A 63595-nucleotide genomic window follows, 5' to 3' on the forward strand; every position below is an offset into this window, starting at 1 on the left:
GTGTGTGTGTGTGTGTGTGTGTGTGTGTGTGTGTGTGTGTGTGTGTGGTGTGCATTCAGTGCCCAGAGAGGCCAGAAGAGGGCATTATATCACTGGAACTGGAGTTACAGATGGTTGTAAGCCTCCACATGGGTACTTGAAATTGAATATGGGTCCTCTGTAAGAGCCCCAAATACTCTTAACTACTGAGCCATCTTTCCAGCACCCCCATCCTGATTTATCCTTTTCACCACAAAACTGAGAGCTTCTTTAATTATTAGTAGAAACTAGATTATCTGTCTATCTATCTATCTATCTATCTATCTATCTATCTATCTATCTATTCATTTGTCTTGTCTTGCTAGGGGACCGACTTCTAAGCAATATCTTCACTTCTAAAATCAGAGATTCCTGCACTGACAAGATGGCTCATCAGGTAGAGGTGTTTGCTGAACAAATCTGGTGATTTGTTCAGAGCCAGGAACCTACATAAAGGTGGAAGACAACAGACTCCACAAAATTGTCATATGGCCTCCACATTACCCATGGTATGTTTGTTTTCATACATATATAATACACACACACAATCATAATAAATAATTTTTTAAAAGGAAGATGCTCAGTGTGGATCTGAGGTATTTAAAAACCCTCCACAGGCTGGGGAGGTGGCTCAGTTGGAAAAACGCTCGCTTCACAATTGTGAGCACCAGAGTCTGGATTCTCTCAAACCTGGCATGTTGGGACACACCTGTAATCCAACAATGGTAAGGTCAGAGGCAGACCCAGGCAAATCCCTGGAGCTTGCTGGCTAGACAGACCAGCCTGCTTGGCACATTAACAGGTAAAGGAGACTGTAAGGTACCTAAGGAATGGCACCCACAGCTGCCCGTTGACTACAAGTAACTGCACCCCTAAACCCCACCCCAAGCCTTCTGTATCCAGTGGATACAAAGACATTTTGCCATCAACCAAATGAAACCTTTTTGTCTGAATTGTTTCTTTTCTCTCTCTGTACTCTATCCTAGAGAGGCCAGAAGGTGCTCATGGGAATAGCAGAGGAACAGCGTGGACCAGAGAAAACTACAGCCCTCAAGCCTGTGGTAACCTTCTCTTAAGGGAAGGGAGATTTATCTTCACAATGAATGTGTGGTATTGATTAACACATTGCAGTGGGCATCCTAATTTCAGAATCAAGACCATGTAAGTGACTTTAAGTAACCCCTGGCAAAAAAGATGTGTTTTACCAGTTGACCCATAATTAATGAGGACACTGTATACAGACAGAGTGGGAGACATTCCGTTGTCTTTCTCTTCCTTCTTGAAACATATTTGACTTCTTCTTCCCTGGCCCACAGCCACCCATATCATTGGCATACTTTTGAAGTCTTGGACCAGTGAACTTAGCATGACCATCCAGGGAACATCCCTCCAAAAGTTGTCTGTTTCTAGCTTGAAAATGTCCCGTGATAACCCACTTTCTTTGGGGAACATGCATACTTAAAGTGAAAGCTACATTTAATCAATATTCATTCTCACTCTGTGCATGCAAGGCCACATAAAATATCTCTGCATTCAACTGGTCAAGACTTTCCACAAAGCTCAAATTGTATACAGTCTCTCTTATCTAGTCTACTGTTATTCATTATGAGTTTTGTTAGATATAATAAAAATGATCTGAGTTTTAACCTGATAGGTACTCAAATTCAGCATTTCTGTGTAAGCGTTGTATAATTTTCTCACTCTCCTGAGTTTAATCAGAACTTTTGGAAATTCTTACAATTAATTAAGGCCAGAAACATATTATTCTAGCTGCTGACTCAATGTACAACCCTATGATGTAAAGAAAAACCCTCTTGTGGGAGTTATTGTATCAAACCACACTTCTTCAGGTAGCGAACATCTATTTGGAAAATAGAAGAGAAAATTCACAACAATGATTAAATACGTTTCTCACAGATGAAACTTGGCAATTTGGAGAAATCTCAGACCATACAGGCAATCCAAGTCAACAGTGCTTGATGATTTGTTGTTTTATAGAGAGAGAGATGGCCTAGGCTGAACAGGATGTCAACACTGGTCCATTATAAAAAACTGCTTGTTTATGGTGGTCTAATTTGATCAACAAGTTAGGCTGAGAAATAGTTTATTTCTGTATTTTATGCTCAAAGATTATCACATTTGTAAAACTGCATATAAGCTAAATGAGGTGCAGTTTCTTATCTAGACATCGGCCTGAAAAATCATAGTGCCTAGGGCCACAGCTGGGTAGCAGCACGTGCTGAGCATGTGCCGGGCCCTGATTTTCATCCCCAGGACCACCAAGCCTGTAGAACCGTATAATAACTTCATCTCCAGGCTTTCCTAAGGGGGACAATAGGACAAGAATAAACTTAAATATACTTAGATCTCTATGTCTTACTCCACCAGTATCTGGGATGGCTCGGAGTCTGGGGTTCTGTTGGGAATGGTGGCATCCAGACCAGACAGCATGCAAGATCTGAACAACCACCTGCCTCCCACCTGGGCAGGGCGAGAAGCCGGGATGCTGAGGCTGGGAACCAGCTCTAGGGAGCATCTGGAGGAGTGCGGGGGGGGGAGCAGGAACTGGGGTTCTACTTCAAGACCACTGAGCACGCGCAGGTCTAGACCTGGGTGAACTCTGTGCACAGTGACCACACTGTCTACAGATCAGCAATGCTCACTTTTAGAATCGAGTATGAGACGGAGCTGGCCCTGCTCTAGTCTGGAGTGGCATCTGTGGACTCGGAGATGGAAACCAGGGATGGAATTGAGGCCCTCAGGGAGGGGCTGAAGTCTGTAGAGAGGCTGGGAGGACACGGGGGAAGGCAAAGGTCTGGACTCATGTGGTGGCATGGGAGGGAAATGGCCGCCATGGGCTCAGGTGTCTGGACTCCTGTGATGGTGTGGATGAGGAATGCCCGCCATGGGCTCAGGTATCTGGACTCTTCGCCCCCAGCTGGTGGTGCTTTTGGAGAGAGGAAGCACCATCTTGCCGGGAAAAGCTTGTTACTGACTGAGTTTTGAGCTTAAATCCTCACTCTTCTCCCAGTTGGTCCTCTGCTTCGTGCTCGCACTTGAAGAGGGGAGCCCTCAGCTTCCAGCTCCTGCCACCGCGCCTGCACCTGCTGACATGCTCCACTCCCATGATGAACTCTCAAGCCCCGCTCAACCCTTCCACAGTTCACCTTAGTCACGGTGTTTTAGCAGCCAAACAGTGGCCAATACAGCCTGGACATCCAGTTCCAGATTGAGCACAGAAATTTGTGATCCCAGATCTTATAACCTCAGCAGGGTTATGGCGAGTCCAGGACTCAATATGACAGCTGCTGTAGAAGACCTGAGAGGAAATGGACAGGCACTGGTCCCAGTAGACTGGGTGGAGCACCAGAGGTCAGAACTCAGACTTCCAAGATCAGAGACGCCGAGGTGACAATCACAGAGCTGAGATGCACCTTCAGGCCTTGGGCTGCATGACAAAGCTGAAGTCCCGCTCAGAGAGCCGTCCGAGGCAGGCGGAGGCCCTTTCTGCTACACAGCCCAACCAGGGCCGGCTGCACCCGGAGCTGCAGCTGACACAGACCTGGACAGAGGATCAGCGTCAGGCCTAGGAGTGCCTGCCCTGTGAACATCAAGGTCACACTGACGCTATGACTGATAGCCATCGCCACTCACCAGACGCCAAGGAGGGTGTTAGTCTCCATGATGTCCTGGACAGCGCAACCCCATGCCACACAGCCACCTGGAGGACCAGGCATGGCAAAGTGGTGTCTGAGACCAGTAACACAAGGTGCCAAGTCCTGCAGGGTATGTGTGTCTAGAAACCATCCATCTGTTAATTCCCTCACCCGCTTATTGTGTGTGTGGGCTTGCGAGCATAGGTGCACATACGTGTGGAGCACAGAAGACAGCTTTTTCTGTTCTTCCTCAGGCGTCTTCCGTGCTCCTGGGATAGTTTCTCACAGGCTTGGAAGTTGTCAAGTTGACCACCAGATGTCGCCATTGTGAAGTTGGTCATATTAGTATCAAGAGGCCTGTGGGGTTGCTTGGGAAAAAAATACTGTGAAAATCCGATAGTGCGGGTGTCCTCGCTCTGCTTGGTGGCTTGACAGGTGGACAAGCACCCCCTTGGGCAGCGGCACCGGTCCTGGGTGGGGCGGCTTGATTCCACTGACACCTAACAGCCGGGTGTCTCCAGAGCCACAGATTTCTTCATGGCATTGGACGCTACTGCCAGGAGCAGCCTGGGGTGCTGGACAGCCCGAGCCGCGACCCTGTGCCCAAATCTATGTCCTAGCCCTGTTTTGTTTTGTTTCCTTTCGCTCTTTGTTCTTAAACAGTGTTCCTGGGCCCCAGGCTTCAGAGCACAAAATAATCTGAGTCTGCTTGATAGTCTGAAGAGGTCCTGGGCCTGGGAGGTGACCACAACTGCTGGTGCCTGATTCCCATAGTCGGCGCTCGACTTTAGGACAGCCATGCTGCTAGCTGGTGCCCAGCATCTGAAAAGAGCTATAGTCTCTGTTACACAGAAGGGGACACTCATTGGTTTCCTAGAACTTTGTGACTTCACCCTTAGGATGCCCTTAAAAGGCTTGGAAATGTTTAGAAAAGCAAAACTTGGTCCTGGTCGCCACTCAGGTCCACTTAATTCATCAGTAGCCTCGTTGAGAATGAATGGACCTTACACCCCATGGTCTGCACGGGAGCCGCCCTACCCAGGTCAGGGTTTGAATTAATTCAAGAGCTGGCAGAATACGGTCCTAAGCTCCTACATACTGCTGGCTTATGAGATCTGTTCTGCTGAAACGCTGGGGATGTGGCCGACAGGTTAGCTTAATTCTGCTGAGGACACACAAAACTGTGTGTGTCTTAACTCATGTTGTCCGTATTCATCTTAGAGGTTGACTGAGCAGCAGCTACGACAGGGTGAGAACCAGTTATGTTTTAATTATTGTACCTAAGAGATCCATTTAAAAAAAAAAAAAAAAGTGCCTCTGCCCTGTAAGCCTCTTGCCCAAGGAGAGATTCTTCCTGAAATGCTGGGGGCTAGTGTTTCTGGGAGATAAGAAGCCACAACATGTTACTCCCCTAAACAAGTTTGTTTAGTCCAGCTGCGCCAGGTGTGCTTGATGACGTGTGGGCAGGAGCCATGTCAGGATGCGTGCTTGTCCCTGATTGGATGTAGGAAGGAGTTACGCAAGCAGGAAGTACATCAGGCTAGATGCTTGCCCCTGATTGGCCCTGATGGGGAATATGGAAGCTTTATGGGTTTGTCTTTATAAGCCTCTGCAATCCGTGACTGATCAAGACAATAAAAATAATGGCTTAGCGCTGTCCCTTGCCAGTTCAATAGTCACTTTAAACTTAATGCCTGTGCCGGAACTCTTAGTCTCCCCAGTTCCTGTAGTTCTCTTTTTAACTGCACCCCCAGTTTTTCATTTCCTGTTGTGTGGCCCAGGACCTCTTCAAACTATCAAGCAGACTCAGATTATTTTGTCATTCTTTGTCCTCATGCTCGGTTACATACTCTCCCCATTATAAAATTCTTTCCCTTCAGCAAATACCCCAAGTCATACCCCTTCTTCCTGTCTCTCTCCTTCCACCTTGGGGGCAGTCTGGACTGCCTCCGGTCTGCTCTGGCTGCACAGGTAATGCTGTGCAGGCCTTTTGTCCTCTTTGCCTGCCTCTCTGCTGACCTGGAGCTTTTGTCCTGAGATTTTTGCTCTTCTTGGCTCTTAACTCCTCTCGAGGCTTTGGGCTTTTTCTGGCTGGCAAACTCGGCCCTGTACACCAGCTGCTAGCTTCTGAGATTATGGCCATCCTTGTCTGATATTCCTTCCTTTGCATTCTTTTCATCTTTGGGTGTTTTTGCTGCAACCACTCTCTTCCATCCACTGCGAAGCTTCTAGCTTTTAGGGTCTTAGTAAGGCTACAGGAAGAAGGAAAGATGATCACATGTCCAATTTACGGTGTTCAACTGGAGGCCTCTGGTGATTTCTTTTTGAAAGAGGTTTTTTTTTTTTTTCTATGTGTGTGTGTTTGTGTGCACCATGTGTGTGTAGGTACCTATAGATGCCAGGAGATGGCATCAGAACTGGAGTTACCGGTGGTTGTGAGCCAGCAGATGTGGGTGCTGGGAAACAAACCTAGGTCCTCTGCAAGAGCAAGCGCTTTTAATAACTGAGACATCTCTTCAGGCCCTGGAATGATTTCTTAAATATGGGTTAATGTTTCCCTTGTAAGTTGTTGTTGTTTTTAGTTTCAGTTATCTTTGGCTAGCTGCAATCTAGAAATATTAAATAGAAAGTTCCAGAGATAATCTGAAAGTTCTGAATAACTTTTCTTATAGCATACTATCATACTTACTATATTAGCTGTTGTTGGTAATCTTTTAATATAGCCAAGCTCTATATTAAACTTTACTGTGGATATGTGCACAGAGAAAGAACACAGAGTTTGGTACTCGTATGGCTTCCAGAATTCACTGGAAGGCTTAGGGTGCAATCTCAAGGTTAAGAGAGGACCTCTGAGGTATTGTTGGGATGTGGGGATCCTGGTAGGTGGGTGATAAATAACTTTGAACTTTGAGGCCATGGCCTGAGGAGCAGGGCCAATTCTCTGGGTCAGCCTGATAATGTCAGTTCTCTGTCCAGCAAGTGGTTAGCCAAGGATTGTCCATTATTCTCTCAACCCAAACCAGTTCCATTAAAAACTTTAGGAAGCCCTGCTGAAAGGTTTTTGAAATGCTTAATTTCGAGAACAGTAGTTAGTTCCACAGAAGGCATGTGTCCAGGGACAGTTCCAATTAAATTCTGTTTTGGTGGAACAACATCAAAGGGACAAAGTCTAAGCCAGGATCAGGGATTAGGAGGAGTTTTAGCACTGCCCTTGAGTTTCCACACAACCCCAGCATGTCCTGCTGTGATATTTATTCTAGAGATCTATTTGACATTGATCTAACTTTTGTCTACTTGGGCTAAGGAGCTCATGTTTAAAGGGAACAGTGTCAAGACAACTTAGAAAACAAAACACAGCACCTCAGGTCATACCAATCAATGCCTGTTTCACTCAAGGCACATCCAGGGCTCTAGTTTGAGACCTTTGTTTATGTCAGAGAAGTGAATGTGGGACAGCCAGCCAGAGGGCACAGTTGTTAGAGGTAACCTCAAAGCACTGGTAGTGGAGTTTAGACTTAGTGGGTCACAATGCAAAACAAGAATATATATATGATTTTAATTATTAATTTTATGTAGGAGTACTCTGTCTACACGCACACCAGCACACCAGATAGGGCAGGCATCAGATTTCAGTATAGGTGGTTGTGAGCCACCATGGGGTGGCTGGGAATTGAACTCAGGACCTCTGGAAGAGCAGCCAGTGCTCTTAACCCCTGAGCCATCTCTCCAGTCCCAGGATATGTATATACTATCTAAATAAAAAAAAAATACCTGGAATCGCCCAGGACTGTCATATTGGCACAAGAACATGCCAATCTGTCTGTGGGCCTATTAAGGGACTTCTTTGGATGCATTTGACTGACAGTATGGTAGAGGTAGCAATAAGGATCAGTAGGCTCTTTGATCCACTTGGACTTTAGTTTTGTGCAGGGTGATAAATATGGATCTTTTTTCATTCTTCTGCATGCAGACATCCAGTTGGACCAGCACTATTTATTGAAGATGCTCTCTTTTTTCCACTGTATAGTTTTGGCTTCTTTGTAAAAATTCAAGTATCTGTAGGTGTGTAGATTTATTACTGGGTTTTCAATTTGATTCCATTGATCAACCTGTCTGTTTATATGCCAATATCATGCAGTTTTTATTACTATTGCTCTGTAATACAGCTTAAATAAGGGATAGAAATATCTCCAGAAGTTCTTTTATAGTATAGGATTGTTTTAGCTATTCTGGGTTTTTGTTTTTTTGAGGATTGTTCTTTCAAGGTCTATAAAGAATTGTGTTGATATTTTGATGGGGATTGCATTGAATCTGTAGATTGCTTTTGGTAAGATGGCCATTTTTACTATGTTAATCCTATCAATCCATGAGCATGGGAGATCTATCTTCTGACATCTTCTTCAATTTCTTCCTTCAGAGACTTGAAGTTCTTTTCATACAGGTCCTTCACTCACTTGGTTAGAGTTACACCAAGAAGAGAAAAATGGGGAATAGTCTTGAACTCATTGGCACAGGAGACACCTCTTACCAGAACAGCAACAGCTCAGGCACTCAGATCAACAATTAATAAATGAGACTTCATAATTGAAAAGCTAATGTCAATAGGACAAAGTGGGAGCCAACAAATGGGAAAAGATCTTCACCAACCCTACATCCAACAGAGAGCTAATATCCAAAATATATAAACAACTCAAGGAATTAGACACCAGCGAACCAAATAACCCAGATAAAGATGGGGTACAGAGCTAAACAGAATTCTAACAGAAGAATCTCTAGTGGCTCACTTAAAAAATATTCAACACTCTTAGTCATCAGGGAAATGCAAATCAAAATGACTCTGAGATTCTATCTTATACCCATCAGAATGGCTATGATCAAAACCTCATGTGATAGCACATGCTGTTGAGGATGTGGAGAAAGAGGAACCCTCCTTTATTGCTGGTAGGAGTGCAAACTTGTACAACCACTTTGGAAATCTATCTGGTGGTTTCTCAGAAAAGTGGGACTAATTCTACTTCAAGACCCAGCTATACCACTCATGGGTATATACCCAAAAGATGCTCTACCATATCACAAAACACTTGCTCAACTATGTTTATAGCAGTTTTATTTGTAATAGCCAGAAACTGGAAACAACCTAGATGTCCCTCAACCAAAGCATGGATAAAGAAAATGTGATACATTTACACAATAAAATACTACTCAGCTATTAAAAACAAAGACATCATGCAATTTTCAGGCAAATTGATGGAACTAAAAAGCTCATCCTGAGTGAGATAACACAGATCCAGAAAGACACACATGGTGTGTACCCATAAGTAGATATTAGCCATAAGTACAGGATAACTATAAAGTACAGGGTAATCCACAGACTCAAAGAAGCTAAGTAGCAAGGAAGGCCCAAGAGAGGATGCTTGAATCTTACTCAGAAGGGGAAATAAAACAGTCTTTGGAGGTGGATAGAGAGAGGAAGCTAGGTAGGATGGGGAGGGAAAGAGGGGTGAAGATTAGGAGCAGGGAGGAGGGAAGACCAGGTGAGAGAATGGAAATCAGAAATGGGAGCATCTCTGGGACTTGCCAGAGACCTGGGATAGGGGAGGCCGCATGAAGTCTATACCCTAGCTGAGACTCCCAGCAGTGAGGGCTATGGAGCCTGAGTGGCCACCCCCTGTAGCCAGATAAGACTTCCAGTAGAGAAATAATAACACCAACCCACCCACAAAACCTTCTACTCAAAATTTGTCCTGCCTACAAGATGTGCAGGGACAAAGATGGAGCAAAGATTGAGGGAATGGACAACCAAAGACTGGCCCTACTGGAGACCATCCCATGGGAGAGAACCAGTCCCTGACACTATTAATGTTTCTCTGCTATGCTATGCAGACAGGAGCCTAGCATAACTCCTCTGAGAGGCTTCACCCAGCAGCTGGTGGAAACAGATGCAGAGTCCACAGACAAACATCACACAGAGCTCCAGAAGTCCTGTGGGAGAGCTGGGAGAACGACTGAGGGAGCCGGAGGGCTCAAGGACTCCACAGGAAGAAAGACCTACAGAGTCAACTAACCTGGGCCCATGGGGGCTCACAGAGACTGAAGCGCCAACCAAAAAGTATGCACGGACTGGCCCTAGGTCTGCTGCACAGATGTGCAGCTTGATCATCATGTGTGTTTCTCAGCAACTGGAGTGGGGGCCCTCTCTTGACTCTGTCACCTGCCTTTGGATCCTCTTTTCCTTACTGGGCTGCCTTGTCTGGCCTCTTTGGGAGAGGATGTGCCTAGTCCTGTATCAACTTAATATGCCAGGGACCTTAATCAACTTATCAACTTAATATGTTTGGGACCCATGGGGGATGAAGGAGAAGGAAAGGGGAGAACTGGGGAGCAGGGTGTTGGGTGGGGTTGGGAGGAGAGGACGGAGGCTGCAATCGGGATGAAAAGTGAATAAATAAATTAATAGAGGGGGAAACGTTTAGCTACTGGAGAAGAAGGAGATGAAGAAAAAGAAGAGGAGGAGGAGAAGAATCAGTGACCAAAGACAAAATGATGCTGGGAAACTAATCTCTCACTTCACCTACGTATGAGCCCGGACTCCAACTAGATTGAAGACTGCTGTGGTTTGGATGATTCTCTCAAAGCTCACGTTCTAAGGGCTGTAGTGGAAGTTGTGGTTTCTTTAAAAACTCAGTTATATTATGTAAATATGTTTTTGTTTTAATCCCAAGTGTGGGATATGGGGCTGCTTTTAGTTTGTCCATAGCTGTTAACTATGATTGCTTCGTGTGGGCTCAGAGAGGGGTGTGATCTTTGCCAGCTGCAGATTGTTTAATTCTGAAGACTCGGAGAGGGTGTAAATGCCAGAGGACAGAGAGGAAAGGGGCCTGAGGAGGAAAAAAGCTGCTGCTGGTTTGTCCTGCTGCTGTATTTGCTGTTTGCTGGTTACTGGACTTCTGGATATACTATGAAGATTGGAATTGCCTCAAGGAACTCAATCTAAAGAGGTCTAGGTCCCTTTTCTTTTTTCTAACCTTCTTTTCTTCTACCTAGTGTTGAGGGGTAGGAAGGGAGGAAGAAATAAGTATGCTTACAAAATGGCACTATGAGGTATGTGTAGAATCTTAGGAGATACGGGACTCATTGGCAAGCTTAAGTCATGGTGGGGGAGAGGTGCTATGGAGGGCATTCTGGGGCCCTGGCGTCTCTCTGGTCTCTCATGAGGTGAATGGTTCCCTTTGCTATGTGCTCCCATTGGGATGTGCTGCCCTTGTGAACCCAATGGGCCATCTGATGCTAGATTGTAGCATTCAGAATTATGAGTCCAAATAACTTAATCTGTGTGTGTGGGGGTGTGTGTCTTCATTCGGAGTAGCCTATAATTTAGCAAGTAGACTAGATTATCCTTGAACTCACAGAGACCCACTTGCCTCTGCTTCCTGAGCACTGACATTAAAAAAGGCATGTGCACCAGGATATTGTTTCTTTCTTCTCTTTCTTTCTTTCTTTCTTTCTTTCTTTCTTTCTTTCTTTCTTTCTTTCTTTTTTTTTAATGCATGAGTGTTCTGTCTGCATTTACACCTGCATGCCAGAAGAGAGCATCAGACCCCTTTATAGATGGTCATGAGCCACCACATGGTTGCTGAGAATTGAATTTAGGACCCCTGGAAGAATTGCCAGTGCTCTTAACCACTGAGCCATCTCTCCAGCCTAATAATCATGTTTTTTTATATGTTAGTTTTCTCAGACATTTTCTTATAGTAACGTAAAGCCAGTTAATAAACATTTAAATGTGATAGAAAAAACTATAAAGTTAGGATGAGAAAATACAGAACATTTATGTACAAGAAGCAGCAAAATTTTCCACAACAAAAAGTTAAAAGCAGGAAATAAATCTTGGCCCAAACTGGTGGATCTGATTACATCAGGTTAATTAGGTGCCACTGATGGGTGCTATGGGTAAAGATGACAGTGACAGAGGATGTTTATCATATGTGAAGTCAACAGACTATGCTATTGAAGAACTCAATATCCCTGCCCACGAGGAAAATAAATTTTCATAAGAAAATTGACATGAGGCTAGGGATGGTGGCATGCCCTTTAATTTCTGAACCCAGGAGGCAGGCATGCAGATCTTTTGTGAGTTCAAAATCAGCCTGGTCTATATAGCAAGTTCCATGCCAGCCAGGGAGGGCTACACAGAGAGAGCCTGTTCGAAAAAAGAAAATACAAAACAATTTACTAAAGACGAAACTTCACAGGAGAGGAATCAGACATGGTAATCACACCAGCACCGAGATTCCGTTCTACACTAGCAAAAATGGAAGCAGGTTCTCCCAAGGTCAGAAGAGGGGTGGACATACATGAACACTCAGGGAACTGGTGGACATATGGAAAGGGCAGACTTTCTTGATTAAATTTTCTTTGGCAAATCGTATTTGCTTATATTCCGTGATGGAGACTTCCATCTAGCAGCAGCCAAAGTCCTTCTGATGATCCACAAGGGGAAATGAAAATCACATTCAGGGCAGCTTTCAGGGGATAGGGGCGGGGGAGGGTGCAGGGCATGATCTGTAGAAGTCCTGGTCAGCCAACGAATGTCACAGTCTCTACAAGTTCTAAAAGGCTCCCGCCCTCGAAAAGGAGCGCATCTCAAAGAGTTCTGTTCTTGACTTAACTTTTCTCTTCTTTCTTAATTTTTCTTTCCTTCTCTCTATCTTTTTAAAAACTGCCCAAAAACTAGGAAGCAGAAAATAAGTTGCTCTTACAGTTTGGAATGTTCCCTCAGTAGCCTGTGTGTTAATAACTCAACCTTCGGTCAGTGCTGCTATCAAGGGGCAGAGGAGCATTCAAGGGGTCTTCAGGACCCTGTGGAGCCGGCTCTTTCCTACTCCTTTGTGTCTCCCCCTGGTTATGAAGTTAAGAGCGGTGGTGTTCAGTTGTTCTCTTCCACCCGGATGGATACACATCACAGGCACAAAGCAATGGGGCCAACTGATCGTGGCCTGAAACCTCTAAAATGATGTGTTTTGTGTTGTGTTGTGTTTTGTGTATGCGCACACAGGCACGTGTGTGTGAGAGAGACAGAGCGTATGTGTTCTCGTGTGCTTATACGTGCACCTTTGGATGCCAGAGGCCAATGTAAGGCTTCTTCCTCTGTTACTGTCCACCTTAGTTTTTGAGGCAGGGGCTCTCGGTGAACCCTGAGCTCACTAGTTCAGGCTGGAAGGGCCTGCCAGTCAGCCCTGGGATCCACCTGTTCCTGTCCTTCATCCCTAAGGTTACAGGCACACACTACCGCCCCAGCTCTTATGTGGCTGCTAGTGAGCCAAGTTTAGGGCCTTAGGCTCACACAACAGTCCCTTCACCCACTGAACCATTTCCTCAGATGCATTTTGTCTTCGTTCCCCCTCCCCTGCCCCATTTTCCATAGGGTTTCTCACTCACCCTGGAGTTTGCTGTTGACTGTCAACTTGGCAAGCCCTCAGGATCCTTTTTGTCCCTGCCTCCCCAGTTCTGGGATGAGACGTTTGCTGGCTTCCTCTGGGTGCTGGGGATTCCTGTGCAGCAAGCACTTTACTGAGAGAGTCAATTCCCTGCCTCCAAAACACTCTTCTTTTTTAGTGAATGTCTCTTAGATGCCACAGAATTGAGAAGCTGATCCAACCACCCACTCATCTAACACCCACAAGCGACCTCTCTGAACACTGCGACCTGTCTTCCTACTCCTCTTGTCTATTACTCCTCCAAAATCACCAGTGATTTTATTGGCCTCACTCATTCCCATCATTCACTCTAATCCTGTAGAGAGCTGGTTGGTGCCTGTCCGATCATGTCAATCATTTAATTGCCAAATCATTTGTTCAGAAACCAGAGCTTCAACTTGACCTATCAAACCAGAATTCCAGTCTGGCAAGATCCCTGGTGGCTCAGGCCCCATTGTGTTATACACAAGGGTTTTCATCTACAACCCTGCATGGGATGTGGATATTACAGATGTGGCTGCTGGACGCAGACCGCTCAATGTTTTTTAAAGATATGATGGCAACAAAGGTCCAGAACAGTCCCTTTCAACTCATTAAAGAAAATCACATGTTGGTGACTGATAAGGATATGTCATTGAACTGATGCTTTGCAGTCCTGTCCACATACCGTGTCCTTAGCTAAGATAAGACTGTTTCCTTGAAGCATAAGAGTCACAGGAAGAGTGTAGTTTCCAAAAAAAGAAAGTACTGTTTGAAGCCATGAGAGGGTTTTTTACGCACTGAGAAAAATAGCAATGAGTTTACAGAATTCGGATGTCTCAGAGTCATAGGAATGTTCAGGGAAAATCCAAGGAGCAAGTATACTCTTACATTATCCGGTGAAAGGGAGAGAGCACGAGGGGAGTTCACCCTAGCTTCAGCTTCAGCTGTGTTACTGGCATCTTTAAGGAAATTAGCTAACAAACACCTCAGCGCTTTTACGTTCACGAGACACAAACTGTTCCATGTTTCAGAGGCTGTCTGCTGACCTAGATTTCTGTGAATTCACTGCCTACTTCATTGTGAGTTCTGTTAGCCAGGTTAGCTCACAGCATGGGTAGTGTGGCGGAGACATACCAGCTGAAGCAATTGGTAGAACTTAAGCTTTCCGACCAGCTGGCCAGAAGGTCAGTGTTGGGAGTTCTTGAGTTCAGATGCTACAGCTTGGAAAGCCGGGGCCTTTAATCATATGGTGGCAAAACATTTGGTCAGGTGGTTGTTGAATGTGTCTTGGAAGACAAACTATGCACCAATCAAAGCTACAGAGCAACAGGACTGAAGATAACAATAACTCAAGGGTTATGCCAGTGATTGCTGTTGTCAGCAAAACCTACCCAAGAAGCCTATAGGCTTAGGCCTGCCAAGTGGGAAGTGTATGTTGGGGCAGAAACCCAGCTCTCACTTTCAGTGGAATGAGAGAAAGTTCACCCGGAAGCCGGCCAAATAGCTCAGTAGGTAAAGGAACCGAAACCAAGACTGATGATCTGAATTCAACCATAGAAGGAGAGAATAAACTCCCTAAAGGTGTCCTCTGACCCCTACACACACTCTCCCTCCCCCAACAACAAATAAATATGTATGTGTATGTGTGAGAGAGAGATTATCCTAGCCAAGTAGAAGTGGCCACAGCCCAGGAACCCAGTTTTAGGCTACCCCGAATATCATAATCCAGTGTGGCAACAGTTCCATGAGTCTTCATAGCAATATAACAAAGTGTAAAATAAGGTACTTTAAGAACACATTGGGACCATCAGGTGAGTCACATCAAACTGGAGAAATCTCTGTTACACACCTCAGATGCTGAAAATATTATTAGCCTAATTTACCTAATAGCCACAATGATATTAGGGCCACACAGAGGCAGGAAATGAAGGATTTAGGGGATTAATAATAGTAAAAAAAATTAGCTCTGGGCATACAACATTCCACCTCTGTACAATCACTGAAGTTTTTTTTAATGTTTTTTTTTTAATTTTTATTTATACAGTATTCTGCCTGCATGTATGCCTGCAGGCCAGAAGAGGGCACCAGATATCACTATAGATGGTTATGAGCCACCTTGTGGTTGCTGGGATTTGAACTCAGGATCTTTGGAAGAACATTCAGTGCTTTTAACCTTAGCAATCTCTCTAGCCCAATCAATGAAGTGTTAACCCATTAGTCAGCATTGTAGAGCATTTGGCACAGTACAGCTTCTTTTCCTGGGAGCTTCAGCTCCCAGGAAAGTGGGTGTTACTAAGTCAAGCCTTCCTCCCCTGCAGCCTCACTCCAACTTTATTTACAGTCTCTGCTTCTGCAGCCTGGGCTGAAGCAGGGTAAGTGATGACTGTGAAGTGAGGGTCTAGGCTCAACAGTGGACAAGACAGCTGCTGAGGGTTTGAAGGTGGCTAAAGAACCACCCCACCCAAGTCTGTTGTTTTATTTTTTAATTTTAATTTATTCAGTTTACATCCCCATCAAAGCCACCTCCCTCCTCTTCACCCAGTTCCATGCTCCCTTCACGTGTCCCCTGTGCCCGTTCCCCTGCTTCTCCCTACTCTGCTATGCTTACAGACAGGAGTTCTCCTCTGAGTTGCTCCACCCAGCAGCTTATGGAAACAGAGGCAGAGATCCACAGCCAGTCATTGGGAGGAGCCCAGGAAGCCTTCTGGAATGGGGTGGGGCCAGAAAGGATAGACGACCCCAGAGAGGACAGGAGTTCCTCAAGAAGACCGACAGAACCAACTGACCAGGGCCCAGGGGAGGGGGATCGGCCTGTGGAGACTGAAGCAGCAATCAAGGACCATACTCGGACTGGATGTAGGTCCCCAGATGTAACCCATAAGCAGCTCGGTCCTCATAGAAGTCTGTTGTTGTAGGTGGCTTCAAGATGGTCACCATCACATTAAGAGATGGGGCAGTGCTGGGGAGTTGGCAGGTCATAGAAACCAGTCTAGAAAGTTCCAAGAGTTCCCAAGCTTAAAGCGATGTCTAGTTGAGATACGTGGAAAGGTTGAGAATCAAATACAACAAACATCCTCTACATTTTGGGAGAGTTTGCATTGCCGGAAGAAATTCGTGCCTTCCCTTTAACTAAGCATGTGACTCTTTAGTCCTTAAGGCAACGCTCTGTGTGAACTGGCCTTGGAGGGTAATAAATAAAGCAGAACCTGGATTCAGAGCCAGAATAGAGTGAACAGAAGACAGAGTGCCACCAACTGTCTCCTCTTATCTTGTTCCATGTGGACCAGGACATGTCTCAGGGGGCTGATATAGAGAAAGAACCAGATTCCTGAATGAATACAGGGAAAGAGAAATTAACTCCATCGTCATGTGTGCATGTATGTTTGGAGGCCAGGTGTCAATGCTGATTGCCAGAGGATGTCCACTGTATTTGGAGACCAGGTCTGTTGTTTTCCTGGAGCCCAGGAGGCCGAGCTAGAGGCTGGGCTGGCTGGCCAGCAGGCTGAGGCCTGGGAATCTGTGTCCATCTACCCAGTGCTGGGTTACAAGCATGTACTGCTATGTTCCACTAAGCTCAGCTCTTCCATGTGGGTTCTGGGGATCAAACTCAGGTTCTCACACTTGCACAGCAAGCTCCTCACCAGCTGAGTTGTCTTCCAAGCCCTGGGCCTTTTTATAGCAGCCTGGCTAACTACTGAAAGGTTTGGAACTGGGACATTTCCTTCTCCCTTAAATTTATTCTCCCAAGAGACTTGGAGAAAGGGCAATCCTCTTATTCTCATATCTGAGACAAAAATTTGAAGACTTTCTTGGTTCCGTTCCTTACCAAGTGCAGAGCCTCAAATCAAGAGTTGCATTTATGATTTAGTCTGGGGCTTCCCAGTCATGGAATAACCTCTCTTTCATCTTAAGAATTTAGTATCACCCTGCTAAAGAGCACTAGTAGCATATTTGTAAGTAAAATAAGGTTAGGTTTACCAGTCTACTACTGAAGTTGGGAAGAAACCTCTAAGGGCAGTCCGGGCATCTCAGAAAGAACTTGGGCTGTGGAGCTGGCTTAGTCAGGAAGCTACTTCCCCTGAAAGCCCAGGGACCTCCGTTCGGATCCCTAGGATCCACACAAGAAGCCAAGCATGGTGGAATGCACCTGTAATCTCAGTCCTGGGGAAGCAGAGGCAGGAGGGTCCCGGGGGTTTGCTGGTCAGCCTGGCTAGCCACATTCATCCGCTCTTGGTTTAGGGAAAGATTCTATCCTAGAAAGCAAGGTGGAGAGTGTAGAGGAGGATGTTTGACACCAACTTCTACATATACACATGCACACGCACACAAGCTCATTGGTGCACACGCACACACATAATCTCATTGGTGCACACGCACAAACACACAAGATAATTTTTATAAAAGGAATGAAACAGGAAACCTACTATAGGATTTGGGGATGTCTCAGGAAGCTCTAGGTTGGGTGCAATTAGAAAACAACAGCTGAGTGATTAGATAGCCCAATAAATCTCATTTATAGTAAGTGGAGACAAACATAAAGCCAACCCTGCGACTGGTGGAGAAGCAGCTGTCAGTCATTTTAGCTAGAGGACAGACATGTTTATAGATGACAAAATGATCTTGTATTTACGACCCCAGCATGGTCTTGCCTGATGTTGATATTTTATGAGGTTATTTATGTCTGACAAGACATTCTGGGCCAACCGTGAGCATTAGGCCAGCTTGCTGAAATGGGGACTCCTAGCTCTAAAATTCTACAGCCAAAGGTAGTCATCTTGCTGTATGTCCAGATAAGGGTGGGGAGCTGTTCTCAGATCATTCTGTCTCTGATGGGTGCATCTTCATCCAGCATCTCTGTCGGGTCTTTGTTACAGTTGCCCCCAACCCTGTATGTTTAGTTAGCTGCAATCTACTCCCAGATGATGAAGAATAATGGAGACCAGCGAGTTCTACCCTGTCAGCCGTCATCACTTCCCTGTCTTCTTCCCTTAGAAAGAGATTACTCTGCCTGACTTTGCATGTTATTACTATTTCACCCATCATTTCCAGAGTGTTTGGTGTTGAAGGGGCAGGCTTCAGGGTGAACTCAAGCTGCCATCTTGACCTGAGACTAGCCAAAGTTTTCTGTGCATTTCTCTGGGTGTGGTCTCTTGACTCATGGTAGCATTTTCAGTCATCAACACAGTCCTGGACTGGAACTCTTATTTAATTTCCTAAGTATTCCATGGATAGCTTAGGTTGTGCATTTTTTTTTTTTTTTGTCCCTTAAATTCCAAGATTTAGCCAGGTGTGGTGGCACACAGAGAGGCAGAGGCAGGTGGATCTCTGTGAGTTCTAGGCCAGCCTGGTCGACAAAATGAGTCCAATACAGCAAGGGCTACACAGATAAACCCTGTCTTGAAAAAAAAACCCGAAATCCCCAGATTAAAAGTTAAAAGCTGGGCATGGTGGTACATGGATGTAGCTGCAGTCGCTTATAAGCCTGTGGCTAGAGGCTGATTTGGACCCAGAAATTTCAGGCCAGTCTAGTAGACATGGTAAGGATCTATCAGAGGTGGGGAAGAAATGAGTAGGAGACGGTATGGGGGGTGTCTCAGCATAATTGGTTGGCTTTCTCAATAATGTTTTGTCATATTTTAGCAAACCACACCAAGAACCTGATTCAGGAGTCATGAGCCTCAACCTAATTCAATCTCTTAGTCTAGGGATCAGAGCATGCTATGGGGAACTAGGCAATCTTTCCTCTGTAGCCTTTGTGACTCTAACAACCAAACCTTTCCCCCTTCCCCCTGACCCAGCCTGGGAGGCATGTCCTGAACTGTGTTGAGCAGACATAGCCTCAGAAGCATGTGTCTCTCTGTGCTCTGTTGGAAAAAGACCCTGTGGCTGGAGGAAGCATGCAGGAGTCTCATGTTCCTAAGGTTCTTGTAAAGCCACTAAAGCAGGAGAACCAAAGGGCAGGTCGCACTCATGGGGGCTTGGGACTATGCAGAGGAGGCAGAATGCTGACCTCAGGTTAGATTCTGGGACATAAGAAGCATCCTGGGTACAGAGCCCAGAAGGTCTGCTCACTCACTGTCAGCCCTACATTTTCCTGGACACAGAGACATATGTTTAAGTGCACGGGTAATCATTTATTGAACAGGAAGAGGAAGACATTCATGAAGAGTTGTCATGGGTGTGGCAAAGAGAAATTTAAAGCAAGCTTTGATTCTTGATGAGTCACCCTAGGTAATTAGGAAAGATGCTGAAGAGGCAGGGATTACGATTTCCTGTGGGATAGGATGGGACTCAGACGTGAGAACTTGTCACAGGATGGTGTGTGGACAGGAAGGGATGATGCTGGAGTCCAGGCGAGAAGTCCCCACTCAGCACTGAAGAAGCCAGGAAGAAAGAATACAGAAACTTGGTAAGCAGTGCTTGAATTGACATCAGGACACAGACATTCTACTATATGGAACAAAGAAGGAAAAAACAGCTCTTCCCTGCAATCTACTGACACTACTTACCATAATTCAGGGATGAAAAACCTAGAATAACTGTCTTTTTCCTTATTGATGAAGTATGAAAAATAAAAGGGATGAATAAAGAGCTGAGGCTTGTTTCCCGAACTTTGTCATTAGAAGCAGTGAAGATCTTTCAGTATATTGAGGAATAATGACAAAGGCCTTGGCTACTTTTAAAGACTTTCACACATTGTCTGAACAAAGTTTTGGAATATATGAGAAAGAGGGGACAAATGAGTCTCCTCCAGACTGGAGGAGAAGTGAAGATCACGCAGTTCCACTCCCAGGCAAGAAGCCAAGTCTGCATGGAGTTCAGATGAAGACATTGCTATTAGGAATGGGGAAATAACCGCATCTCCCACTTCTCTCTATTTTAAACTTTAATTCCTTTGGGGGAGGGGCCAAACTTCCTTAATGACAGTTAACACATTGCCGAGCCCTTTTTATGCAGCCATGCAGCAACTATATAGAGTACACATTTTGTTTTCTTGCTTAATTGCTTGGGTCACTTCCTTAAAAGCTCATGGTAGGACTAGATCACAAATCCATCCAATTCGAAGCTAAATTTCAAGCTCTCTCAACAGTTCCTGATCAAATTCTTTTTATTGTAATTTTGGGACACAATACTAAAGCTTTCGGGAGGAACTCATCCGTGTCTACCCCTCTTTGCTTCCACTGGAGATTGCCCACCTGGAGGGTCAGGCGTCTCCTCCATCTCAAGTGCGGCGACAGGCATCTGCAGGGTGGGGACAAGAACACGTTCAGGTACCAGGCCTGCTTTATTTCCCCAAGAGGAACCAGATGCCTCTCCAGCTTGCAACAAACGTCCCCCAGGTTTGTTTCTTCTATGATATAAAATTCAGGATGAGGAAACCAGATGAGCCCTGACTTACCTGCCTTGGTTAGGTCAACCATATTTGCCTTTGAAATTCCGTGCTTTTCACGTAGATCCTCAAACTTGTTCTTGATTTCCTGGCTCACATCTGGTTCTCGAGCTGTGAAAAGAGTAACAGCAATGGTAGTGGCTGCATCTTGTATACTGACCACAGAACTGAATGACGGGACAGAGCTCCTCCACGAGGATGGGGAAATGATTGACAGTATGATTGGCAGGCATGGATAGAACCTGTCCGGAATTTGGCATCCATAGAATATGTTTCTGGCACATGAAAATCTCAGAGTCATCCCATCACTGAGCCTAAGAGATGACAAGAGTGAGCAGGTGTCTTTAGGAGGTAAGAAGGAGGCAGGGCAGAGCCAAGCTAGGGTTTCTTCCTTCTATTCTTTCCCACCCTAAGACCAGTGTCTGCATGAAAATACTACCATAGAGCACCACCAGCTTGAATGATTTCCCATCCTTGAAATTAGTGAGCTCAAATATTGCGTAAACATCAGGGTCTGCTTCAAATAAAGTAAATTTATTGTGTCCGTCATCTGTGGAGGAAATGGAACACAGCTTAGAAATTCTTTGGTCTACAGTAAACAATGGAAACCCTTTACCTATGCTACCCCACATTAAAAAAAATTTAAGTGCATATCCTAAAGAGAAGGGTGAAAAATGTCTGCTTCATTCCATGTGTAGCTTTCTGGACTTCATGAACTAACTCCTAAGAAAAGGGACAGTGCTAGGTCGTCCACTATGAACAGTTAGCTGCAGCAGCAGCTCAGCCCATCCCAGCCCGGGTGCAGTCCATCTATGCCCCTCTGTAGCTTCCAGCGATGTGTCTCTGTCTTCACAAGCTGTATCAAATGTCTGCACCTACGCCTGTCTAGTGCTGCTGCGTCCCGAGCGAGGTGAGGTGCAGACAGCTGGCAGGAAGCAGCCATCTCGCCTTCCTTGTTCCACCTGCCCGCTGCCCTGTGGGGCCCGTGAACCATGTGACTGGGGGAACCAGCCTGAGCAAGAGTGAGGGTGAGATGGGTCTCAACCCTGAAAATCTCAATCTTGAGACCCGCAGGAGTAAGGCTCGCTCCCTCCCTGTGCTGTGCCTGCACGCCCTGGTGCACAGCCCTGTGACACCCCCACCGTGCCGTCCTCGGAGGTAGTCACGTAGCCTGGTGGCTAGGACATGTCTAGCAGGCACCTGGAATCCCTCTCCTTGTAAATGAAGCGTTCCCGGCACCTCAGCCCCAGCCAGTGATGTCCACTCACCTGAAAACCCCCACCCACTTCCCCAAGGTTTATATTGCTCTCACTCCCCCACTGAAGAGAGCTGTGTCACTGGAGGAGCAGAACCGGAGATGGTGCTCTCCTCCCCCCTCCCCAGCTAAGCCTGGGGCTTGGAGTCCAGCAGCTGTGCACACCAGAGCCTGATGCACAGAGGGAAGAAGTGGACCCTGGGCCACGGAAGGACACCGCCGGGTGATAGCTATTAGAGAGCCTCCATTCCATTAGCTAAATAGACAATGACCAGGAAGTGACAGATTCTGAAGAGGGCTGGGGCTGTAGCTCAGTAATGGAGAGTTTGACTAGTATGTGCAAGGCCCTGAGTTCAATCCTGCCCACACACAATGAGGATATTAGGATTTTCCAGACTCCCATGATAAATATATAGACTTGTTATATACTTACATTCAACACTGTATTTACCAGGCTCTGTTGTTTCATCAGCAACCACGTAATGTTTAACGCACTCTTCATTTACACTGAAAAACAGAGCGAGCTGCTGCTGAGATGATACGGATGTGGCTGCCGTCCTCACCCTCTGTTCTGCACCCACATCTCCAGTTTCGGATTCCATTTAGCTTTGAATCTTCTTCTAAATTAGCAAAAGGCTCTTATTGATGTTGTCCTTCTGTCTGGTACTTTAGTCATCGCCCGTTTGTCTGTTACTTTAAGAAGAACAAGCGCGGTGCAGCACCGTTACAGCTGTGACGCCGCCGGCAGCAGCGCTGTGCTCCAGCCGCCTGTGCGGATGGCGGCCAGATGGCCACATCTGCCCCAGCCAGCGCTGTGCAAGGGGGGCCTGGTGAGGCCCCGGACCCACGGAGGAGAACTGTCAGGACCTCCTTTCACTACAGGAAATGTGAGTAAAAGCGGGTGGATTTTCTTGGCTAACAACTAATAAGAAAAACTTAACTCATGATCATATCTTCTTAACCTGTGCTGACTGTCTCCTTAATGCACTTTCACAAATATCTCTATGACTTATCCCACTCCCAGTGAACCTATTCCGGTACCAACTCATGTTTCTGACTTTTGAAAAAACCCTGGTTATGAAATCTTGGTTTAATGTCATATATATATATATATATCCACACAGACACATGTGTGTACGTGTGTGCGAGTACATGCTATGGGGGCCACAGGTTTCTATGTGTATATACATATATATACACACATGTACATGTGCATCTACGTTCTATGTGTACACGTGTGTGTGTGTGTGTGTGTGGGTGGGTGGGTGGAGGCCTGAGATCGCGTCAGGCTTCCGTTTCCTCTTCCTCAGCTAACAACCCCACACTTACATAGTATGGAATTCGAAGCCTATGGATTTGTTCTTGAAGGCCTTCATGTGCTCCATAAAGACTCTCATGCTTCCTTCTTCTTCTACCTTTTCTCTTCTGCTAGAGGCCAACCTAATGGTATACCATTCCCCCTCAAGCTGTAATAGATAAGCAAGTGGTTAAGAGAGAAAGGGCAGGCCATGTTTCTGCTTGAACTCTGGCCTGTGGGCCGGGGCATGAGCACCCACAGGAACAGAGCTCAGGTCGGTTGGCACAATACTTACTATCCTGTCCCTGTCTCTCAGTGAGAACGAAGGTCCCCACACGTTGTTAGATCTGACTAGCTGCAAGCTTTCTTCAAGGTCTGAAGCCACTCCTGTGTCTAATGGATTGAGGGCTCCACCCCTCCCCTCAAAGCACCCACTTGGCTTCAGGGTTCCCCAAGAGCACTGAATGGATGAGAAGTCACGATTCCCCACCAGGCTACCTCTTTGGGATCAAACGGCTGTCCATGGACAGAGGCTAGGGTCAGCCCCAGACCCAGCAGCAGCAGCAGCAGCTTCATTTGGGAGGGAATAGAGTCGTCTCTTCGTCAGGACTGAGTCTTTCGGCAATGGCGGCTGCACTCCACTCAAAGATCCTTTGCCCTTATATACTTTCTGAGTCCAGTGGGTTTTTTTGTTTTGTGTTTTGTTTTTTGTTTTCTTTCTACATGGGTCTCTTCCACTTCCCTCAGGCTCTGTGAAATGTTTTCTCATTTAATGATGTGAGGCCAAGGATTGTTCCTGCCCTTTTCAAACTTGGCAATCTCATCTCCTATAGATAGATTTAATAACCTTACATTTCCCAAAAACATTCTCAAGAAAAATAGTGGATGCTTTAGAGAGCTGCCATTTGGAACCAGATGTAATTTTGGCTCTGGCTTAGAATCAGAAAGCAATTTTGGGGGGGATGGGGGGATGGGGCTGAACTAAAAGGTCAAGTGTGTAGAGAATCTTGCTTTAAGACTCAGATGGCTGTCTTTCTGCTTCTGGGTTACCTCACTCAGGAGGATCATTGCTAGTTCCATCCATTTGCCTGCAAATTTCCCAATTTCCTTGTTTTTAATAGCTGGGCAGTATTCTACTGTGTAAATGTGCCACAATTTCTGTGCCCATTCTTCCATTGAGGGACCTCTAGACAGAAGGATCCAGAGGGGACAGGAGCTCCACACGGAGACCAACAAAGCCAAAAAATCTGGACTCAGAGAGGCCTGCAGAGACTGATACACCAACCAAGGACCTAGACCCTCTGCTGCCCACTGGGAGCTCAGTGTCCATGTGGGTTCCTGAGTAAGGAGAGCAGGGACTGTCTCTGATATGAACTCAGTTGCTAGCTCTTTGATCACGGCCACAGAGGAAGAGGATCCAGGCAGTCCTGATGAAACTTGATAAGCTAGGGTCATTTGGCAGGGGAGGAGGACTCCTCCTTTCAGGGGACTAGGGGAAGGGGCTAGGGGAGAAGAGGGACAGAGGGTGGGACCAGGAGGAAATAAGGGTGGGTACTACAATTGGAATATAAAATGAATAAATTGTAAACAACAACAAACAAACAAAAAGTCTCAGTTGGAAGCCAGGCGTGGTGGCACTCACCTTTAATCCCAGCACTCAGGGAGGCAGAGACAGGCAGATTGCTGTGAGTTTAAAGACAGCCTGGTTTACAAAGTGAGTCTGTGACAGCCAAGGCTAAAACAACCAAACAACCAAACAACAAAAAGACCTACGTGAACTGTGGAAGATGCATTAATCATTTTTATGATTAAATAAATAAATATATATATATTTATGTAACAATGTGTGTGTGTGTGTATATATATATATATATGATCATTTTTTTTGAGTCAGGGTTTCTCTGTGTAGCCCTGGCTGTACTGGAGCTCCTCTGTAGACCAGGCTGGCCTCAAAATCAGAGCTCCGCCTGCCTCTGCCTCTCAGGTGCTGGGATTAAAGGTGCGCCCCACCACCACCCGGCTAAAGATTTACTTTTCTTTTACGTGTATGAGGGCTTGTTCTGCATGTGTGTCTGCGCACCATGTGCGTGCCTGGTGCCGTGGAGCACAGAAGAGGGAGACAGATCCTTGGAACCTTTTTCTTGCTGAGGGTCCAGGTTCAGTTCCCAGCACCCACATGGCAGCTCACAACTGATTTTAACTTCAGTTACAGGGGAACACATACCCTCTCTTGGTCCCTGTGGCCTCCTGCACATATGCATTCGGGCATACCACAAAAATAATACATGTTAAAAATATTTTTAAAGACTTTCAAGAAAGATCTTCCCGAGGCTAAAATGATAGCTCCCCCCCCCCAAGTCTCCCAGCTTTATACAGGATGGCACCAGAATCTAAACTTCTAAGTTAACAGTTAAGGAGCGTCAGCTGTTTTTACCTTAGAGAACTTTGAACTTTAACAGACTGGACATAATCTCAGTATTAAAGAAAAACAGTATTGTTCAGAGTCAATATTTTCAGATGGAGGTCCAAGCAGAAATTTTGCCAGCGTCTGCTTACAAAGACACATTGTTAGAATGGGAACATACTTTGTATCAGCACAAATTTCATTTACCCTGGAACGTAATAGTGTTTGATATGGGGAAATAACTCCAGAAAGAGACAAGTACTTCGTACATTTTATTTTTATTTCAACTTTTCATCAGCCTTATCTGCCACGTGTTGTTTTACTCATCTTACCAATTAAGACTCAGAGAGATGAAGTAACTGTTCCAGGTCACACAGCCGGTCAACGGGAGAAGTTAGGTTTTAACCCAGCAGCCCTTTGTGCTTAACCTCACTACATGGGACAGGATTTTTTAACACACGGGGAGGATGGCTAAATAGGAGAAAGGGGGATGAGCAATGCTTGTTGTTGCTTATGGTGTGTGTGCACGTGTGTGCCTGTGTGCACGTGCCTGTGCTCTTGTTAACATGTGCTGAAGTCCAAACAGGACTTCAGCCCCCCCCCATCTCTTTTTATCTTATTGTCCCACCGTGAGGCCGGGTCTCCCGAGGAATCTGGAGTTTTTGGTGTTTCAGCTACACTGGCTGGCCAGCAAGTCCCAGCAATCCCCCAGTCTCCACCCTCCAGTGCTGGGGTTAAAAGTGCATTCAGCCATGACCAGCTTTTTAGTGTGAGTCCTGGGGACCTGGCCTGACATTTCTGGAAGCTGCCCAGCCCATGCTGACCCACGACTCTTCAGAGCACCTCACAAACAGGCTGGCCTTGAACTTACTGTCTAGTTCTGAATGGTCTTGGATTTGTGGCAATCCTCCTGCTCCAGCCTCCTGAACTCTGGGATTACACCTGGCTATGGAATTTTGCTTTTCTAATAATGAACTAGAAGATGCTTCCACAGCAGAAGGCAGCAGCAATTCTCCACTTATGACTTTAATTCAGGCACCGTCCTTGTCACTAACCAGGTCTACATGGCTTCTCCCCCTGACAGCACCTGTAAACTGTTTATGTCACTGAAAAGCTGAGGCAGCTGAGGAATGACTGCATAATCTGTGAGTAAGAGGTCTACGGCATTTACATCTAAACAGCTAACCGACCACTTTTGACAGGCCAGCACTTCTAAGACTAACTGGCTAATAGGAAATGAATTCAGGGACCCTGACCTTAGGCTCACTCTCAACTCACTGAACAAACGGCTCATTCAGAAAGCCTGTGGAGACATTTGGGTCACTTATATGATGCCAAGGTCTATTCATTGCCAAGGAACACGGGGTTATTTGCTTCATGTCCCAGATGGAAATATCCTTCGGTCCCCTAGCAGCCTGAGTGGTAGTACATCCTGCTTACACTGGCTCAGCACCCGTTCTAAACCACCTGCTCCTGGCAGTGTCAGAGGATGCTTAGAGCTACCGAAGCCACCTGCTTAGCTCCAAAAGCTAGCATGGCCCACTGGAAACCAGAGGCAGAGACAGATTTAGGAGGCAAAGAGATTACTGGAAAGTAACTCTTGAGGGACCAGAGGAGCTAGGAAGCAGCAGAATCAAGGAAGGGAAGCTGTCCTGTGTTAGGCAGACATGCTATGTCACACTTTCGTTCAGTCATTGGAGAGTGCACCCCAAAGAGACCAGCATCTTAGCTCAAAGATGAGGGGGGTCCAAAACAATTAACAGCTGGGACTGCCAGCTACCCACACTCCTTTCTTCAAGGTTGGAGGTGGGCTCTAAGCTATGCCAGCTTCATGTCTGGTGTTCATTCTGCTATCCTCAGGCAGTCTTTTCCTAGGAGGTCTTAATGGGTAGCTGTCCCAGGAACACTGCAATACAAAGATGTTTAGGTGGGCATCTGTAGGCCCACTGAGGCCAAGAGCCATGCTTACACACTGCTGCCTGCTCAGAAGGGTTAGCATTTTGCAGGCATATAATTAGCACCCAGTAACTAATAGTTGAATAAAGGAAGATGGAGGGGTTGAGGAGCTGACTCAGTGGTTAAGAGCCCTTGATTTTTTAGGGGACCCAGGTTGAGTTCCCAGCACCCACATGGTGGCTCACAGGAGTCCATAACTCTAGTTCCAGGGGATCTGACACACACATAAAGGAATCTAATCTTTAAATGAAAAAAAATGAACTAGACCAACAGGAAATAGGCAAAGGTCGTTCTAGGAAGCAGGGAGAATATATATGCAGAGGCCGGAAGTGGGGAGAGCATCTATGCAAAGACCATGACAAGCGTAAGTACAGACAGTTCAAAGAACCAAAGAAAAAGCTGCTTTGCTAGAGCATAGTGAGCATGGGACCCGCAAAGTGAGTCGAGGCTAGAGAAGGGGTCGTGTCAGTTTGCCAGGGCTACCCTCACAGCGTCATGCAGTATTGGTGACTTCAGCAGCAGAAATTAAATGTTCTCATTTTGCCGGAGCCAGAACTCTGAGACCGAAGTGTTCATCAGTGTTCATTTTCTCCCAAGGTCTTTCTCAGGAGAATTGTAGGCAGCTGCCTTCTTGTGTCTTCAGGAAGTATTCCCCGGGGTACAGCCTGTACCCTAGTTTTTCTTGTAAGGATACTGGTCGTATCATGTTAGGGTTTACCCTAAAGCTCTTATCTTACCACAATCACCTCAAATCACCTTCCCAGGCACTGTGGGTAAAGCTGCCAATGAATGTAGTTTTGGCACAGTTCATCCCATATCAGCTCATGCGGGCCCGTGAGGAGCTTGGTAGGTAGTTGGTTTTCATATAAATGAGAAGCAACGGAAGAGTAAAAGTACGGCAGGGGCATGGTAAGAGGTGTGCTTTCCGAAGTTCATCTGGCAGCTTCTGGGTAACAAATTACAAAAGGAAGGGATGGGAAGAGCCTAAGAAGGTGCTATCGGTATTTCTTAACACGTGGGTCACAACCTCCCCAGGGGCCAAATTTCAGGTATCCCGAATGTCAGGCATTCACAGTACAATTCACAGCAGTAGCAAAATTACAGTTCTGAGGCAGCAACGAAGTAATTTTGTTTGGAGTCAGCACGGCATGAGGAACTGTATTAAAGGATGGCAGCTTTAGGAGGGCTGAGAACCACTGTGCCTGGAGATCATGAAGGAAGGTACTGGAACACGCTGGTAAGAGATCCTTCTGGCTACTCCCACGATAGCTGGAATGAGACATTTCTAGAGAGAAACTACATGGTGTTTAAGGAGTGTGAAGTGTCAAGATCAATTTGGGATTTTCTGTGTCTTTATATGAATAAATTTTGGAGTAATTGTGGTAAACACCAAGACCAAAATAAACCTGGGAGGGAAGAGTTTATTTCACTTTACTGTCATAGTCCGTTATGAAGGGAAGCCAGGGGGCAGGAGCTCAATGCAAGAACTAAAGAGTTTAAATTAGCCTGAATATAACTCCATTTTGAAATAAAGATCTTGACTGGGAACTGAATTCAGGTACCAGGAAATATTACAGAATGTACACCTGGCAGAAAACAAAGTTAACTCTCCTAGCAACAGCCTCCAAGAAATATAACAAAATAAATGCTTCATAGAAAATAGAGACAAACTCCCTGGCAATAATCAATGGGAATTGGTTGAGAATCAGGTGGGAAAATTCTCCCCAATGTTTCAGATATGGTTTAGAAAAATAGCCATTGGATTATATGCCTTAGCCATTGTGATTGTGTGCCTCAGAAAAGGTCACCCCGCCCTGCTAAACTTCACCCAATTCTGTAACACCAAGGCTTGTGCCCCCCTGCTTGCTGCCATGGAAATCCCCGGATCACAGACTTTCCCTTTAAAAATCCTGTTCACTCAGAGCTCGGGGTCCCACTTCTTTACTGCTGTGTCAGAGAGACTTGGGTCCCGAGTTCGATCACTCTCATAATAAAGCTCTCTTGTAATTGCATTGAGTCGTCTCCTGGTGGTCTCTGAGGGTCCTGTGAACCTAGCATTACAGAACCTGGAGGCAGGAACTAAAGCAGAGGCCATAGGGGAACCTGGCTCCCTAGCTTCTTCCCTGTGGATGGTGAGCCTGCCTTCTTATAAAACTCAGGACCACCTGCGCAGGGTGGCATTTCCATAGTGAGCTGGCTGTCATGAATCAATCGTTATTCAAGAAAAAGCCCCACAGACTTGCCAGCAGGCCAGTCTCATAGAGGCATTTTCTCACTTGAAGTTTCCTCTTTGCAAATAACTCTAGCTTCTGCCAAGTTGAAGCAAAAAAAACCCAACCAACCAACCAAACAGACAAACAACAACAACAACAAAAACAACAACAAAAAACAAACAAAAAAAAACCAAAAACAAACAAAAAAAACTAACCAGAACAGTTATTAATGAAGGTAAAAACTAAACTAAACAAAACAACTCTGCATGAGAAGCAGAATAAAAATATCACCTTCAGCCAGTGTTTTGAAACCTTATGTCTGTATCTATGTACAAATGGCTATGAAGGTGTTTGATCTGCTGTGGAGGCAGATAACGGATGCTGAGTGAACCAGAATTGCTGCTATGATGCATACAGAAAAAGGTGCTGGCTTTGAACCTTTGTGATGTAGGCAAGTCTCGCTTCTGTCTTTCTTTTCCTCTTCATTATTCATAATTTTCTAGGAATCTTATCATAGTTTTATGAATTATGCTCAGGACTTGGAAAGTATTGAGCTGAAACACATATAACTGTCATCTTACAGGTAAAAAATGAACTGTATTGGCAATTTATATGGTTCAACTGAATGGTAGCAAATGTTGATGTTAATTCTTTTTTTCCTGGACCATAATAAATGGTTTTAAATGACAGGTTTAAAAATTATTTTAGACATGAGTGTGAAAAACTTAAAACTAGATATTTAAAGAAGTGCTTTGGTGCTGGAGTGGTGGCTCGCTGGTTAAGTGTGTCCCCGGACACGCTTCCGGAGGACCTGGGTGAACCGGAGTTCCTAGCAGCCACATCAGGCAGCTCACAGACACCTGCAGACCCAGCTCCAGGTCAGATACCCTTGTCAGGCCTCTGCATGTTCCTGTCCACACTCAGCACACACGCCCGCACACGCCCACACGTGTGCACGCACATAAGTACATTAAAATTAATGTTAAAAATTAAAAACAAAACAGATGCTAAAAATGCTGTTATTATATGTGCCTATGTGGATGAGAAGGCGAGCGCTGGCTTTGACCCTTGAAATCCTTTTGACAAACATCAACTGGGAAGTGGTTTCATTGTAAGTTTGAGAACTGGTTTTCTGAAGAGATGATCACTTTTGATGTTCACTTTGATTTTATTTAGATGCAAAAAATGTAAACAGTTTTTGAATGAGCACAGAGAATAGACCTACTTGAAATATATATATATATATATATATATATATATATATATTCTCCATTCTTCAAATACACTATTTATAAATCCAGTGTTAGACATTTGTTTATAATAAAACAACTAAAGAAGTTTTATTTGTGCAGAGAAGTACCAGTTTAGGCGACATTCAGTGTTAGACGACTAAGATGCTCAGCTTAACTGCATGCCGTGGAATCCGCCGGTTAGGCAAGCGAGCTTTAATTAGATCTGTGAAAGCGTGGAGGGAGCTGCTCAAAGGCTCACAAACCAAACACGGACGGGAACAGAGGTAACAGAGCAGCCCCAGCACCCACGCCCCGTCTCTGCAATTACAAACGCACAGCTCTGCTAGGCTCGTCTACAGATGAGGGAGTAAGACTTAACCACACTTCCCAGTGGCGTCTGGACTCCGGTGAGTCGCTCAAGAAGGGTGAGCGCTCAGAGGTTTAAGCGGCTGGACGGAATGGCAGCAAGGCGCAACGATGCCCCCCACTGGCCAACCTGAGTGTTGTGCTCTAGTCTACAGAGGCGTAACTGGGGCTTCTTTTCTTCCGGGCATTGTTAGGTCTCTGCATGCGTTTGTACTTTCATATTCTGTTTGTTTGTATAATTCTCAGCCAGTATCCTGAGAATTAGAGCACAAAACTTGTACTCACCCATTCTGGTCCTTTTTATTTATTTTTTATTTTAGTTTTTCGAGACATGGTTTCTCTGTTTAGCCTTGGCTGTCCTGGACTCGCTTTGTAGACCTGGCTGGCCTCGAACTAACAGAGATCCGCCTGCCTCTGCCTCCTGAGTGCTGGGGTTACAGGTGTGCCACCACAACCGGCTCCGGTCTCTTTTAAAAACAGAAGAATTGAAGCTGGAGAGATGGCTCTGTGGTGAGGAACACTTGATGCTGAGTTCAGTTTCCAGTATACACGTGATAGCTTACAACCATCTATAGCTCCAGTTCCAGAGGATCTGGACCCTTCTTCTCATCTCCTGAGGCATGTGGAGAACAGACCATACATGCAGCCAGAACACTCATACACATAAAATAAATCTAAAAAATTGTAAACACATCGGAGGGCTGCAGAGGTGGGTCAGCAGTTGAGAGCCCAGGCTGTTCTTTCAAAGGACCTGGGTTTGATTCCTGGCACCCACATGGTGGTTCACAGTCATCTGTAACTCCAGTTCCCAGGGATCCAGTTTTAATCTACTTTGAAATATTAATCACCTCTTTCATTACAAGTGTTTCAAACTAATGTTTCCATTAAAAGCCTTGATTTCTGTTCTGGCTGGTTTTGTGTGTCAACTTGACACAAGTTAGAGTCATCAGAAAGCAAGAAACCTCTGTAGAGAAAATGCCTCCATGAGACCCAGCTGAAAGGCATTTTCTCTCAATTAGTCATCGGTGGTGGAGGGCACTGCTCATGGTGGGTGGGGCCATCCCTGGGCTGGTGGTCCTGGGTTCTGTAAGAAAGCAGGCTGAAGGAACCATGTGAAGCAGGCCAATAAACAGCACCCATCCAAGGCCTCCAAAGCAGCTCCTGCCTCCAAGTTCCAGTCTTGCTCGAGTTCCTCCAACAGTGGTGGATGTTAATCTGAAGTGTAAGCCAAATAAAGCCCTTTCTCCCTAACTAGCTTTTTTTTTTTTTTTTTTTTTTGTCTGATGTTAGTCATAGCAATAGAAATCCTAACTAAGACGGTTACAGTTATTTTAGTCATTGAGTTACATTCTTTTCTTTTGTTCTTTGAGTGCTTAGGGTTGTCACAGTTACCGACAACTTACCGCTGACCTCCAGCAAGCTCTACTCTTATCTGTGACATTAGAGACTTCCACTGAATTTGTTTTAGATAGTCTGAGCTTTTTCTCCATAGGGAGACTTGTTTTCAGTCCTTCAGTTTGTATTTGCTTTTATGGCATTGCAAGACATTTTTCTGTTCGTTTCTTTCCAAGTGCTCTCATCATTTCTTACCCAGTACAAAACAAGTGTAAATGCCTTTGTGGTAGTTTATTTAGGTGGGATTCTCTAGAGGGACAAAACCTACAGTATACATACAACTGTCTGTGTGGGGGGAAGTAGGGAGGGGGAGAGAGAGAGATTTACTAGAATGGCTCATGGCTAATCCAGCTAATCCAGCAATGGTTGTCTGCCAATGGAGGGCCCTAGAATCCAGTAGCTGTGCAGTCCATGAGACTGGGCGTCTCAGCTGATCTTTGGTATGAGCTAGAATCCTGAAAAAGTAGGCTCTAATGACAGTGAAGGAATAAACTTGCCCATGAGAGCAAGCAGAGAGAGAGCAAGCAGCCTTCTTTCATGTCCTTTGTAGAGGACATGAAAGGATTGGTACCAGGAAGTACGGGCCAGATTAAAGATTGTCTCCCACCCTTTCCCAAAGATCCAGAGTTAAAGTGCTTCCTCCTCTTTCAGATGATTTAACTGAGGAAAAAAGTCTCTCACAGGGGTACCCGGCTTCCCGGGTTCGGGTAATTCCCGATACTGTCAAGTTAACAAGCAAGAAGAGCCACCACAGGTGTATTTTTGCCTGTTTGCTCTTCCTCTTTAAAAACCTGGGCACACCAAGTGAAGTGGCTCACTCAAGGAGGCAGAGGAAGGATCTCTGTGAGTTCGAAGCCAGGCTGGTCTACAAAGGGAGTCCAGGACAGCCAAGGTTGCACAGAGAAAGTCTGTCTTAAAAAAGAAAAAGAACCTGAGTGCTGTGATTTCTTTATATATATATTTTTTTCCTGTACATGATTACTTTTCTATTTTCCAGCCCATAGATCTTATTTGCATTCTATTCGAATATATCCCTTTAATTAAATTCTTTCTTCATTAGACTCTTCTATTTCAACTTTATTTTAAACTCTAAAATGGGAATTTCTTGGGAGCACCAGAGATAGGGATTCTGAGAGATAATCCTCCTACCGACAGGGAGGAGGTCAGATGTATGCCACTGAGGAGAGGTAGTAAGACACATGCCAGAACATAGATTAATATAAATGGGTTAACACAGCTTAGCAGAGCTGGTTAGGAACAAGCATAAGCTAAAAGCCTAAAGCTGTTATAAATAAATGTCTCCATGTCATTATTCAGAGTGGGAGTGGGCACAGAAAATCCATTTGGTTTTTAATCTTTTTTTAAAAAAACTATTTTTACATGTGTGGGTGTTTGTTGTCTGTGTATATGTTTGTGCATGATGGGTGTGTCTGGTCCCCATGTTGGACAGAGGCAGCTATTGGATCCCCTGGAACAGGAGTTGCAGTTGTGAGCTGCCATGTGACTGCTGGGACTCAGACCCAGATCCTCTGGAAGAGAATCCAAGGCTGTTCGCCACCGAGCCATCTCTCCAGACCTATATCCTGAATCTTAGAGAGCTCTTCTCCCCACCCCACCCCCCAGACAAGCTTTCTCAGTGTAGCCCAGTGTAGCTTGTCATTGCTACTCTGTGGGTTCTTTTTCCCCACCCTTTATTCCCCTCAGTTTGACCCCCTGACACTAGATAGGAAAGAAAGAAGAATAGAGAGGAAAGAGAGATCCTTTGAGGCAGAATATTTGATCCCATTGTGAATCCCAAGATTCTGAATTGTAAAAACCTGTTTCTTGTTTGGTGTGGCTCAGTCCTAACACACACCTTTAACCCAAGTGCTTTCTGTTTACTGTAAACAGGTACTTGTGGTGTGGCTCAGCCCTAGTGCACACCTTTAATCAAAGAGCTTTCTGTAAACAGGATTAAATAAAGTCAACCCTAGGCCAAGCAGCCAGCTGTCAGGGAGTAAACAGAAAGGAGGGACATTGAGAGGATATTTAAGACAGTGTGAAGAAGGGGCTTTTTGCCTTTTTCCTTCTGGGATGGGAGATGAGTAAAAAAATATTTTTTTTTCTGGCTCATCTGCTGAGTAGGAAGATCAGCTGGGTGCTTTCTCTGCCTCTCTGAGCTAGTAGTTTTTCACCCCAACATCTGGCTCCCAACTCTTTATTGGTAAAAATCAAATGATTGAGATTTTGTTTTTAAAACAATCCATGAATCTAATTTCTTTCCCAACTGTTCCTGCCAGTTTCCAGCTCAGGCCCTCCAAATGTTTCTCCCAACTATTCCTCCCTCAGTTCCCCAACATTGTGCTTAAACAGTCCCTTCTCCCAGTTTTCCCAATACTAGCAGCTCCAAACTATAACAACTGTTCTAGCCAATCAGCTCAGCTCAGCTTCTCCTAGCTCAACTGTCTCCTAACAATATCTTCTGAACCAACTGCCTTTTCCTGCTAGCTCACTGTGCTAGTCCACCTGCCTTGTCTTCTCACTCTACCCAATCCCCTTTCTCAGCCTCTGTTGGCTTTTTTAAATATCCAACACTGAAGGTCATTGGGTCAAGCAGTCCCAATTTTGAAAAATTTCCACAGGGCCAACTGACTAGCAACAGGGGCTCATTTAAAGGGCAAGGCACCTAAGACAAATCACACTACAGCCCTGGCTGTCCTGGAACTCCCCCTGTAGACCAGGCTGGCCTCAAACTCGCAGAGATCCGCCTGTCCTGCCTCTCCAAGTGCTGGGATTGAAGGTGTTTGACACCACTGCCAGCTAAGAGGTCTTCTTTAGTGTAAACTTTCTGAGTCTGCACTTTAGAACATTGAAGAATAGAAGCTTTGGTTTCAAAAAAAAAAAAAACAAACATTCTAGACAACAAAGATGCAAGCAAGCACAGTGCCCATCTGTCACAGATACGTTAGAACCTCTGTGCAGTCATATCTGCAGTTACTGAGAGAACTCTGACAGTTAACTCGAGGGGGAGAAATCTGGAGTTCTCTGCTGCAGGAGCTGGAGGTGCTGGGAGGATAACTAAAAATGGGTGCTGTGCTTGAGCCTCCCATCAAGGATGCTTCTCAGTGACACCGGCTAGGGAAGAGCCAATGCACGGAGCTTCAGGTAACACAACTGACCGTCCACTTTGTGTAGCAAGATTAGTGGCTCCAGGTTAGGTTACATCAAGCCCACAGATAGGACATAAATGGCCTGCCCCTCTTGTTCTGGGATGTAGAAGGAAAATGAAGTAAGTTCTGGAACATCTGGGGAAATCCAAAGATTTATATTTAAAATGTTAGTACCAACAGCTGGGTGTTGGTGGCACATGCTTTTAACCCCAGCACTAGAGAGGCAGGCTGATCTCTGAGTTCAAGGCCAGCCTCATTTACACAGTGAGTTCCAGGACAGCCAGGGCTGCACAGAAAAACCAAAGGGGGGGTGGGGGGTGGGGGTGGAAGTTAGTGTCCTACCAAATCCCTCAGGCAACTTTGGTCACTAAAAGTTTCCATATTTTTGGTTTAGAGGTTTAGACCCTATTTTTTCACTGCTCACGTGTGTGTGTGTGTGTGTGTGTGTGTGTGTGTATGTGTAGAACAAAGTTATTGTGTTAATCAAATGCTGATTTCTGTACCCCTTCCCCCCCATATCTGGTTGCAATCCTTGTTCTGAGGCTCTTCTGCCTCAATGTTGTGTAAACACTGCTCTCCAATTGTCCCCTGATATGCCAATAAAGCAGCTTACAGCCAGTCACTGAACAGGGGAGAAGTTAGAGGAGGAAGTAGGGGATTCAGCCAAGGGCAGAGGTCCAGGAGAGATGAGAGAGAAAAGCTGGATCAGGAAAGCCACAAAGTGCAAGTGTTTATGGGATCTATTTTGGGAGGACACCAAACCAGCTTAGAGGGTTAAGAGCAGAGTAATAACTGCTTAGTTACTGTGTTGTCTTGATTATTTTAATGCTAGCTAGGGTAAGAGAAAAACTGAAAAACACAGTTTTATAAAATAACCATGTATGTGATTATTGTAGGCATGTATAATGTATGCATATCCATCTTTATACTTTCCTGTTCTCTGAAATGAGGAAGTTAGGAAGAACAAGAGTGAATTATTTGTAGAGGGCATTTAATCACCTGCTTGTTTAGTGCTTATTGTGTGGGTGTGAGAGTGCCCAGCTTACTGTAGGCGGTGCTATCCCTGGCTGATAGTCCTGACTGTGCACAATAAAGCAGGCTGAGCAAGCTCTGAGAAGCAAGCCAGTAAGCAGCTCTCCTCTCTGGGCTCTGCTTCAGCTCTTACTTCTAGGTTCCTGCCCTGGATGATGAGCTGTGAGCTGCAAGAAGAAATAAACCTTTTTTTCCCCAATTTGTTTTTTTATCACAGTGACAGACCCTGTAGCTAATACAGCACCTAACGGTAGACTGGTCTCCTGAACAAAGGCAGACTAATGAAGTCTGGAATGCTTGACAAGCGCACTGAAGCAGACTCTGAGGGAAGCTGAGGAAGTGGTCCATCAGCAACACCTGCCCCTGGGCAAGAACAGGATGTGGAGGCATTTGCTGTGACACAGCTGAAACCCCCCACCCCCACTAAAGCATTTGTGAATCAGTACTCTATTAAATAAAATACCACTTCCATTCATCTGTGATCAGAAGTCATCTTTAATTTTTAATAGCGAACAAAAGAAATAAAGCAGTTACAGTTGGGAGCCAATAAGTTAGCAAAACCTCTGTTCAGTAAGAAAATCTTTGTGAACTCAGTATTAAGGTTTAATGCCATGCATTTCAAATGCACTGTTCACAAAGGAGCAGAGAACTTATATATCACTTTGTCAAATACTGTGGAATAGACTCAGTTGTACTTTTAAACTGTTAATTTGTACATACAAAAGTATTTTAATATAATGTATACATGATAAAAATGTTCGACCTCAATCCTGTACTCCTGGGTTTAGTGGTAGCCATTATTAATTTTCTTCTAGATTAAAAAAACAAGTCTGTTCATATATAAATATATGGATATACATACATATATCTATGTATATATATTTATGTGTGTATATGTGTGGACAGAAAAAGACAGAAAAAGACAAAGACAAATACACACACTTTTTGTCTGCAATGAAAACACACTATATTTACTGTTCAACAATCTATATTTTCATATTTAACAATATAACAAGTATAATTCACTACCAGCACATTTCAGCTGTATTTCCACTTTTTATTAACCTCTTATTAATTTCTAGACAAAAACCCTTAAAGTTTTCTATTGAAGCTTTTAATTCCAGACTTGGGAGGCAAAGACAGGCACATTTCTATGAGGTCAGGGCCAGCCTGGTCTACAAAGCAAGTTCCAGGCTAGGCAGGACTACACAGTGAGATGTTGTCTCAGACAAAACAAACAACAAAGCACCAAACCAAATCAAACCAAACCAATCCAAGCTAAAAAAACCAAAGTTTTATACTGATTCAGAAGCTGAAGGACATTAACAAAGAAAGCTAGATGACGCCAGTGGAGCTGGCCATGCTGTGTCTCTCACAAGGCAGTAAGTACGCAGTAAGCCTAAGTGCAAATTAAACACTAATTTTACTACGTAAGTACACAATATCTAAAAAGTTCATCAACTGCTTCGTGTTTGTGGCTCTAATTAGTTACCATTTCACAAATGTGTGTGTGCATTGCCACGTGTGTGTACACATGTGTAAGCCTTGGGCATTGTTTCTCACAAGCCCTGGACCTTGTTTTTAAAGCAAAGTTTCTTCCTGTGACCTAGGGCTTGCGAATTAGGCTAGTCTGGCTGGCCAGGTTGTCTCAGGGACTCTCCCTCATCAATTCTTCCATTTCTGGGATTGCAAGTACACTCCACATCTAGCTTTTTACCTGGATTCTAAGGATGGGATTTAGGTCCCTATATTTCCTTAACAAGCATTTTACTGATCATATATCTCCTTGGCTCCTTATTTACAATTTTTAAAGTTTAATCTAAGTATGGAGATAATTTATAACAAGTGTAAAAATACAGTATCTTCTGTAAAGGTTTAAGATCAAGATCAATCAAATTTTATTACCATCCAATGCTCTCATATAAAGATCCATATTCAAATTATCTCATGTTTAACAAGGAGTGATTTCCTAAAAAAAAATTCATCAGATATTCTAATATTCTAATATTCATCAGATTGAAAACATCTTTAAAGTTAAACAGGACCAAAGCAGTCAGTTGTCAGACTTCCTACATTAATTTCCCTCATGATATTGCTAGTCTGAGTGACTTTTCATATGTTTGACAAGAGAGGCAATTTGTTTGAAGGCTTTCCCACATTCATTACATTCATGGGGTTTCTCTCCAGTGTGGCTTCTCTGGTGTATAACAAGCTGGGACTTTGCAGGGAAAGCTTTACCACATTCATTGCATTCAAAGGGTTTCTCCCCTGTGTGTGTTCTCTGATGAACAATGAGGTGTGACTTTTGACTAAAGGCTTTCCCACATTCAACACATTCATAGGGTTTCTCCCCCGTATGAACTCTCTGGTGTTGATTAAGGCCTTCAATTTGCTTAAAAGCCTTACCACACTGCTTACATTCAAAGGGGCAATCGCCTGTATGAGTTCTCATATGGTAAGTAAGAGACGAGCTATGTGCGAAGGCTTTTCCACACTCAGTACATTTGTAAGGTTTCTCCTTTGTATGAGTCCTTTGATGTATAACCAGGTGGGACTTTTTGCTAAAAGTTTTCCCACACTCATTACACTCAAATGGTTTCTCCCCTGTGTGAATTCTCATGTGTTTAGTCAGGGATGAGCTGTACTTAAAAGCTTTGCCGCACTCACTGCATTCATACGGTATTTCGCCTGTGTGTGTTCTCACGTGCTCAGTAAGAGATGAGTTGTATCTAAAGGATTTGCCACATTCTTTACACTCATAAGGCTTCTCACCTGTGTGAGATCTCACATGTTGCATAAGGTTGGAGCTGTGTCTAAAAGTTTTCCCACATTCATTACACTCATAGGGCTTTTCTCCAGTGTGAATCCTTAGATGGTCAGTAAGGGCGTGTTTATGACCATGAGCTTTGCCACACTGAGCACACTCATATGGTTTTTCCCCAGTGTGAGTTCTTTGATGTACAGCAAGGTGGGACTTTTGGCTAAAAGCTATCCCACACTCGTTACATTCATATGGTTTCTCCCCGGTATGAGTTCTTTGATGGTCAATGAGTCCTTGTTTATGGCTGAGGATCTTCCCACACTGACTACATTCATAAGGTTTCCCAGAGGCTGGAGCTTTGTCAGGCTTAGTAGATGAACTTCGGCTGGATGATTTCTGTTTCTCTCCGATCTGAATTTTGTCTTCCTTAGTATGGGAAGAGTTATGATGGCATACTTTCTCACATTTCTTGCCAGTCCGATTTTTATCACCTTTCCCAGATAACTTGTTGGGTATTTTCTCACATTTCTTTCTAGCTGAAATTTCATCTTTCTTTGTATCAGATACAGCGTGGCTGTATGGTTTCTTGTGTTTTTCATGTTTCTTTTTTGTAGAGTTTTTAATCTGATCAGGTAAATCTAAATTCTGATTCAAGTTCTTTCCATGCAAATTAGATTTAAGATGTCTTTTTTTTGAAGAAAGATGTTTTGTACTGACACTTTTTCCCTCTAACAAAGCATACTCACTGCTTTTCTTACTAGCTGAATTTTTCTTCTTGAATGTAGCTTCCTTAATGAGTTTGCTTTTAGAGTTCTGCTTTTCCTTCATCTGCTCACCATCTTGTTGGACTTCTAAAATAGAATTTAATGAGACATTCTTATTAATTTTTGTACTCCCACTGAAGTTCTTATAAGTTTCCTAAAGAGATACCCTATTTAGGGTTGAATATTTATTTAACCCCAGTATCCAAATGTAAAAGAAACATCATGGATGAATGTCCCTATCCCCTTGAGGGGAAGAAAGCCAAAGTAAAACCAGGAGAGAGGAAACGGACAGTAGCCATTAGGAAAAAGACTTGTCTGCTTACAAAAAGGATCTTGTAACCTCAGAAGGTGAAAAAGACACAAGGAACACTGAACAAGCAATGCATTAAGTCAAAAGACTTTATGGTTATGCCAGTTTGGGCTACATAGCAAGACATTATTAATCTCCCCATTGGGATTAAATTTAAGATGACATAATATAAGTACTACAAAAGTCATACTTTTCCTATGTAATGGAAAGCTCTTCAATACAAAGAATGAAGCATTAACCCACAGAAGGAAGCAGAAATGTAGGCCTGTTTGTCTTCAAGAATACAGTGTGGATAATTTCAACTCCCTGTGACCTCCACTCCACCAGTTCTTGTTCCCAGTAGACTCTGGCTAAAGTATTTGCTTTCGGGTTATAAGAGATGCACTGATGCTTCTTCAACAAATCCCTCTATTTTTAGCTAAAATAAACTCAAATGGAGAATACGTTTACCAAGGAGGACTGAGAAGCCAATAGACGACTGAGGAAGGATGCTCCACTGTCCTCATGCATGAGCAACAAGGACATTCCCTTAAACACTCAACAACTCCACAGTTCCTCTAAGTTCCCTGATGCCTTTTCAAAGCCATGAAATTCCTAGTAATTAGCTTGGGAAATGCTTTACACCATCTGGGTTTACAATGAACATTTGCCTCTGGTTTTCAAGTTTGCTATCAAGTATATACCTTTGTTCCTGTCATCATCCTAACAGCAGATTATAAATTTTAGGTTCATTTATGGGTCTAAGTACTTGCTCATATTCTTTTTCTTGCACATTGCACAACTATATTTTTAGAGACATCTTAGAACTTTGTCAGGAGCCATTGATCTGGCAGCTGCTTTGATATTTAAATCTCACTGCTTTTACCAGGCCTTCACTGAAGTCAGGGAAGAATTTGCAAGTCCATCTCCTTTTGTTTGTGACAGCAGGTGGGATAGCTTGTGAAGATCAAACCTCTAGCTTCACCTCCTTGTAAATTTAACCCATTGTTCTGAGATGCTTTTACTGTGGCTTAAAAGCTCTTTGCAATAAAGTCAGGCTGCTGCTGGCTGGGAGTCTGGAGCCTCTTGGAAAAGTTCCATGTGTGTTATGTGTTAGTTTATTAATTTTAATCCTCACTCCCAACTCAAGAACCGTTCGCCTCTGCTGGTGGGCTCCGGCAGAACATCACTCCTTTTCTCTAAGATTGGCACTCATAGACTACCCCTCCACTAGTTCTCTTCATAGAAAGAGTGGGGAAATCATCAGAAATAAGAACTTGAAACATTTAAAAGAGAGACATATGCAAGGGTGAAGAGCCGGGGGCTGGAGAGATGGCTCAGTGGCTAAGAGTACTGTCTGCTCTTCCAGAGGTTCTCAGTTGAATTCCCAGAAACCACATGGTGGCTTCTAACTATCTACACTGGGAGCTGATGCCCTCTTCTGACATGCAGGTGAACATGCAGACAAAGCACGCATATACATAAAAATCAGTAAATAAAATTGTTAAAGAAAAATCAGAAAAAAAGTTATGTACATAAAAAAAGAGTGAATAGCCACTTCAGCGATAAACTAATTTTATATGGAGAAAATAATTGTATCTGAACCAATAGCTGAAATTCTTACTTTTATAGAGAATATTTAAGGGATTTGGTTTTTGGTGGAGTATGGTGGCACATATCTTTAATGCCAGCACTCATGAGCAGAGGTAGGAAGATCTCTGTGAGTTCCAGACAAGCCAGACAAGCTACATAATAAAGACTCATCTTTAAAAAACAAGAGAGAGACAGAGATAGACAAAGACAGAAACAGACAGATACACAGAGAGAAACAGAGTCAGGGACACAGAAACAGAGACAGAGAGACATAAACACAGACAGAAACAGAGACAGAGGAAAAGAGACAGTGACAGGTTTGATAGAAGTTAGCTATAGTATGGCGCCCAGAGAAGTTGAATTGCTAGCTGCTTCTTCATCCAGGGACTCTTAAGAGACTCAGTCCCCTGTGATGAAGATAAGCCGGTAGCATAAGGACAAGCCTTCTGATACCCAGCGATGATGAGGAAGACAGGAACAAATTTCCTTCTTAAAAGAAAGTGGTCAACACTCCTGCAATCCTAGCACTCAGGGAGGCAGAGGCAGGCGGATCTCTGAGTTCAAGGCCAGCCTGGTCTACAAAGTGAGTCCAAGACAGCCAAGGCTACACAGAGAAACCCTGTCTCAAAGAACAACAACAAAATAAATGAACAAAGAAAGTGATCAAGACTTATATCTGTTCTCTTGACATGTAACATTAAAATAATCCTTGCCTGTGTGTGTACATGTTCATGTGTATACATGTGCACAGATTCACGTGCCCATGCATGTGTAAGCCAGTTTGACACCAAAGTATTCCTGGATTGTTTTCTTCATCTTTTTTTTTTTTTTCCTTGCAGTACGGTTTCTCACCAAACCCAGAAATCACCAGTTGGCTAGACATCTGGCCAGCAGTCCCAGGCCCCTGTCTCTACCTCCCTGGTGGCCGATTACAGGTGTGCGCCTCCAGGCACAGCTTTTACTCGGGGTTGAGGATCTGAACTCAGGTTTCTGCGTGTGTGGCCAGCACTTCACAAACTGAGCCATCTCCCTAACAAACTTCTTACAAGGATGGACTGAGCTGCCACAACTGATATCTACTCCCCACCTCGCTGTAAAGAGACTGTGAATTATTGTCCTAAGATGTAATAAGATCATACCAGGGCAGATTTGGGTGTGACAGGATAATAATTAATTGAGGGTAAAATCATTTTTTCTTTTCCTTTCCTTTCTCTTTCTTCTTCTTTTCTTTCTCTGTGGTTTTTCCAGACAGGGTTTCTTTATGTAGTCTTGGCTGTTCTGGAACTCACTCTGTAGACCAGAATAACCTCTTTCTCACATAGATCTCCCTGGTTCTGTCTCGAGTGCTGAGGCTGAAGGCATGCACTGAACCCCCACTCCAAGAAAATAATTTCCTTAATTTCATACAACAACTAGAACCTGCATTTTAAGAGAAACCAAATGTAACTTCAGAAATTTAAGCATGGAGTTCACCAGGCCCAGCAAACCTATAAGGAAAGTGGACTCATTAAATCCTCCTAAGAACTGAACTTAGGGATAAAATAACTGATTTGTGTAATGTCAGTGACAACTAAGAAAAAACAAATGGGACTTGACAAGAGGATCATGGAACACAGGGCTAAACTCAAAGGTCAAAACAGGGAAAATGAAAGGAGCCTCTAACTAATAAAGATGAAACTTTTCATAACTGACTCTTGAGAAAAAATTTCCTACAAGCAGCTCCAATAAAAAGGTAAGACAAAGGCAACAGAGATGTCCCTTTAGAAGCTGCCAATGAGGACAAATTAGCTTGTTTTTGCATAATGGGTGATCTTTTTGAAAGAGAAGCAATAAGGGACTAGAACATAAGGAGACAGGACTTAAGGGACCATCAGCAAAGTAAGGGAGGCTGCTGAGCACACTCACCCATTTAAAAACAAGGCTAATCAAAGCTATTAACGTACACACGAGAGGGCAAGCAGGTTGACTATAGAGATTGAATTAGTTACTTTCCTATTGTAACAACATGACCAAGGCCATAGGGGACAGGTGGGAGGGGGTCTCATGGTTTCAAAGAGATAAGTCTGTCATGGCATGGAGACATTGCAGCAAGGGACAGTCATGAAGCAGGAAGCTAAGAGACCTCATCCTAAACCTCCTCCAATACTACCACCAACTGGGGACCAAGCATTCAAATGCTCTGGGGGCTATGGAGCACATCTCATTCCAGTCGTCACCGGGATTAGGGATGTATGGACATGATGATGTCTCATGTAACACAGATAAAGGAAGGAAACAAAATCATTAGAAACAGGAGCATCATTCTCAGAGATGCAGAAAGAAGATGAAGCCAACAATTTCTCAATTCATTAGAAGAAAACGGGACTCATTAGTAAGTTGGTGTGGTGTGCGGGTAGAGGGAAGAGGGAAATTGAGGATATAAAGAAAGGATTCTTTTTGAAATATAGTAAACTGAAATGAAATTGAAAGAGTTGTAAAAAGTCTTCTAAAGCTAAGCAGTGGGCACACAGGTAGGGAAAGAGGGCTTCGTGAAGGAACCAGTTACTATAGGCTCAAAGGCCCTATTTAGTCAGGATGTACAGATTATACTCTTGCTTTTTAAGGAAGATCAAGCCTTTCCCCAGTAGCATGGCTATTTGAATCACATCTCTCCTGTGAAGAGATTATGCATGCCTTCTCCTCTGAGCCGGGTGCCTTTCTCTGGCCATTTGAAAGTGAGCTAAAATGAATAACTACCATATCCAAGCAGTGATTTTAAGAGTTATTAAGTGTAGCAGGAATTGTGTAATTTTGGTTTCTTTTAAAAACACAGAAATATCATTCGGCTATGTTTTCATTTTAATCCCAGGTGTGGTGATATGAGGCTGCTTCACAGCAGCTGACTATGATTTGCCTCTTGCTCCAGCAGGGGCATGGTTTTGTCAGCTGCAGATAGTTTCTTTGAGTGTGTGACCTTTAGAATTCGGCTGCTTGGTATTTGGATGCTGTTGGTTGCTGTTTGTTAAGTAGTCATTCACAAAGAAAAAAGAAAAGAAAGAGAGAGAGAGAAAGAAAAAAGAAAGAAAGAAAGAAAGGAAGGAAGGTAGGAAGGAAGGAGAGGAAGAGGAAAAAGAAAAGAATGAGGAGGAGGAAGAGGAGGAGGAAATAGATATCCAAGCTTGCCCCCAGGAACTTGATGCCAGTCATGAGCAGGGAGTTATCTAATGAGAACGCTGCCCTTTCCCATCTAGTGTTGAGAAGGGTGGAAGGGAGAAAAAGGAACCTACAAAGTGGCAAATTAAGTTACAATTAAGTGGACACACCCATTTTTTTCTTCTCCATAAAATAAGAGCTTGTCATGAGCCTCTCATGTGGACAGGTTTACAAAAAAAGGAGGTATTAGAATCTTCAAAGTAAGAAAATATCTGTAGTTTGAATTCTTTTTCTCCTGAGAGATTCTGAGATTCTGTTTTGTTTTTTTTGTTGTTGTTGTTGTTTGTTTGTTTTACTATTTGTTGGTTAAGAAAAGAAAATATGGGACTTTTAAGAAAAAAAAATATATTTTCATATTGGGGTTAAATCTAGGTCCTCGTGAATAATCACTATCTATACTGAGCTATATTCCTAGTCCTAATAAGAACGTGCAGAGTATTCCTTTACTTTGAAAAATTCCAAAAGTACCATCAAGAAACTAAAAACTCACCTGCATTGGCTCCTGTTTTTACAGGCCTTGCTATTTTGTTCCGACTACTTGGGTTGTTTGTTTTCACCTTTTCCAACGATGGCTCTTCTTTTTCCAACCGAGAGATCATGCCTTGTTCGGGATCTTGATTTTCTACTCATAAGAAATAGTACAGACTGAGTGTTGGACCAACCATCTCAGAAATCAAAAACCCAGTGTCAGGGCCTTTTAAGGCTAATGAACATATTTGGCTCCTGATGTTTTACAATAAGGATGTCCATGCACCTCAACTGAGTAGGCCTTCCCTTTTGTTGACAATGGTACAAGTGTCCTTCCTAGTACTGAAAATGGATTGAAACTCCTGACCTACTCCCACCACAAATATCACCACCACCACCAACAATAAAAACAAAACAAAACAAAACAAACAAAAAGAAACAAGGGGCTGGAGAGATGGCTCAGAGGTTAAGAGTAGACTGTTCTTCCAAAGGTTCTGAGTTCAATTCCCAGCAACCACATGGTTGCTCACAATCATCTATAATGAGAGCTGGTGCCCTCTTCTGGCATGCAAGCACATATGCAGGCAGAATGCTGTATAAATAACCTCTAAAACACAACAACAACAATGGAGGGCAGACATCAGGGACCGGAGGAAGAAGGAACTGCAGTAAACGTGCTCTGGGGAGGAGGACGTCCTTACCCACTGAGGCTGAACTCCTGCAGTTCTCTAGCAGCCCATCCTTGCACAAGTCTCTCTGCGCAGGCTCCAGCTGCTCCCATTCCTTCTGGGTAAAAGCCACAGATACATCTTTGAATGTTACCAATCCCTGTCATACTCTTATTTCAAGTCTGGTACTTCTTAATACTTCACATTCCGGAGGAGGTAAACAACAGAATTTGTTTTTACCTCAACTATCCACTATTGACCACAATATACATTTAAACATGCTTACTTAACATGTTAACAGCAACATATGACTCAATTATATCGCTAATCCGTTCCTCACAGACTTCCAGTCTGCACTCTGAATAACCCCAACATTGACTGCCACTGGCCCCCCAGCCCCAGGTCAGTAAAGCCCTCCTTAATCACTTGAGTGATTCTAATTCAGCAACACCCCCCCACCACCAAAGGTCAGCACATCCTCCCAGTCAGTTGCTCCTCTGTTCTTCAATCACAGAGGCCCATAAGACACACTGATCTCTGTCTCTTAGAAGTCCTCAAATCTCCTCTGATTAATCCCCAATCACTGACAGCAACAGAACTCTTTAACAGTAGGCATTACAGAAACCCAAATCCCTGTCAGCAAACACCAGCTCTAGCCCCTCCGTTCACTCTAAATAAAATCCACCCATCTCCTGAGGATCCTGCTTCCTTACAGTGATCTCAAGCAGAGGCTGTCTTCAATATTTCTCCATGGCTTGTGTACCTTAGGATCTAATGATGGATAGAAATGATTGCTTCCACTATTTCTTAACCACTCTCACTCTCTCAAGTCTGTTTATAGATTCACCAGCTTTTAGTACATTAATCTCCTATGGTTCAGTGGTTCAACAGGAAGAATGACAAGACTCAGCAGGTAAGTAAAGTCACAGCTATAGTTCATTATAGTTAAAAGGACACAAAGCAAATCAGTTAATCAGTAAGGGATGAAGTCAGGATGAAAACAAACACAGGCATCCAAGAATCCTTTTGCAGTAGTCACACAGAACACAATTCTTCCAGAAACAAGTTCTGGCAACACATGTGAAATGTGTTGGAAAGCTCCAGCAAAGGTCCAAAGACGTGTTTGCTAAGGACTGGGTTACATCAGGACCATCTGCTGGTATATAAAAGATCCTAGACCCCATTTCCTAAAGCCAAAATCTAGATCTCAATCTCATTATCCATATTAATTCACCAATAAGCCCCATAACCTCACATCCAGATATACTTTGAATGTGATTTCATTTTTCCAGTAAAGCTCCAACTTGTCACCATAATCTCTTGACTTTGACCATTGCAATAAATTTCTGATCTTCTGGTACTGACTTTTGCTTATAGTTCAGTAGCCGTGATATTCTTTTTGATGTATCAATCAGAAAAAAATCACTTCCTTGCTTCAACCTCCAGTGGTTCCTTATTGAAATTAGAATAAAACCCAAATCCAACACTAGCTGATATCTTACATGAGCTTCTACCCCTGAATTCACATTTTCCTATGTGTGTGTTCTTGTTCCAGCCACATTAATTTGGTATAACGAGGAATTAATTCCTCTCCTGAAACTTTAGCAATTGACATTCTTTCTTCTCTGAATGCTCTCTGGAGTTCTGCATTAACCACAGCCTGGCCCTGTGTTCAAGTCAACTGCCATTCCTTCAAAGGATAAGCTTGAGAGACTCACACTCCCCGCTGCCCCTCTACCACATGATCCTCTTTTACTTTCTTCATAGCAGCAACTGTCGCCTGGAATTCTCTTATTTATACTTATATTTACATTTTATTGTCTCTTTCCTGTTTTTCAAATTTAGGACATTAAAAGGCAGTCTGGCCCTGTGGCTTGCTACTTAAAACATTCTCTGGCATAAAATAGGCGCTCATCTTATAATCTGTTCTACAGTTTTCCAACCACCGACACCCAAATATTCCTCAGTCACTAACCTTCACAAACCTCCTCTACCACGAAGTTTCCATTACCCTTCTTCACAGACCAGTCACCAGCCTCCATTGAACTCCAGTCAGTGACCTCACAGAACCTTCTGTCATTTGGCTCTGCAAGCTCACAAACTCTTGACCTCAGAATCATAGCCACAGAACCATAAAGAATCTTTAATAAATAATAATTCAACCACAAACCGCATCACTAATGGGACAGTTAGAACTATTGATACCGTTCGTTCCAGTAGACACTTCAATATAAGACTCCTCGTATTCTACCAACTATCATCCTCCCATTAGCCTCCAGCCTCCCCACTACCCATCACAGCACACAAAACACCGGCTCTAAAAGACACTGCTGGTTAGACTTCTAGAAATACCATTACTGATCCCAAGGTACCAACCTCTAATCCTCACATATTCCAAAAGAGCCAATTCTCCAAATCTCAACACTGCCCCACTGGCAAGTCCAACATATAAATATAAATATAAATATATATATATATATATATATATATATATATATTTATTTATTTATTTCCCTATAACGCCAGCTCCCATACAGTATAAATTCCAGTCCTTCTCCATCTCTGATGCATCCACAGCCCTCATTTCTGATCTTGTTAGCTTTCCAGACCCATGCTCAACCACTGACTGTTACAAACGCCTCCTCGCCCCCAAGCGTCACTATCCAGTGTTTTGATGGATCCATCAAAACATTGATTTCCTAAAATTTCAGCAATCCTCTATTCCATATGCCTGTAATACCACAGGCATTACGTTATAGCAGTGAACTTAATACTCCATATGCCCATAATACCCTAATACGTAGGTCCCTTAGAACACGGGCCTCCCAAAAGAATATTCAACATCGACGCCACAGAATCTCAAATCTCGACTTCGCAGACCCCAGTCACCCTCCAATCACTGACAGCCATACCGCCCACAGACCCTTACGGCCCTCACCGCATCGCTGTCCGCGGGCTTGGATGCAGCCATTCCCCTTGAACGCCTGGCTCGGTCCGCTGTTTCCGCGCTCCTCCGGCCCACCGCCTCAGGCTTTGTCAGGACCTGGTTGGAGTCAGAGGCTGTCATGGCGGCCACCCCGAGCACCGCTTATGAGGGTCCCGCGGCCTCGATGGCGGCGCCCTGCGGAGACTGCTTGTGGGTGCGGCCATCTTGGCATGGACCCCTCCGTACAGCGGAGGCGCGGGCTCTGGGATCACAGTGAGAGCAGGGTGGGCTGCTGGTTAATCCAGGGTCCTGGAGCTGCAGGAAGTGCGGGGTATAAATTCCAGTCCTTCCTCATCTCTGATGCATCCACAGCCCTCATTTCAGATCTTGTTAGCTTTCCGGACCCATGCTCAATCACTGACTGTTACAAATGCCTTCTCGCCCCCAAGCGTCACTATCCAGGCAGATCCATCAAAACACTGATTTCCTAAAATTTCAGCGATCCTCTATTCAGTATGTCTGTAATACCACAGGCATTATGTTATAGCCGTATACTGAGCTGCTTTGCGGAACTCGGACCCCAGAATTGAAACCCCGGCGCGCAGGGAGGTTTGATTCGAGGACTTCTGTTCCAAAACTTGGAATTGCTTTTCCACAGGGTTTTCCAATTGCAGTTGCCACGGAAACCTCAGAGACAGGATGACGAATAGTACAGTGAAAACAAACAAACCAAGAAACAAACAAACAAAAAGAAAAACAAGAAAAGCCAGTCTAGATTAGTAATAGATTTAGAGGAAGAAGATAATTTCTTGCTGAGAAAATTCTCTGGGATACTGTAAAATGGAGGAAAACAACAACAACCAAAAAGAGGCAGCCAGTGAACACATCATTCCCGGGGAGAAGCCCAGCTTGGGTAAAGACATTTCAGCAGAACTGCACAACTGTTAAAACGAATTCTCAGTGCACCACTTGACATGTTAATTCACTAACAGATTTTATGTAGATTTAATCTGCAAATAGGTGTAATCAAGGTGCTCTGTTGATACCGGGCAAAGAACAAGACTGCACAGCCTTCATTCCCCAGTTTGGATTTGCAGTGGGCCAGAGGTGATGAGATTATTGCAAATACATCGTTCTCTTTATTGACTTAACACCGTGTCTGAAGGTAAAATGAATGTGGAGGCCCTGCCAGCAATCCCAGAACACAGGGGGCACAGGGAGACGGTCTTCTCGAGACTAGCCTGGTCTACAGAATGAGTTTAAGGTTAGGCTGGGCTACGCGAAGCACTAGTCTCAAAAGGCCAAAGTAGAATAAAGTTTTAAAAATCGAGTTATTTAATGTGTGTGCACAGGGGGAGAGAGAGGGTTGATTTCTGGAGGCCAGAGTATAGATCTGTAGAGCGAGTTCTCTCTTTGCCGGCTCAGGGATCTGACTCAGTTCTTCAGACTTACCCACTGCCAGGGTCTCTACGCTCTGAGATTTCTCACAGGCACTAAAAATTTTAGAGCTTACAATATTCTCTGAAGTCCCCTTCTAAAGACAGAACATAGAGCCTTGCACTTACTAGGCAGCTGCTCTATACTGAGCTAAATCCCAAATTAAAAACAAACACCCTGGTTTGCACCTTCCTCTTGTCTGCCTGTCAGCAATAGTTTTATCTCCCTTTTCTGGGGCCTCTTTCTGTGGGGCATTCACCACAGAAGTGTGCTTGGACGTGGGTTTAAGCCAATGGAAAGTCTTCATTAGCCAGCAATTGACTACACTGGGTGTTTGGGAGCCCAGTGTAGAACTAAGCCTTTCTAAGGCTGACTTTTAAAGTACAAAAACCATGTTCTGAGTTGTTATTTCAATTAACAAGAACAGTTAGCCAGAAGCAGAAGCCGAAGCAGAAACAGAAGCAGAAGCCAGAAAGCAAGGTAACTACATGTGAGCTTTCCCAGAACAATATGGGCTTAAAGGAAGAGGCCTTTGTTGTGTTTGTTTGTTTGTTTGTTTATTGGTGTGTGTGTGTGTGTGTGTGTGTGTGTGTTTCAGTTTTGGCAGCTGATGCTCTGTGCTGTGTTTACAGTTTGAATGGCACTTCCATATGGAGTCAGTTGTGCTAAGGCATCATGGCCTACTAAAGTCTGGGGACATGTTATAAACTCAGTCTTTCTTCTAAGTACAATGCTTATTAAGTTGTTGTTGTTGTTTTTTTTTTTTTTGCTATATTATAAAATGGCATTCTTAGAATACTTACTTCAAAACAATTTTTACTTCACCTCCAAGCCCACACAATTTTTCTTTTTAGTTTGGTCCTCCAGATTGCAGTAATTTCTCTATCTCACGGTTAGTGACTGATTTGAAAACAATAGTAAGATTTGTAAAGCTTGTCTCTGGCATTAATTCAAGGACCTGAGGAGTTTGTTATAAATTAACTGTGTGTTAAATTGCATTCAAATATGGTCCCCATTATCTGTCCCCTCTTCTGTTAGAGTCTCTTTTGACAATCTCTCTCTTTAGTACAGGAGGAACATGTGACTTTAAATACATGTTTTATTAGAACACAGACTAATGGGTTTTGGTTTCAGGTCCCACACAGAACAGCACATCTGCATTGTCTGATAAGCACTCCTCTGAGTGCTGTGGTCATCTCTTCTCTCTCCTCTCTCAATTACCTTTGTAATGTTTTTTTTGTTTTGTTTGTTTGTTTTTTTTGTACTTCATAAATAGCTACATCAACCTGATTCTGAAGAAATTTTATCGTGTCAGATTCCGTACCTTGCCCAGATAGTCTCCTTAGATAAAAGTCCAACATCTGAGTGATTTCCCAAAATAATTTTCCTTTAACTTTTCACAACACTGTGGACACCATGATCATTCCGGTGCATCTTTAACTTTGCTCATAGGGTATTACTCAGCTTCCTAATAGAATAAGTATTGGGATCTAAGTCTCCCCAGCTGTGATTCCATGAGATTCACTCACTGCCAGGGCTGGAGAAGGAGGCAGAGGCTCAGGAGGCAGAGCACAGACACACCACAGCGACAGATGGCTTGTGAGGAAGCCTATTGACACTCTACACAGCACATACAGTAGAAGGATAGACCTGAGTGTCACAGCATCTTCAAAGCAAGGCAAACACACACACACACACACACACACACACATCCACATACACACACACACACCACACACCGGACACAAAGAGGGACAAAGAGGAAGGGATAATAAATAAAAAAGTAATATCCAAGGAAGTACTTGGAGATCATTTTCACAAGCAGGTAACATACAAACATAAATGCTTTGTTGACACAAGAATTTACATGACATGATTTACACTTAGACAAATGAAATCTTAACAAAAACGTTAAAAAAGAAATAAATAGCTTTAAAAATGAAATAAAATTAATAAAAAATAGAAAAATAAATGGAAAAGTTTAACACATCAAAAAGTCAATGTAAAAAAATGGTAACACACACACACACACACACACACACTAATGCCCAAAGTCTGGTGGTATGAAAATCATCAGAGAGAGAGAAAGAGAGAAGGGAAGAAAGGAAGGTAGGTCAGGGGAGCAGGATCGTTGGTCCAGGAGTTTAATGTCAGGACTTGGGAGCCAGCTGCAGGCAGATCTGTGTGAGTGAGAGGCCAGCCTGGTCCACAGAGCAAGTTCAAAGACAACCACTGAGGACAACTACTAAGACCCAGGTTCAAGCCAACTAACCAAATGTTCATGAGCCTCAGTCCCTGAGCTCAAGCTGCAAAACAGGCATGGAGGGAGGAAGGGGCCGACTCTCAAAAGCTGTGCAATGACCTCTGTCTACAAGGCATGGTGCACACGCACCCATCCACCATACCCGCCACACACACTCAAGAGAAGGACAGAAATGATGACAAGGAAATAAGCTGTGATTTACGAGCACACACGGGCAGATAATGTACAAGTACATACTTTATTGAGAGCGGAATTAAACCACATGATTTACATGTAGACAAATATCTGTACAGAAAAGTGAAAAACAAAACGATCAAGCATTAAAAATTAGGATTCCACTAAGAAAGAAAATAAAAAAGCCGATGGGGGCAGTCAGCACATGACAGGTTTAAAATGCGGAACCAGCTGATTCTCTCGCAGAGAAAATGCAGTGACCCTGAGTGGCGGCCTGAACTTCATCAACGAGCAGAAGCTAGAAGAGTCGGGAGTCCGGTTGGCCACGCTGAGGCCAAGTGCGGAGGTCAGGCCGTGTCTAAGTGCTCAGCAGAGAGAAGCCAGGCAGGGAAGAGTCAAGGGCGGCGGCACAGCCTGCTTCGTGCTCGGAAGGAAAGGGCCTGGCAGCTGCGACGACGGGCTGCTAGCACCACAAGGAATGGAGCTTGACCCCAGCAGGCCGAGTCTGTCTGGTGTGTTGGCCTGTGCCTGATACGGTAAGTTCCTCACCTACTCGGCATCAGGGATCCTGTCCAAAAGAGGAGGGAGTGTCTGTGCAAAGCCAAGCTCCATTTGCTGATTTCGTTCCAAGAGTCAATGTTCTGTCCAGGAATACGCAAAGCGTGTGTGTGCGGGTGGAAAGGTTTTGCAGAGTCCAAGCCCCCAAGCGAGTATTCCAGGATTTTCTGCGCAGCCGGGTCACCTGGCCTTGAGGCAGACTCAAGGCTGTGAGGTGGGCCCTGGGGCACGGCCTCCGAGGAATCGGCGTGGAACTAGGTGTATCTGGGCATCCAGGCCTGCGCAGCCAGGATGGAATCGACTGTGTGAAGCGCCCAGTGCAGCGTAGCCCCGGCGTGGGACAGCTGCCAAGTGAGCCAGGCGCGCTGCGAGACGCTGGGCTCCGTGCTGCTATGGGGCACGCGCAGGTAGGCGCCTCCAGGGGCCTGCAGGTCGTCCAGGATCACCTCCAAGGCCTCCACGTTGATGACGACTCTGGACAGCGGTGGGAGCATCCGGCAGGAACTGGCTTCTGGACCATGCTGTCTGCGCCTCTTGGGACAGTTGGCTGGCTCACCGCGACTGTCTCCAGAGCGTCTGCGCTTCGGACCCCTCGCTGGAGAGCCTGGATGGGGACTTCTGCCCCGGACACGCGCCTTGGTGTGCAGAGAATCTGTGGCAGAGACAACGGGCAATACTCATTTGGCAGACTGATTTCACTCAGACCGCCACCCACCACAGCCCCGCGCCACAGGGTCCCTTTCCATAACCCAGAAAGGCAGGTCCCATCCAGGATAGATACAATCCCCTCGGCCCTGGTGGCCCTGAAGCCCCCTCTAGCCAGTCAGGACCAGCTGTGTTCTCTCCAGGCTGTGCTGAGCTCCCAGGGCTCCTGGGCCCTCCTCACACCTGCTTCTTCCAAGGCCCAGACTCACCTCCTGTGCAGGGCTGTTTCGCTCCACTGGACTCAGCCCTGTCCCTTCCTCTGCCTCTGCTGGGACACGCTTTCACGTTCCTCTTCTCTTCAGGATTGGCACTTCCCTTGTGGCTTCTGCAGGAGGAGTCACTCCAGCTTGGCCGAGATGGTTTGTGCCTCCGCTGCTTGGCCTCCTGGTCCTGCCAGGTGTTCTCTGGGGGCAGAACAGGTGATCAGCGAAGGGCCCCTATGCCTTCCCGGGAAGCCCCAGAGCAGCCTCCAAAAGGCCAAGAGTGCCTTGAAATCCCGTGCTCCCCACAGGCCCCCATTCCCTCTTTTGCCAATGCCTACACAGGCTTGTAACTAATGGATGTTCCCAAGCCTCCTCAGCAAACACTCCCAAGAAGACAGACCCAGAGGACCACTCAGCTGGCACAGCCATTGGCAAAGAAAGGCAGCCTCCCTGCCTGTCTCCCCCTCCCCCACTCCCATCTCCTTAAGGACTGTGGAGGGAGGCCACTGCCAGCTTCCTGGCCTCCCCCACACCTGCCTTTGTGTTTCCCGTGAGTGTGTCAAAGGGTCAACCCTACCTACCTTGTCTCCCAGGAGAGGCCTTGCCACTGTCTCCCCCGCTGTGAGAAGGGTCTTCCTCCTCTTCTTTCTCCCCTAGGGACTGCTGCTTTACTTTGCAAGGAGATGAGCTGAGCATCTCTAAATCCACACATCCAGGCTTCATGGCTTCCCTTTCACCCATCGCTGCTCCCAGAGACTTGCCTCTGCCTCCTTCTTCTGTGGGAGTTCACTGAGAATGACCCTGATTGCAGAGAGGACTGGCTTTTAAGTGGAGCCCTAAAATCCAGGCGGAGCTTAAACTGGCGCTTTGGCCACGCCCCTGAGAGGCCACACCCCCAGGCCCAGAGCTGGATTCAATCAAAGTGCACTGTGCTCAGATAGTTCCCCTGCACCTTGGCCATCTCTTTGCCCCTTTTTTGGCTGAACAGTACCTTGCCTCTGTCACTTTGATGCCTGACCGGTGTTAACAACTTGTATGTTATTTTGAAAACTGAGGTATAATTTTGGTTCAGTTTCTCCAGGGTGCGAGAGCTCCTCTATTTTGAAATGGGTTGTCGAAACATTCTGTTAAACAGGATTCTGCCAGGAAAAAGGTGAAAACCTCTGCACAAGTCTCTGTGATGTTCTGCCTTATAATAGACACAGAAGCCAGAGTCAAGTTGTCACAGAATGAACCCTATGACACCATTAAGCAAGGGTGGTTTCTGTAAACACTTTTAATCCCCGGACTCAGGAGGCAGAGGCAGGCAGATTCCTGAGTTCCACGCCCACACACACACAGAAAAGAGACCATAAGCAAACAAAAAATCCTCCTTTGAATTGTTTCTGTCAAATATTTTTGTCACCACCACACAAATGTAACCAACGCAGCCGGTAATCTGCAATGCACGAGAGAGAGATGCGAAGCTCTGGCTTTCTCTGCTGATCCAAGTTGAAGTTGCCAGTTAACTTTTTTCCTTTATCCTCGAGTGTTATTTAATTTAGGAAGTAGGATGTCTTAGAATTCACAGATCACAGTCCCCAAGGTATGTAAGCAGCTCTGGCATTGTTACTGGAATGCAGCCAACAACCCTGGGTATGATACCTGATCATTCTAATTTTGTGGGGCCTGGTGGCTGTGGGATTGTAGGCATAAGGTTAGCGTGTAATTCAAACACTGATTTCCACACCACACAACCCGTACGTGGTTAGTCTAAGACTCTCCTGTCTCAAAGTTGTGTAAACACTGCTTCCCAGCTGTGCTCTGGTATACCAATAAAGCAGCTTACAGCAATTGCTGAGCAGGAGAGAGAATAGGGCTGGACTTTTGCCAGGCAGGGGAGGAGCAGTTAGAAGAGGAAGTAGGGGATTCAGCAGTCCCAAGAGGTCCAGGTGATATCAGGCAAAGACCTGGAACAAGGAAAGGTACAAAGTGCAAGGATCTGCGGATTGTACGATGGGAGGAAACCGAATTAGCTTAGAGGGCAAAGAACAGAGTAACAACTGCTTACTTCTTGTGCTGTGAAGCTTATTAGTAAACAAATATAAAAGAGTCTCAGTTGGTGTGCTAGATGGGTTATTAGAGAAACTGAGAAACAAACAGAGTTTTATAAAAATAACATTCATAGGGAATGATGGCTGTTGAGACAGGGTCTTGCTGTATGGCCCAGCCTCGGAGCTCTGGACTGATCTCAGCCTCCCTAGTGCTGGGATTTCAGATGTGTAGCACTGTGCTGGCTTTTATGGTTAATCTTCATTCTCAAGTTGACAGTCTCCTAGCAGCAGCTCCTAGGAGATTTGGACAGCACACTCCTGGGAATGTCTGTGAGTGCATTACAGAGAGGATTAACTGGAGAGGGAAGATTCTCTCTGAATAGGGTGGCAACAGTCTCTTAGAGCGTGGATGCAATAACAGGGCATATTGGAGGGAGCCATTTGGCACAGCATCCTTTGTTCTTCACAGCCCGTTAGCCAGGGCACTGCCCCATGATGCCTCCACAGAGAGGCTTCTGGGGTTTCAGCTCGAGCCTGGGATTCGACATCATAAAACGATGCAGTCACATTTGAAAATGAAAGCCTTTATTCTATAAGACATAAATTCTAAGAAGCATGTTGTATCTCTCGGTTCCTGGCTTCTTGAGGGAACGAATTCTGTCAAGAGAGCATGAGTAGAGTTCATTTAGCAAGTGCAGGGAGGTGACAAGGCCAAGCTGAGTACCCAGGATCCACTGGAGCTGGTGCCCGAGGGGGGAGCGGCACAGTAGGTGGTTCTTGTTCACTTTAGAGTTTTACGAACATGTATGAGTTTCATGGCATGTTTCTTAGGTAAAATGACTTTTTTTTTCCTGTCTCAAATTATGGTGCCTCAATCTTCCTTTTAGGATATTTCTTCCCCTGGATGCCACAGTAGAAGGGTGTTAGAACCACAAGGTGAGTGATATGATGAAGTCAGGTCTTTTGAAACTGAAGACTGGTTTTTGTATCCATGTGTAGATGAGTTCCCTGGTGCTCTAATTTCTTCTTCTTTTGAAATATTTATTACGGGGGGGCTATTCCATTGCACATATGTGTGGTCAGAGGACATACTCTGAGGGGCCAGGTCTCCCACCAAGCGAGGCTTCTGAAGCAGCCACCTTTACCTGGGAAATGTCGCATCCACCAGCTTCAGTTTCAGATGTGTGATGGAAGAACCTCAAGGCAGCGGCAATGATCGGCCACACGGGGCAGCAGATCATGGAGACACAGCTCCCACAGTCCAGCTTGAAGTTTCCTGTTACTTCAGAGTTCATTCTGTGTTTGTGTCTGTACGTTGGGGTCTCCCTGCCAGGACAAGTTAGGTCCTCTACAAAGCTTTTCTGTTGCAATCAGATTGTTAGAAGAACTTGCAGAGGCCCCTCACCAGTGCTCTCAGAGGGAGGCTACATGGTGCCAGTCAGTCTGTTAAGATGGAGGCCATATTTGTCTCTTTTCCTACCACCCTGTTCTTTCTCTTGTCTGGTCAGCGTGGCTGTCTTCCAAGCTGCAAGCCCTCTTATTTTCCTTGCTCAGAGCTCTCAGCGTGTTTTTTAAATTAATATTTATTTTTTATTTTAATCACAGGTCATTTACTTTGTATCCTAACCATAGCCCCCTCCCTCATTACCGCCCAATCCCACCCTCCCTCCCTCATCTCCTCCCTGCCCATTTCCAAGTCCACTGCTAGGGGAGGTCCTCCTCCCCTCCATCTGACCCTAGCTTATCAGGTATCTTTAGGACTAGCTGCCATGTCCTCCTCTGTGGCCTAGCAAGACTGTTCCTCCCTCGGGGTGGGGGGGAGTAGATAAAGGAGCCAGTCGTTGAGTTCATGTCAGAAATAGTTCCTGTTCCCCGTACTAGGGAAACCCACTGGGTTACTCAGCTAACATGTGCTACATCTGAGCAGGGGTTCTAGGTTATATCCATACATGGTCCTTGGTTGGAGAAACAGTCTCATAGAGGACCCCTGTGCCCTGATATATTTTGTCCTTGTGGAGTTCCTGTCCTCTCTAGATCATACTAACTCCCCCTTCTTTCATATGATTCCCTGCACTCTGCTGAAGGTTTGGTTATGAGTCTTTGCATCTGCTTTGATACACTGCTAGGTAGAGTCTTTCAGAGGCCCTCAGTGGTAGGCTCCTGTCCTGTTACTTGTTTTCTCCTACTTCCCCTGTCCATCCCATTTGTCTTTCTAAGTGAGGATTGATCATCTTACTTACTTTGGGTCCTCTTCCTTGTTTATCTTCTTTAGGTGCACATATATTAGCATATTTATCCTATCTTATAGATTGATATAAGTGAGTATATACAGTTGTGTGTCTTTCTGCTCCCGGGATACCTCACTCAGGATGCTCTTTTCTAGATCCCATTTACCTGCAAATTTCATGATTTCCTTGTTTTAAGTTGCTGAATAGTATTCCATTGTGTAAATGTACCACAATTTCTGTATCCATTCCTCTTTTGATGGACATCTGATTTGTTTTCAGTTTCTGGCTATTAGGAATAAAGCTGCTACAAACATGGTTGAACAAATGTCCTTGTTGTGTACTTGAGCATCTTTTGGATAAATGCCTAGGAGTGGTATGGATGGATCTTGAGGCAGCACTATTCCTAATTGTCTGAGAAAGTGCCAGATTGATTTCCAGAATGGTTGTACAAGTTTACATTCCCACCAGCAATGGAGGCGGATTCCCCTTTCTCCACAACCTCTCCAGCATGTGTTGTCACTTGAGCTTTTAGCCTTTTCTCAGCCTGTTCTTAACCCTTACTTAAAATACGAGTATGTGTGCTCATCCTGCATGTGGCATGTGCAGTACACGGGGGCCGGGGGCCGGGGGCCTGGTAAGGCCAGAAGACGATGACAGAGCCCTGGAGACGGGAGTTACAGACAGTCATGTGCTGCCTCACGGCTGGGTCCTCTGAAGAGCAGCTAGTGCTTTTAACTGCAGAGCCGTCACTCCAGCCCTAATTGTTGCTGTTGTTTATTGGTTTTTATTTGTTTTTCTGAGACAGTGTTTCTTTGTTAGCCTTCACTGTCCACACTCACTTTGTAGACCAGGCTGGCCTTGAATTCACAGAGATCTATCTGCCTCTGCCTCCCAGAGTGCTGGGATTGAAGGCATGCACCCCTGAACCTGGCTCCCTCACCCTAACTTTTAACATTCATTTCACCCTAACATTTGTCTTCAGCTATAACACTAGTATTAGCAAAATACATTCATAGAAAAAAATTTCAATCTGTTTGGATGACAAAAAGTTCATGGTTTTTGGCTGTTCATGTTCCATTATTAATTCCAGGCTGATAAAGAAACTTTTTTTAATCCAACATAATATTTTTATTGATTAACACTCATTTTCCGGTTTTTACAGGTTCATACTACTCTCAACACCCTTGTGATCCTTCTCCTCGGGGAAAAAAAACAAAACTGAATCCATTTAGTGTTGCTCACATACTCACTGGAGCATGGCCAACCTCCCAGTGGCCAGCCGTTGAGTTACTGTGAGGAGCTACACTTCTGGATCTGTGACATAAATGTTGAGGGCTCACTTCAATGGCTTCCCATCTAGATTGTTTGGTTTGTGGAGGGGAGGGTTGTCACAGAAGCCTTCTCTGTCCCCAGTTCTCCCATGAGTCTTCAGGCATCAGTACCACTGCAGGGGAAGCTTCCTTGCCCTTTGCAGTCGGCGGCAGCACAGGTCATGAACTTCCACATGGCTCCTCGTGACAGCACAGACCACTGACGCATACAGGGCGTCCTGTGTCAGCAAGGACAAATGACCTCAGCATGGCCTCCAGTGACAGTACACACCATGGACCATAGACATCATCACGGCCCTCAAAGACAGCACAAGCCATAGACATCAACATGGCTTCAGGCAGCAGCAAAGACGCAGAATGTCCGCATGGCTTTCAGTAGGAAAAGGAGCACAGACAGCAAATGGCCTCCTGTAGAGCACAGACCACGGACATGCTTAAGGGAACGGGATAGTTCACACTGTCACCTTGACTGGACATGGAAAACCTTTGGATCCAGCTATGATGGCATTCTCAGAAAGGTTAACCTGAATAGGAAGGCCTGAGTAAGGGCGGCACCATTGCTCTTCAGTGGAGCCCTGGGCTGGCGGGGAAGCAAGCTTGGCTAGCCTTCACCATTCTCTGCTTCTCAACTGCACAGCAGCGTGACCGGCTGCCCCTGCTGCTCTGACCAAGAGCCTGGGCCTTCCATGTGGAAGCCAGATAAATCCTTTTTTCTGAAGTTGTTTTTCTTAGATATTCTGCCACTGCATCAACAAAGTTCATCTATACATAGAACTTTTTGTTGTTGTTTTGATTTTGTTTGTTTGTTTGTTTTTGTGGTTTTGAGATAGGCTCTTCATAGCCCAATGCTGGTCTGGAACTCTAGACTTTTGTGCTTTAGCTTCCCACGTGCTGGGATTATTAGTGTGTCTTCACCCTCTGCTCTTTCTTATGAGGGCCTAGATCTGTTTTTGTTTTTTCCCTTCAATCTATGTTCCACTAAGAAAAGTATTCACACTTCAAAATTATAACAAGCCCCAGCCTTTAGCATAACTGACTTCATAATAGAAGTACCATTCAGGCCATAAAACTCAGCACACAGAAAGCACCACCTGCCAAAATGAAGACATAATTCATCAGTGTCCATGGTTCGGGGAAAGTCTCTAAATGTACTAACCTGCTTTGTAGCCTCTGTAATTCTTGTTCTGGCTAACTGTTCTTGTTAGCTGAGGTATATCAACTCAGGACACAGTTTTCGTGCATAAAATCTCACCCTGAGAAAGGCGTGGGGTTATTCTGGGTCCTTGAACACCCAATGTAGTCGCTGGCGGGCTAATAAAGACTTTCTATTGGGTTAAACCCATGTCTGAGTAGTCTTTTCTGGTGGTTACCACACAATAAGAAAACTCATCCAGTAGTGTTGTATGTGGTTATTAATATTTACTATTGATTTATCTTCTAGTAATGCTGCTGCTAATCCTCAGCAGCTGTATAACCAAATCACCACACAGAGACTGGGGTTTTAGTTAACCTAGAACACAATGCTGAGCAATATTTACTCCCTCCTAAACCTCCAAGCCCTCAGTTTCCTAACATTTAGATTTCCCACATTATACTTGCTTTTTGTGAAATCTTAGGTCTGGTTCATGCTCCAAGTCCTCCAAGCTCTCTCCTCCAGCTCTGCTCTCCTCTCTCTCTTCTCACCCCTTCTCCTCCCACTCCTTTCCTGCTCTCTAGCTCCTCCCCTCTATCCTGTCTTCTGGCTCCTCCAATGGCACAACATTGTATCTAGTTGCTTTATTTTGTCCTGTTTACACCAGAGTTGAGACAGGATGCTTATAATGAGTATCACAATGCAATATCCGGATTGAAACCAGAGAGTTGGGGGTGGGGAAATCAGCATTTTATTAACAAGGGTAAAGTGTATACATTTTAAAAGAACATTATACCAACACAGTAGAATTTAAAAATTACCATGCACTCCATAGTTAGAATGGGGGACTCATTGTGATGTTACGGCCTCCACAGAAAACAGCCAGTGTAGAGTAATGCATGGGAGTTTCTGTGTCTCCATGTCAATGTGGACGCTTTATTTCACCCAACCTGCGGAAATCTCTGCAGTGTGACTCATGTGAAGAAGGAAAGGAAACACACAGACACCACAGAGAGAGAGAGAGAGAGAGACATATACATATTCCCTGGAAGGATCTAAGATGCATGCCCAGGAAATCCAGTGTGCCTTCCTCTTGGATACAGAACAAAACATTGCACTGGATCGATGAGATGGCTCACCAGTTAAAGCCTCTTGTTGCCAAGCCTGATGACCTGAGTTCTAGCTCTGGAACCCACAGGGTAGAAGGAAAGAATGAACCAACTCCTTCAAAAGTTGTCCTCTGACCTCCATGTGTGGTATACCTTGCAATGCACACATGTACAAATTTACATGCATGTAGGTACACATAATCAAACACACAAAGGTAACAGAAAATTTTTTCTTCTCTTGTCTTTTATTGGGACCACACAGTTGAATTCTTACCAGTATGATAAAAGAAAAGGCAAGAATTCTATATTTGAATTTGACAACTGTTATGCTTTGAATCTGGCAACCCCACCCCCACCCCCAGAGGCTCCTGTGTTGAATGGTTGAGGTTCTCAGAAACATAATGTACAGAGGCAGGGTGTTTAGATAATAGCAGCTCTTCCAAGTTCATTGCCAAGGGCTAGAACGTTGCTCAGTTGACAGAGTGTTGTCTAACTTGCACAAGTCTTATATTAGACCCCAAAACTTAAACAAACAAACAAACAAAAACCCAGGCACAGGGATGCTACCTGTAACCCAAGCCTTCAGAATTTAGAGGCAGAAGGATCAGAAATTTTAGGTTGTCCTCAGCTACAGAGTGAGTTTCAGGCCAGCCTGGCTTGCATGAACATTGCCCCCAAAACCCAGAGCTCCTAGCTGTAGGAGAAATTCAGTGATGGGTGTACTGAGGAAGTCTGGGAGACTGGCAATGAAAAGTGTATTTTGGCCCAGATACCCCACCCACTCTCCTTTCTGACCACCAGTGAGAGCAGTGTCTCCTGGCACATTTGAAGACATCTGATGTTGGACCGAAACTGTACCAAAGGCAACTTTGTTCTCCCTTCAGATGATCTGTCTCAGGCATTTTGTACAGTGACAGAAAGCTGACTAACGTGGATAGGG

General features: G+C 44.7%; 3 protein-coding genes across 4 annotated transcripts; all 3 read right to left on the minus strand.

Annotated features, from left to right (window-relative positions):
- Positions 1-19261: 19261 nt before the first annotated feature.
- On the minus strand, positions 19262-23688 carry LOC129680168 (major urinary protein 20-like). The gene is made up of 7 exons (XM_055611750.1): positions 23573-23688; positions 23107-23243; positions 22211-22284; positions 20962-21072; positions 20532-20633; positions 20329-20374; positions 19262-19506 (listed from the first exon to the last, which is right to left on the minus strand). Exons 1-6 carry the CDS (start codon positions 23648-23650, stop codon positions 20355-20357), a joined length of 522 nt encoding a protein of 173 aa, XP_055467725.1. The 5' UTR covers positions 23651-23688; the 3' UTR covers positions 19262-19506; positions 20329-20354.
- Positions 23689-37304: 13616 nt separating this feature from the next.
- Zfp37 (ZFP37 zinc finger protein) lies at positions 37305-49623 on the minus strand. Of its 2 annotated transcripts, none has more exons than XM_055611751.1 (4): positions 49495-49623; positions 46590-46674; positions 45911-46042; positions 37305-40433 (listed from the first exon to the last, which is right to left on the minus strand). In XM_055611751.1, the coding sequence occupies exons 1-4, from the start codon at positions 49621-49623 to the stop codon at positions 38917-38919; spliced, it is 1863 nt and encodes a 620-aa protein (XP_055467726.1). In that variant the 3' UTR covers positions 37305-38916. The 2 variants fall into 2 exon arrangements, with proteins under 2 accessions (XP_055467726.1, XP_055467727.1); XM_055611752.1 differs by having other exon boundaries at positions 46590-46671; positions 49495-49586.
- A 4466-nt stretch (positions 49624-54089) lies between these two features.
- LOC129680095 (uncharacterized) lies at positions 54090-55563 on the minus strand. Its single transcript, XM_055611613.1, has 3 exons — positions 55404-55563; positions 54829-55023; positions 54090-54566 (listed from the first exon to the last, which is right to left on the minus strand). Exons 1-3 carry the CDS (start codon positions 55561-55563, stop codon positions 54169-54171), a joined length of 753 nt encoding a protein of 250 aa, XP_055467588.1. The 3' UTR covers positions 54090-54168.
- Positions 55564-63595: the final 8032 nt, after the last annotated feature.

This window comes from Psammomys obesus, unplaced genomic scaffold (assembly GCF_907164565.1).
Source record: "Psammomys obesus unplaced genomic scaffold, mPsaObe1.curated_primary_1811, whole genome shotgun sequence".
In the NCBI taxonomy this organism is placed as follows: domain Eukaryota; kingdom Metazoa; phylum Chordata; class Mammalia; order Rodentia; family Muridae; genus Psammomys; species Psammomys obesus.

Bases quoted from the DNA above. Each gene is read 5' to 3' on its own strand.
- LOC129680095 (XM_055611613.1), bottom strand. From the start codon at position 55,563: ATGGGTGAAAGGGAAGCCATGAAGCCTGGATGTGTGGATTTAGAGATG. The intron at 55,024-55,403 runs GTAGGTAGGGTT...TTCTGCCCCCAG, and splicing joins GGCCTCTCCTGGGAGACAAG to AGAACACCTGGCAGGACCAG. The intron at 54,567-54,828 runs GTGAGTCTGGGC...TCTCTGCCACAG, and splicing joins GAAACAGCCCTGCACAGGAG to ATTCTCTGCACACCAAGGCG.
- Zfp37 (XM_055611751.1), bottom strand. From the start codon at position 49,623: ATGACAGCCTCTGACTCCAACCAGGTCCTGACAAAGCCTGAGGCGGTG. The intron at 46,675-49,494 runs GTGAGGGCCGTA...GCTTTTACCCAG, and splicing joins AGCCCGCGGACAGCGATGCG to AAGGAATGGGAGCAGCTGGA. The intron at 46,043-46,589 runs GTAAGGACGTCC...TCTTATGAGTAG, and splicing joins CAGGAGTTCAGCCTCAGTGG to AAAATCAAGATCCCGAACAA.
- LOC129680168 (XM_055611750.1), bottom strand. From the start codon at position 23,650: ATGAAGCTGCTGCTGCTGCTGCTGGGTCTGGGGCTGACCCTAGCCTCT. The intron at 21,073-22,210 runs GTAAGTATATAA...TTTCCTCCACAG, and splicing joins TGGTAAATACAGTGTTGAAT to ATGACGGACACAATAAATTT. The intron at 20,375-20,531 runs GTAAGTCAGGGC...CCCACCCTGCAG, and splicing joins GGTTGACCTAACCAAGGCAG to ATGCCTGTCGCCGCACTTGA.